Source organism: Filicampus tigris, chromosome 8 (assembly GCF_054856515.1).
Source record: "Filicampus tigris isolate MCC_2025a chromosome 8, RoL_Ftig_1.0, whole genome shotgun sequence".
Lineage (NCBI taxonomy): Eukaryota > Metazoa > Chordata > Actinopteri > Syngnathiformes > Syngnathidae > Filicampus > Filicampus tigris.
Window position 1 is genome coordinate 25261328 of NC_141224.1, and position 72089 is coordinate 25333416.

At 41.4% G+C, this 72089-nt stretch overlaps 4 protein-coding genes and 1 long non-coding RNA gene across 11 annotated transcripts; 3 read left to right on the plus strand and 2 right to left on the minus strand.

Moving 5' to 3' along the window:
• Positions 1-4349: 4349 nt before the first annotated feature.
• Positions 4350-33752, plus strand: rspo3 (R-spondin 3). The gene is made up of 6 exons (XM_086037984.1): positions 4350-5091; positions 18438-18632; positions 19089-19232; positions 19858-20010; positions 20971-21156; positions 32766-33752. Exons 1-6 carry the CDS (start codon positions 4992-4994, stop codon positions 32969-32971), a joined length of 984 nt encoding a protein of 327 aa, XP_085894110.1. The 5' UTR covers positions 4350-4991; the 3' UTR covers positions 32972-33752.
• A 3420-nt stretch (positions 33753-37172) lies between these two features.
• Positions 37173-38421, minus strand: mdh2 (malate dehydrogenase 2, NAD (mitochondrial)). Its single transcript, XM_086038020.1, has one exon. It carries the CDS (start codon positions 38265-38267, stop codon positions 37254-37256), a length of 1014 nt encoding a protein of 337 aa, XP_085894146.1. The 5' UTR covers positions 38268-38421; the 3' UTR covers positions 37173-37253.
• A 462-nt stretch (positions 38422-38883) lies between these two features.
• On the plus strand, positions 38884-45244 carry rnf146 (ring finger protein 146). Of its 2 annotated transcripts, none has more exons than XM_086038018.1 (3): positions 38884-39050; positions 39692-39751; positions 43091-45244. In XM_086038018.1, exon 3 carries the CDS (start codon positions 43103-43105, stop codon positions 44270-44272), a length of 1170 nt encoding a protein of 389 aa, XP_085894144.1. In that variant the 5' UTR covers positions 38884-39050; positions 39692-39751; positions 43091-43102; the 3' UTR covers positions 44273-45244. The 2 variants fall into 2 exon arrangements, with proteins under 2 accessions (XP_085894144.1, XP_085894145.1); XM_086038019.1 differs by having other exon boundaries at positions 38889-39093.
• A 941-nt stretch (positions 45245-46185) lies between these two features.
• Positions 46186-62249, minus strand: echdc1 (enoyl CoA hydratase domain containing 1). 4 transcript variants are annotated; one of them, XM_086038864.1, is made up of 7 exons: positions 62159-62249; positions 61439-61515; positions 58825-58997; positions 51944-52086; positions 48154-48206; positions 47977-48057; positions 46186-47173 (listed from the first exon to the last, which is right to left on the minus strand). In XM_086038864.1, the coding sequence occupies exons 2-7, from the start codon at positions 61501-61503 to the stop codon at positions 46756-46758; spliced, it is 933 nt and encodes a 310-aa protein (XP_085894990.1). In that variant the 5' UTR covers positions 61504-61515; positions 62159-62249; the 3' UTR covers positions 46186-46755. The 4 variants fall into 4 exon arrangements, with proteins under 4 accessions (XP_085894990.1, XP_085894992.1, XP_085894991.1 ...); XM_086038866.1 differs by having other exon boundaries at positions 61396-61515; positions 62159-62185; XM_086038865.1 differs by having other exon boundaries at positions 61396-61515; positions 62056-62176.
• Positions 52599-57646, plus strand: LOC147144161 (uncharacterized). 3 transcript variants are annotated; one of them, XR_015087927.1, is made up of 11 exons: positions 52599-52790; positions 52881-52977; positions 53413-53596; positions 54497-54677; positions 54894-55069; positions 55167-55243; positions 55340-55521; positions 55885-56118; positions 56228-56404; positions 56491-56639; positions 56778-57645. It is a non-coding gene; the product is annotated as an uncharacterized LOC147144161 (long non-coding RNA). The 3 variants fall into 3 exon arrangements; XR_015087928.1 differs by having other exon boundaries at positions 52599-52977; positions 54574-54677; positions 56778-57646; XR_015087926.1 differs by having other exon boundaries at positions 52601-52977.
• Positions 62250-72089: the final 9840 nt, after the last annotated feature.

Here is a 72089-nt window from a genome sequence, read left to right on the forward strand (position 1 = left end):
AACAGAATGTGGTAGCTTTTCACACAGTGCATTTCTCAGTTTATTTAAAGTGTGTCTGTCAAGGAGAAGATGGAAGCAGAGTCAATGCTTCAAAAAGAATGTGGAGTTAATGTCACACTCCTGGCCAAATTAGTCAGGTCTGGAGAGGGGATTCCCCCCAGGGTCACTCAATGATGAAAACCTTATATTCCCATTGTTGTTGATCCAGTGACATGATTACTTCACATGAGTAATTTGCTTCTCTGGCTTGGAACAGTCGCACATGGTAGTGTGTTTTATATTGCATATTTGGTTCCAATCCCTATGGTGGGTTAGGGTTTTGGTATAGAAAATTCATAAATGGTATTTTAGTTGTGATGAGGGTTTTTTTTAATGTTAAAAAATGTTCCCCACGTGAATCAACTACAATTTTTACTGCGGTTTTAACACAGGTCTGTGTCTTCAGGTTTAGTCTTACGGGTGTTTTGAAACTAGCAGCCTACACCTGTGAATGAGTGCATCAAGTTTTACCCCAAAAGCACTCGAGCCAGCTGCTCTTTAGATTCTGTGAAGTGTAACAACATAAGCAATAACATCTGCAGCTAATAGGAAGAAGCATGGTGTTATTGATATGCTTGAAGATGCTGTTTGGGAGAGGGGGATATTACCTCTTCAGTGGAGGTCATGTTTTCATTGTCATTTGTTTGTGCAACAGAACAACATTTTTAGCAATTTTTCTTTTTTCATCCATGAACCTTGATGACAAAATTCACGCATATGCAGTCGATGAGGTTGTCGAATTTGGTGTTGGTCGAAATATGATCGTCAGCCTGTTTGCTGTCAAATTTGCTCACTGTTTTGATTGTTGTCTACTTGGAGAAAGTGCCAAGATAGCGAAGTTGTGGTAGTATTTCTGTTTGATCACACAGACACACGCGCGCGCGCACACACATAGACAGGGCCCTTGTCTTTAAAACCTTCTCTCTACACAACTCTGACCTGCTTTGCCTTGTATGTACAGCTGACATCTCTTTCTCAGAGTGATTATCTGTACTTCCCCACTATCTCAATCCCTCTTAGTATGAAATGATCCCATCTATCATACCAGCAGACAAAGACACAGACACACTCAGTATTATGCCTGACCCACTCCTCGCCACCACAAAACTCCCACCTGTCTTAGCCTTGTCTATATTAATCATGTCATATGTGCGAGCAATAACATTTCAAGAATCAATCATTATTTTTTGGGAACTTCCAGATCCTTTATTAATGTGCATGCATGTGTGTCTACATGCGTGTCTATTTTCATGCACCCTCTATTGACCTGTTTATTGGCCTCAATATTTGTTTCATGCTCAGGGAATGTGCAGGATTGCCAGAGGGATATTTGCAGCTTTATACCACGCAGCATCAGTGAGAGAAAAAACAACAACAACCGTTCTTCTGAGGCCGAGCTCAGTGAGGTGCACGTTACCAATCGTGGTCCATGCTGAGCCCAGGCTTCTCATAAGCTGGCAACAGCACAGTGGATCAAGACGGGCCATCTCAACTCTGAATGGCATGAGTCATAGGCTGGGGAATGAATTGTTTGGAGGGAATGTGCGGGAGCTTTACTGTGTGCTGGTACACATTTTGCCCCGATATAGCGGAGGATTTAGAGCATCATTTTCTTGAGAAGGTTGAAATACATGGATTTGTGAAATGTCATATAAATATAATAAATTGGACATCTAGCCTAAGCCGAGCAATGTTTAGTGTAATTAGTTTCAGATGGACTTTGGATTGCAACCTCTGAAATCCATATATGCCCCAGACTTGCCCTTTAAGAAGCTTTAAAGTTTAAACGAAACATTTCATCCAGACCTTCTCTAAAATTACTTTCCTGCTGTACTGCACTCCAAGCGATTAATATTGTCACTGAGGAAAACGTATCATATGTATGTTAATATTTCATACATTTTCACTGGCTATTTAGATAACCAGGAACACTGAGATTTTAAATGAAATATATACATTAGTTACATCGTCCACGACATTCGATACATTTGCACAATCAAATTAAATCAAACAGAGCTGAATGAACAAAATCGGATCATTCATTGTGGCAATCATCAGAAAGGCTCTGATTTAAAAATGTTTCTTCCATCTATCCATCCATTATCCAAAGCCTCAAAAATTCACCAAATTTGAACATAATTAAAGTGACAACTGTTACTATATGATTCTACCGTAGCCTTCGATTCCCCCAATGGCAAAAACAAAACAAAAAAAGGATAACGTTTAAAAAATGCAGCATCTTCAATTGTCGCTCAAGAGTTCCTATGGTTTGAAGTAATGAGACCAATGATAACGTTTGCGGTGTCTGTCCCTCAGTCTCCATATCTTACATATGTGCCCTTTCAAAAAAGACCTAAAAGCGGTGTTAGTGAGGGGAGCGTCCACCCCGCGTGCAGGAGGGTTTAAGCACCTGCCGGACTTCATTTCCAGGTGTCGACTGATTCTCTCACCGGACTGGACATGGACTGACCAAGTGACCTTAACCTTCCACACCCAAGTGCCACATACACACAATTCACACACTCTCAAACACACACATGCACCCACTCTAGGGACAAGCTTGTTCAGACTAGGACACAAAGAGAAGCATTATTCCTCAACATCACTTGTAGAAGACTGGACTGCTCGGTTGGAGGTGAGGGGCAGGTAGATCGGGTTTGAGGGCTGGCGAGTTTTAGCAGATTTCATAGCAACACAATCACATTCAATTGCAGTTTTGTCTTGGAATAACACAATTTAGTGCACACAAGCCTTCGTGTCATATAAAATGTCTTTTTCTAAATGAGTCTAGCAGAGCAACTCTAGTGTTCTATGTCCAAATATACTACTTTGTATATGACTATAAAAAAAAAAAATCAAACTTTTGCCATAGTTTTGTATATTATTTCCTAACACTCCTCATCCATTATCGAGGACCAAACGTGGATTTGGAGAAGCAGGCTCCGAGGAGGTGAAAGGGTTTGAAACAATGAATCAGTCTCAGCTACGCTTGGCTACTCTTTCTGGCTTTGAGCAGGGCAAACATGGAAGTAGTGCCATAAAGAGAAAGACCACTGTGTTTGCATTGATTTCCTCGGCCCAGAGATGATGGAAAACCAGAAGCCACAGAGAAGAGAAGTTTTGGACTCTTGTATACTTTTCTGCATACACATCCACCCACTAAAGACAAATGAGGATCCAGGGCCTCTTTGACTGCTCTGCTCAGATTTCATTAAACAAGGAGGAATGTCAGCGTCCCCGCATTTAAGCATATCTAAATGTGATTGTTGACTGAAGGTCTGGTGGCAGTAATGACTGATAATGTATTTATAGATGCTCACTGTCATTATTCAAGAGGAAAGAATGCTGAATGTTTTTTTTTCTTTTCTTGCTTCTACAGTTCAACAATACAAACAGAGTTGTAACTCTACAAGGGGAGGTCAAGTGCGAGTGCAAGTCGTCCACAATGTAGTGATGCTCACTCGCTCCTGTGTGCTTCCATGGAGCAGACTCCCTCTAGAGGAGATGTGTTCCATGTCACTCTTGCATTCCTGCACAACACATTTGTTAAGTTTATAAAAATCCCACCACCTCTTTTAATTAAAGAAATTTGATTAATTAAGATGGTTTAAACGGATTGATGATATGCTTTCTGACTTATTGCATGTTAACTTTCACTCAATTGTATTTAGAGAGCGCCAAATAATAACAGAAATTATTTCAAGGGGTTGGGGGCAAACACCTTATACAGGTATTTGTAAAATTATCCGTAAAATGATCAGACTTAAATGGGTTGGCGATTGTCAAAGTAAAATAAATAAACTTGAAATAAACTTTTTATCTATGAATTCGACATACAGCTTGAGAAAATGCATACATCTTTAAAGAAAGTTGAAAAAAAAGGCCCATTCTATAGAGTTCGTGCCCCACAATCAAATATTTTTACAAAAAAAAAAAAACAATATTCAACCCTTCGGTGTATAGTCATACTCTGTTGTCAACTGCAAAGTCATTATCAAGATTTCTATATCGTAGGTCAATATATAGTTAAACCTTTAATTACTTTTCAGTAAGATTCATTAGGATTTTTTTTTCCCTTTCACTTTCTATTGATGCCCACACCTTAACACAAGGCACGGATGCATGGTGGGAGGCAGGAGGCCTAGAGAGGCTGCAAACTCTCTCTCCCTCTTTCTGACACGGGGGCTTGCCCTCTAAATAAACTTAAGAGCTTGTGGGGGGAGAGCGAGAGAGAGAGAAAGAGAGGGGTAGAGAGAGGGAGAGGGGAGAGAGAGGGGGGAAGAGAGAGAGAGACGACAGGAGGGGAGTGAATGACTGCTGCATGCAAAGCAAAAAAGGGCTGAAAGTGCGGAGATGTACTTTTTAGATGCGTCTGCCACTGAGAGGACGTGCGAGTTTTAGCTCACAGTTGAATTTAGTATTGTGTGCTAATGAGTGGTTGGCCTTGTTGTTTGTGAGTGTGCATTTTGTAACTTTTGATGCTGAATGAAGGGGAGACCATCAGCGCGCCACCAGCACCGGGACGCACGGCGCGCCTCCACAGGGACGCAGCAGAGGAGCGAGAGGAGGCCACTTGGAGTTCTCCCAATGGATATAATATCTTAAACGTTTTCTGAGTCATTTTTTTTATAGTTTCCTCATTTTGACCAGATGATATTGATCCTTTTTGTTTGGGGAGAATGCTCTTGGATGCCTGACTTTTTGTCTTTCGGGCTTTCTTTGCACATATGAAGCTCCTGTGCAGGATGTTACAGTCCAAGCGGCCCAGGCATCATTGGGCCACTGTGCACTTTCATCACCAAATATCACCACATTGTTGGGGGGCCCGTTCTGTCTAATAGGAGTCATTCACCATCCACTCTCCGCCACTGTCGAAAAGGGATTCTTTGAACCACCTCGTACTTTTGGTGAACATTGACATTGGCTTTTACCGGTCTCATCTTTGGGCTACTATGCAATTAAAACTGCTCTCCTTTGTTTTGATCATCTTGCACTGCATGGATTACACTGGATGCCAGCAGCACAGCACCTCCAGGCACTGGCAACATAAACGTGAGTATACGCACCAACATTTAATAATGTACCTTATATGCTAACTTTATAATACTACCAAATGGTTTCATTGCAATCCCTGCACAAAACTGATATAAACACAACAATGATATTGACAAATATCAATTATTATTATTATTATTATTATTATATAAAAATAACCCAAGTCAGAAATGTTATTTTGTTGCTGATAGAGTTCTAAAATTGTAATTAGCCTATATGATATGTTCATCACCCTCATGGTCTAACTGCACTCAGCACACAGAAGGAGTCCCCTTGTGCCCCTTAAAGTTCAGGTGGCCCTAATGTATCTCATTTAGGGTGCATTTGTAGGTACTCAAAACAACTGTTTGTATCGTTTGCAACAAAGTGAGTACATGTTTTATCATTTAAATTATGCCGTATCCATTTATTTTGGGCAAAAGTGGCCGTCTAACTGTACTGGCTGAAGTGGATGACTTAATTGGCAGTGTTTTAAATGTTTCCTGTGCTGTGTTGTGTATGGTGCTGAGTGAGCTGGTTCCAGTCGCTCCCTAGTGGCCACAATGAGCCAGACCACGCTCCAGTCTAGCTGACTGAAACATGTCCTGACTAGTACCTTTAAATGAAATGACAGTTGGTTCAGAGTTTGTGTTAAGAAATTATGTGATGTTTCTGTGCTCATCTTATGTGTCATATTCAACATGCCTGTTAAAATACGAGCTCCTTTTCATACCTGATCAAAACCCAAGGTAGGTTAGCCTGTGCACGCTGATAACATTTTCTAAAAGAAAATAAATTATGAAAAGAATGCCAGTGTTACCTCTGTTAAAGCAGGAGAGCAACTCTTAGGGGATGGAATGTCCCATCTCCCAGGGTTCCAACAATGGGCCTCATCTCTTTAGCTCCTTTCTAACACATATTAAAACAATAATTATATGTGTATTTTTTCAATTCTTGTTACACTTTCTTTATCACCGAGGGTCTCCAGATGTGTTATGTGACCAACGCTGTTAGAGACAAGCTGATAACTGGAATATTCCATGTATTCCCTGCAAACGTGGCAGAAAACTGTCTCGTATACAGTACAATAATAGACCTTTGGAGTGATGTTTTTATCCCTGCCACCTGTGGCGGAATTTTCCCAAATATGTCTCCTTTTCTTTATATCTCATTTGCTACCTCTTAGTCCATAATAAGAAGGGACTTTTTGCGACCACCAACGAGGAAATGTGGAAGGTAAATGCCTCTAGGGTTGACTGTTACTGTATTAAATTGAGTTTTGAGGAGTCCTAGGGTTGCATTTGCTTTTGGTAGCTTTTATTCATTGTAATTTACCTCAGCTATTGAAAGCTGAGCCTGGCTTTACAACAGTTTGAATCTGAAGCCTGGAAATTACTTCAGATATCACCTCTGGAAAACAGTTAAAACAAAGCCAAAACAAATAATGCAGAGAAGATTTCAAAAACATCAACTGTTTTTTTTATGGATTTTTGCCTAAATATATGTATTAATCAGAGGTATTCAGTAACAAATTAAAAATACTTCATTACCTTCCTTCTGTAGAAATTTGAGGTATATATATCTCAGTGGCGTAATTATTTTAATTTTATCTATAATTTACATTTTTAAATATATTGTAATTTCTACTCCTTACGCACACAAAAAAAAGCCTTGTTATTTCATTTTAGAATGTGTTCATTCCAGTTTATCATTGTTTAAAACACCAATCCGGATAAATTACGCAAGGATAGATTGAGTGATTTTGATTGTGGTTGGATTTGAAGTATTAACATATACCATTCTGACACTATTGGTTGGTACGCATTGCATTGCACCTGCATGTGACACAAATCAAGCAGAACTTGCCACAATCAAAGTAATGCAGACGTATAGCTTTGCCAATAAGATGTCCAACTGCATGTGTCCCAACTGAGTAGCGGGTTCATAGCCAGAAAAGCCAGTCAAACATTGCACATCCCTGGTCGTACTTGGTGAAGTTACTCTAAAACGAGTGGTTTCAAATGTGCTGCAAACTTTGAGAACCGAAATGCCACCAGTGGCTTTCAAAAGCATATTTTAGGGACGTGGAAACAAAATAAAAAACTTTTTTTTTTCCCATCAAAACCAATTTCACCGGAAAGAAAGACGGAAGAAAGGAACAAAACAGTTTTACAGTTTTGTCAATATGTTAAGCATTAAGAAAGTTAGGACATTAAGGCTTCAAAAAGCGGGCAAAATGTCAGTAACTTTCTCCATTGTTACATTGGAATGGCCTGTGACTATGCAAAGCGGTGTGTGGCTCTTGAACAAGCAAAGAGAGCAAAGAGAAGCATTTTTAGTCCAGATAAGCAAAGGGAATGATGGCGTGTTCCATAAAAGCCATTTGTTTGTTTGGCCTACCGGAGATTCGTACACCATCGCTGGCAATAGACAGCTAGCTTTCCCCGGTGGACGGCTTCCTGTGTCTTTCTCCATTCAAGGCTAGGCGACACAAATGTCGGCAATGCATCATGTTCTTTGGCAAAATACAACTTAGATAATAACCACGTATTAACTTCGTCTGCATGTCCCCAAAAGCCCTCAAAATTGGCCGGGATAGGCTGATATAAATATTTCAGCTAGCGATCAACACTTTTTAGGTGGTTAAGATGAGTTATCCCGCTGTGCATGCTACAAGCATTGAAGTACTGCATGAAAATCATCAAAGTAAAAAATGAGGCAACAGGGGAGATTCCACTGTACACCATATCTAAAAATGCAGTAGATGCAGAAAACATATTTTTAACAAGATGAGAGAAGTGCAAAACAGCCCTGCGTGACGTGATCACACAGAAATGTCCTCACAAAAAAATGGCGTAAATTAGTTTGTCACATATTTACATATTGTGGTAAGCTAAAAGTTTATCATGAAGGGGTATCGAGAGTGTGATTAGCAGAGGTGGGTAGAGTAGCCAAAAATTGCACTCAAGTAAAAGTAATGTTACTTCAGAATAATATGACTCAAGTAGAAGTAAAAAGTAGTCATCCAAGTAATTAATTACTTCAGTAAAAGTAAAAAGGTACTTGGTGAAAAAACTACTCAAGTACTGAATAACTGTAGCAACGTCTCCTTTATTTTTTATTTTTTTTAAAACAACCATTCAATCAGACGAAAATACAAAATAATCATCTTCAGGCAAATTAAAGTCCATCCAATCAATAAAATGAATTACATTTAATTAAAGAATATCTTAAAATAATCTTAAGGTAAATAAAACAAAAAAAACAACTCTTTCCTGCAGCTGAGGTTGAATACGATCACGTGACGAGACTGCAGGGCAATACGGCCATACGGCTACGTTTGATTGGTGAAAAACAGTCACATGGTAGAGCCTGGCGCAGGTCTCTGACAAAATAAATGCGCCTTTCTCTGAGAAAGAGAGCGAGAGAGATAGACGCGGAGGGGATTTAAGTAATGGGTTCAATGTAGTGGAGTACAAAATTTCCCAAAACTTACTCAACTAAATATAACGGAGTAAATGTAACTCGTTACTACCCACCTTTGGTGTTTAGACTTCAGACAAATTTTATAATAGGAGTTTAAGCAGCCTTGCCCCTAACGCACCTGATCATTTGTTGACAGAAAGTAGTCTGCGGATCGGCCTAAAAATGGCTGCATTGTCATTTTCGTGCCGGGGCAATGGTCTAATTCAGTGTGTTGGTGAATTTAGTAGACGCTCTACGCCTCAATGGGAGTTCCTGCTGCGCCCTCCAGCGCATCTCGCAATTTGGTGGCAAAGAGTATTGTAAAATTTATACTGGCTGAAAAGGTCATCTATTTTGCAGCGCAGGTGTGCTAACGCATTTTTGGGGCATTTAATTGAGGCGCACACAGACAGATTCGGCGCTTCGCAAATGTGCGTGGTCGACCTCATGGTATTTAATTCATAAATATGACACCAGAATGGGAGAATCCCTCTCAATCATTGTTAAAATGAATTCAATGAAAGAATTAAAATCATTATAATTTTAAAAAATATATTTAATAGCACCCCACCCAACTGTGAGACAAAACTTTGGGAAGGATGGGGGGTGGTGGGGGGTTATGTGGCTGGTCAGCTCATCAGCAAGCTCTGAAAGATGCTTGATAGCGATCCTGATCATTTGAATCAGGTGTGTTGCAGCAGGGAGAAATGGAAGACAGGCAGGTCAGCGGCCCTTGAGGACTAAGTTTGGACACCCCTGGCATCGGCGAACCAGGTGGTCTCCTAGGGCGCCATCTGCTGAAGGCTGTGCCACATTACAAATTTACTATTTTTCCATCCAGTCAGGAGTTGTAAACGAGCCATTTGGTTTCACATATTTATTGAAGAATTGAACAGCTATGCATTTGAACAGTTTCGATGTTGCTTGTGAAACAAAAAAAAAATTGGCAAAATGATTAGGGCAAAAGGTTGTGGTTAGGGTAAGGATAAGTAGAAGGTTAATAATAAAAAGAGGTCAAATTAATCTAAATAAAATTGGTTGGGGTTAGAATTAAGAAAAGTTCAAGAGTTTACCCTCTATAAAAAAACAAAATAAAAAATAAAGTTAAGGTGAGGTTAGGATTCGGAAACACAAAGTTAGTGGACGGACATTGCCATAACGGCCGCAGCTGGAATCGGGAGCCAGTTATTGTGGAAGACCGTAGAACCGTAACATGGCAGCCTACACATCACACTAAAATAACCACTCCAATAGCGGGGCCAGAGTGTGGCTAATGGGTGGGCCTGGAAAAATCAGGATGGGCCTGAATACTTCTCTCGCTGAGCACAATCCTCCTGTCCCGATACATCGTATATTCAAATAAAATGACAAACTGAATCATTTGAATTTTAGACCTTCCTTAGACAAGCACAATTATGCCATTCTTAACATTCAACAAAACAAAAAACACAACCGAATGCCAATTAAAAAAAATAAATAAATAATAATTTACTAAAAATTCAAAAGCATATATTTTTTCATGAATCTCACTTGGTGGGCACCCAAGCCTACCCATGGCTCCGCCCCTGATCCAGTGCCAACCCACTGTAATACCGGTAAAACAGCCGCTTCACAGCAGGCCCAGAATTCCTCACTCCGGCAATTGAACAATCAGAGCCGTTCACGGCAAAATAACACTAGCAGTAGAGCTGCCGGTCACTGCAAAATAACCACGGCCTACTCTTTTTTATTTACCGACGCGTCCTCGTTCGTCAGTCAGAGGGCTTCTTTCATTGGCTACATTCCGTCACGACACAGTTTGCTGAATCAACTAGCTGAGGAGAACTCGGCTTCCCCCACAAACACGTATATTTTTGCTTGTTAATATTGAACATGTTCATTATTTGAGATTGTCAGCCCTGACTGGTTTTGGACCCGAATATCGGGACAAAGCCACTTCGAGGCAGAGCGGTGTCTTGTTGCCTCTTGTGTGCCCGCCTTACAGTAGTTGCTGTATATTTCTAAATTTTTGATAGTGATAGTTGCACTTCAAAATTGGAAATCTAACGTTAAATAAAAATAGTTCATATTAAAGAGCAAAATAAACATGTGCATTATTACCTATGAATGTAAATCTATTTAATGTTAAACAAAAAAGAGCAACAGTGACAGCCTCCTTTGCTGTGGAGAAAAGTGAAACATGAGTAAATCTAAGGCTGTCATAGAAATTTTAAAAATGTGTACTACGTTTGTTACTACTCACAATATAATTTTCTGTTGTTATTTTTGTAGATATTTCTCAATTCTGAAATCTAATTCAAATACACTTTATTATTTATACACCTCATTGCCACTCACTAAGATAAGGAATGAAACTTGATGAACTGTCAAATTACTGCATGTTAAATAAAAAAAGAGACAAGAGGAATATGTTGCTTGATCATTGAATAAAATCCAGATAAAATCATCTGTGGAATGAATGAATCTCTTTCAAGTGGGAAAGCTGCGCATACTTAAAATAATTTCACAACTAACCCTGAACATAGAACAGTTAACATAGATTAAAAATTAATGCCCAAATAATATTATAACTACAAATGATCATACACAAACAAAAAAGAGTCTGTTAGATTCACATAAAAAATACATATATATATGTAAAATAATATAATTTTATGTTGCAACAGCAGGTCACTCACATGATTTGTTTGACAGTATGAAAACAAACAAATTATGAAAATGTTCTAGTTTGTATCTCAAGTTGTGTGGCGTTATATTATGAATTAAAAACAATGTTAAAAATTCGACTTAAGCGTATGTAAAATAATCGATGACGGCATATAAAATCTTGCCTAGGGCACCACATTGGCTAGGGCCGCACTTGGGTGGCCACACGTTCAGGGGTGGATGGCGGTGTCCAAGTACCCATCCACAGCGGGCAACCAAACATCATCTGCAAGCAGAGATCTTGTGATTCCTTTTAAATGTACTTTCTGCACGCCGATCTCCTCTAGATGCCATGCAGACCGCGCCTCTCTGTGCTGAACTTAAAGAGATCAGAGAGCCGACACGGTCTATTTTTCAATAACAAGCTTAATTTATGTCTTTTTTTTTTTTTTATCTGGGAAAGGATATTAGCTTGCATTTGAACTTTTATCAATCTGTTTTGGAGGAAACAGTCTTGTTTCTGTTTGTTCGTCCTAAGGGAAAGGGAGGCTGCAAATTTCATGGACTCCACCAGATTTTCCTCTTGATTTAAACTTGATCATTGATTTATTATTAATATGTAAAGAGAACCGTTTGAATACATATCATTATTATAACATCGTTTTTTATAACGCAAACAGTAAGCTTGTGAGCTGTTTTTTTAGTGTGTGAACATCTTGGTTTGTTGTACAAAATATTACTGCCCATCTGAGTTTGCCAGTGTGAAGTGATTTGTCTGAGGACAAAGACAAATTCCTACATCCGGGTCGCCGCACAATGAACGATAGTGATGTCCATGACAGTTCTTTTAAGTGAACTGAATCATTAGAATCAGTTCATCAAAAAGAATCATTCAAAAGAGTCGTTCATCGACTCGTTCGACAGTGTGGTGTTTGTGTTCACGTCATAATCCAGGCGCACACAGCTCAAATCAATTTCACCACCATTCTCCACATCAAATGTGTCGCTCGGTGGGAATTTGCCATGTCTCCTTCCTGGAGCGTCTTCCGTGACTGACTATGTTTTTATGGATTTAAAAAAGTGATACAGTACAACATATTGTATGGGGAGCTTCAGAATGCGATTCAGTCTTACATAGTTCACATCACAGGGAGTCCATACATTGAAAGGCCCAATGTGCAGGGGTGAGTGGCCAACTACTATTTTTTTACAATGGTTGGGTGCTGGTCGGATTCGGAAGCATCACACAGTGTGTAGCGGCCCTCATACTTCAGGAGTTTGGGTGGGAAATGTACGTTGACTAAAATGCTGTATAATGTGGGGAAAGCAGAAGACTGTTAAAATATTACGAAATAACTTATCATATCTTTTGGCAAGAACAGGTTATAACAGACAAGAGCTCATAAGAGACGTTCCAGACTGAGAATTGTTTTAAACATTTAACTGCAACTTTGTATTTTTTTTGGAAAAGCCTGTTAACTTTTTTGAGCAATCTTGCTACTGCATTCTCATTGCATCCTCACTGTAAAAACATTTGTGGCGACATCTAAAACTGCTTAAAGCAGAAAGTCAACCCAAACATATTTTTTTCAAGAATATGTTCCCAGCATGCCCACTAATTGAAACACAGCATTCTGTTTAATTTTGCTTTTGTGGAATATAAATGAAGCAGCAAAATGCACTCGTATTTAGCCATCTCTGGGGGTGGCCATTTTGTCTTCTGTCGACTGAAAATGACATCACCGACTAATCACGGCTGACCTGTTTTCTGCATCTGAGCCGTGATTGGTCGTTGTGAGCAGTTGTGATGTCATTTTCAGTCGACAGGAGACAAAGTGGCCACCCCCAGAGATGGCTAAAAACTAGTGGATTAACACTTATTCCACACACGCAATATTTATCAGAATGCCCTGTTCCAACTAGTGGGCTTGCATAGAACATATTCTTGAAAAAAAAAATGTTTACGTTGACTTCCGCTTTAACTACATTCACATCATGATAGAAATACAGTACTTAGTTGCTGAGTGTAGTACAATTCCCCACATGTAATTGCTGCTAGTAATATTTGTGTTGAGAAATTTCAGTTCAGTTTTGCTAGTTAATTGGAAATTATTGTAAGTTTGTAAACTTAATTAACAGATGGTAAATGGGATGTTACTTGCACAGCACTTTTCTACCTTTGGTACTCAAAGTGCTTCACACTGTACCTCATCTATCTACTGATGGCACAGCATCAGGAGCAATCAGGAGCAACTGGGAGTTCAGTATCTTGCTCAAGGATCCTTCGACATGGTCAAAATGACCAGGGATCGAACCCACAACCTCTGGGTTGGGAAACGACCACTCTACCACTGAGCCATGCCGCCCCATGGGTTGAAAGAATTTGTGTGGAAGAGCTCTCTAGTGTTGTGCAGGTTCAGCAAGGCAGACTTGCTTTTTAAAAGAACCCAACACAACAGGTCAGTCAGGACTTGACCGGGTTAGGCACGATTATCTGGACAGATGAAAACCTACCTCCGTCCTTGCTTAGTCCATCCTTTTTAAGTTCTCATCCTCCGTCCACAAAATGGACGTCCCTGGGACTGAATGCCCAGCTCTGCAATTAACCTACCATGCATGTTTTTGGAATGTGGTAGGAAACCAGAGTACCCAGAGAAAACACACACAGGTACGGGGAGAAAATGCAAACTCCACACAGGAAGGCCGGAGCCCAGATTTGACCCATGGACCTCTGTACTGTGAGGCGAATATGCTAACCAGTCTACCACTATGCCGCCATTCTAATATTTGCTACGTATGGCAACTTTTAAGCTGCAGTGTATAGCTTTTGTCACCCCCTAGGCTACCACCACTACCACTCTACTCCCACACTCTTGATTACCTACCATAGGGGGATATACTTAGTTATGGTTGAAAATCCTGATATTAGGGTGACCAACTTTGAGTACACTTACTCAATCAGATGTGGCAGAAATGTTTCTGGGAAGCCAATAAGAGTCAACCATTTCCAGCTCTACATTTGTTTGCAAGTTGCAGAAGTAAACAGAAAGTGATTGTAAGAAGTAATCAATGACTAAAGGGGAAGCTAAACGAATAGCTGATGAGCAGCCATGACTTATGGCAGGCCTGGCCAACTCGTGGCTTGCGAGCCGCATGCAGCTCTTTGGCCGGTTTCATACAGCTCCTGAAGCCCTTTTCAAAAATTTGCTTAACTGGGCGCATTGTGCCGTCAACCCCAGTGTATGTGGTGAGGGGTGGCGAGCACGGAATCGTGCTAAAGGTTCTTTGCTATCTTCCTGGTCTTGTTTCGCTGCAAAATAATGAGCCGTTCTAATTAAAATGTAATTTTGCTCGCCAGTATAGCATTTAAGCGCACCACTTCCGGTTTCGTGTCACGTGGCCAATCGGGTTCTAGTATTCGTTATACAGGCATCCGATTGGCTGCATAACCCACGTGATAATGTACACGTCTGAAAAATACACTGATGATTGGCTGACTGGCGGACGTGACATTTCTCCCGCGAGCCATGCACAGGCTAGCTGTGTACGCTTGGAGTTACAGTACATTATTATTCCGATTTAAAAAATAAAAAATAGAACAATGTGTAGTGAAGCACATGTGGACGCTTTCAACACATTTAGCGGCCCGGGTCCCCCTGTGTTAACGTGGCTTCGCAATCAATCTTTGGACGAGACGGCTCACATATGTCACTGCGACGTGCCGTTGCCTGATGGGGAGCGGTGCCCGTTGAAACCTCAGCTTTGCCCGACTTCCACCCTTTGCCTCGGTCAACACATCAGAGATAAATTGCCCTTCAAATTTAATCAACTCAGTTTGCACAGAAATAGAAATTAACAAGGTGATAATTTTATTTGTTGTTACTTGGCTTTTTCTATTAGAGATAGACCGATATGCTTTGTACAGGGCCGGTACTGATTATTAGTAGTCAAGGAGGCCGATAACCGATATTTGGAGCCGATATTCATTGTCAGTGAAAAGGAACATTTTGGCATCAAAATCGAAAGAAAAATGTACTCTTAACTTTGTTGTAACGTCTTTAATTAAACATGTTTATTGAACAATGTTTCAGGTTTGGATAATGGTGATTTAAAAAAAAAAACATTATTACAAGACATTTTTGACAGTATACATCTGTTATAAAATTCTAACAAAAAGTTCAGGGAGCACCCAGGATTGTCAGCGTCTCTTAAAAAGGATAAAGGAAAACTTGAACAATAGCTCCATGAAGTTGTCTACAGTAAATGGAAATTTCAAAATGACAGAAATGTTAAACTTTCACATATCTTTATTTTGATTTCCACAGTTTTAAATTGATTTATTATCGGCCAGCAGAGTTTTAAAAAAGGCTGATGCCAATATTCGTCAAAAAGCCAAATATCAGTGCCAAAATAATCAGCCTGGCTGATAATCGGTATATCTCTATTTTCTATTATTTTCTATACCTGTTGCCTTTATTCATAGTGTTTTTGACCTGATAGGCAAAGGAATCACTGTCAGTACGCAGTATCACAATTGATATTGTTACAGTAGGTTTGTCTGATGAAAATGTAATTTTGGCCCGCGATAGGATTGTTAGGAAAACCTTTAGCCCGCCACCAAACTTAACTTGCTAACCTCTGTTTTACACAAAGTGAGCAATCCTGTGTGTGTGTGCGAGGGCTCGTTTGAACACGGTGACTGAATCGATTACATTCGTCGTTCAAGGTACCAAGTGTGCGCTTTGACACAAATGACGTCAAAGGAAAGTGAGTGAGGGGACGCAATGGAGCTGTTGATATATGCTTATGTGTATCTTGTGGCTCTTTGCAGCAACACAGTCAACATTGTGGCTTTTTGCCTTTGAGTGGTTGGCCACCCCAGACTTATGGCATTATCCTCTGAAAATGAAGCTTTTTTGACAATAGAAGTTCCTCACCATCATCTATGTAATGTTATCTCCAAAGAGCCGTAATGTAAATGAAGCTGTTGTGCAAGTTATGTCCTCAAAAACGGGCAACATAACAATCCTGTTGAATCGTTTGTTTTGGAGTCGACCAGTCCTCTCTAAAGCGTCGTGATTGGTCATTACCTGAGCCCTGAGCAACTGTGATGTCATTTTCAATCGACAGCAGGTGAGAAAAGGGCCGCCCCCTGAGATGAATAAAAACAGGTGGCTTTTTCTGCACACTGCTGATTGCAAAAATGTCTGCCTGCCACTGTGTAGTCAGACACAGTGGAAACGGAAAGTATTCAGGCGCCTTGAAATTTTTCACTTTCTGTGTCGTTGCAGTCATTTGCCAAAATCAAAAAAGTTCTGCTTATTTATCATTAATGTACACTCAGCACCCCATCTTGACAGAAAAAAAATGCATATTTATGAAAAAGGAAACACTGAAATGTCATATGGTCATAATTATTCGGACCCTGTGCTCAGTATTGAGTACAAGCACACTTTTGAGCGAGTACAGCCATGAGTCTTCTTGGGAATGATACAACAAGCTTTTCACGCCTGGATTTGCGGATCCTCTGCCGTTCTTCCTTGCAGATCCTTTCCAGTTCTGTCAGGTTGGATGGTGAACGTTGGTGGACAGCCATTTTCAGGTCTCTTCAGAGATGCTCAATCGGATTTAGGTCAGGGCTCTGGCTGGGCCAGTCAAGAATGGTCAGAGTTGTTCTGAAACCTTTGTTATTTTAGCTGTGTGAGGTTTTCCTCCAGGACATCTCTGTACTTGGCCGCATTCATCTTTCCTTCAATTGCAACCAGTCGTCCTGTCTCTGCAGCTGAAAAACACCCCCACAACATGATGCTCCCACCACCATGTTTCACTGTAGGGATTGTATTGGGCAGGTGATGAGCAGTGCCTGGTTTTCTCCACACTTACCGCTTAGAATTAACACCAAAAAGTTCAATCTTGGTCTCATCAGACCAAAGAATCTTATTTCTCAATGTCTGGGAGTCCTTCATGTGTTTTTTGGCATACTCTATGCAGGCTTTCATGTGTCTTGCACTGAGGAGAGGCTTCCGTTGGGCCACTCTGCCATAAATCCCCGACTGGTGGAGGGCTGCAGTGAACAGTTGACTGTGGAACTTTCTCCCATCTCCCTACTGCATCTCTGGAGTGCAGCCACAGTGATCTTTGGCTTCTCCTTTACCTCTCGCACCAAGGCTCTTCTCCCACGATTGCTCAGTTTGGCTGGACGGCCTGGTCTAGGAAGAGTTGTGGTCATCCCAAACTTCTTCCATTTGAGAATTCTGGAGGCCTCTGTGCTCTTAGGAACCTTAAGTGCTGCAGAAATTATTTTGTAACCTTGGCCAGATCTGTGCCTTGCCACAATTCTCAATCACTTTGGACAGTTCCTTTGACCTCATGATTGTCATTTACTCGGACATGCACTGTGTGCTGTAAGGTCTTATTTGACTTTTCCTAATCAAGTCCAATCAGTTTAATTAAACACAGCTGGACTCCAATAAAGGAGCAAAACCACCTCAAAGAGGAGCAACAGAAATGGCCAGCATGTGAGTTAAATAAGGTCGCTGCAAAGGGTCAGAATACTTATGACCATAGGATATTTCAGTTTTTCTTTATTCATAAATTTGCAAAAATGTCTACATTTCTGTTTTTTTCTGTCAAGATGTGGTGCTGAGTATACATTAATGAGAATTGAAATGAATTTTTTGATTTTGGCAAATGGCTGCAATGACAGAAAGTGAAAAATTTCAAGGGCTCTGAATATTTTCCATACCCACTGTAAACATGGAGAGTCACGATTTTTCCAGCCCAAGCATGACAAAGTTATTCTAATTATCTTTATGATGTAGATTTTGCAACTCTTGTTTTTGATCTCATCAGATCGCCGCATAATATCATTAAAAAGAAAATATTTGCCTAATGGAAAAAAGCACATTGTAAAAGCTTGATATAAATCATTGGCAATGATAATTTCCTAGTAATCCCCAATGGTGGGGTAATTCTCACTGACATGCATCAGGAGCAACTTCACCAAGAATACTGTGACAAATCTGAGGGAGAGCAGGGACGCAGCAATTGCTGCCCTTGTGCTACTATCACGACCACACAAGCACTTAAATTAGAATTCAACAAAAAGCCAGCTGGCGAATATGTGCGAGTAAAATGTATTTGTGATTGCTGATACAAGTGAGTGTGGTATCATAAGAAAATCTGCCCTATGTCTATTATACCAACATGATTGTGAAATGAATACATAATTATGCCCCGTATCTTCCCAACAGAGATCTCTGGTGTGAGTTCAGGGTGCCAGCAGGGAGGCTGTCTAACCTGCTCTGACTACAATGGCTGCCTTTCCTGCAAGCCACGCTTCTTTATGCATTTGGAGAGGATTGGGATGAAGCAGATCGGGGTGTGCATGACTTCCTGTCCTCCAGGTTTTTACGGCACCCGCTCACGAGAAAGAAATACGTGCACAAGTAAGCAATTGGCTGTTTGCTATATAAATGAAGACAAACGTAAAAGAAATGATATTAGTGGTCAGATTTGTGTGTTGAATGGATGGATGGAATGGGAAAATCATCATTCATTGTCGAACAATATAAAGTGTCCATTTATACATATTCTATACAGCTAATCCTCATGAGGCTTGTGGGTGACCCCTACATTTATTTTTCCCGTGCAGCATATGACATATGATTATGCATATGCATTTAACTTGCTAAACGTCACATTCCTTTTAGCTACATGAAATAAAATATGTATCAACATAAGGTACAATCTGTCTTCAGTAGCCTACAATTGTTATATATTCTGGCAGTGGGACACACACACACACATGCACATTGACACCGTGTATATTTAACAAAGAAGAAACACAATGATTTGTGCCATTTAAATAAATGCCGATGGTGGTTCTGTGTTTCTCTGTTAAGAGTGCAGTCCTGAGTGCGACTCCTGCTTCAACAAGAAATTCTGCATGCGCTGTCGGATAGGTTTCTACCTTCACCGGGGTGATTGCCGAGAGAGCTGCCCCGAGGACATGGTCCACAGTGATACACAGAGGGAGTGTGTTCCCAGTGGGTATTTAGCTTCATAATTGTCAAGATGCCCATGTATCTGCAAATGTAGTGTTTCATCAGTGGAGTGGGATGAGCAAAGTCTTCAACAAAAGCATCATTTAAAGGGGAAGTCAACCCAAACATTTTCTTTACAATATTACATTCTATTACATTCTGATTAATATAACGTTTGTGGAGTATGATTTAAGCAGGAAAAATCCACCATTTTTTATCCATCTCAGGGGGCAGCCATTTTGCCAACTTCCTCTCAACCAATCATGGCTCAGTTTCAGAAAACAGGTGAGCCGTGAACGGTCGTTACCTGAGCCCTGAGCATTAAATGTTTTCTAAAGCTCAGCCATGATTGGTTGTCATCCGTGCCCTGAGCAACTGTGATGTCATTTTCAGTCGACAGCAAGTGACAAAATGGCCGCCCCCTTAGATGGCTAAAAACGGGTGGATTGTGCTGCTTAACTCATATTCCACAAATGCAATATTAATCATTTAGACTCGTGAAGGCACATAGAACATATTATTGTCAAGAAAATTTTGGGGTTGACTTGACGCTTTAAAAGTTGGGAATGGCGTGAAGATGATTCATAAAAACGTGGTAAATGTGTACATACAATTTGTCTTCATATAGTTGCAGAGTGCCCTGCAGAGTGTGAGTTATGTGTGAACAGCGAGACATGTACAAGGTGCCAGCCGGGCCTGTACCAGCTCAATGGAGGATGCCACCGTTCCTGTCCAGATGACTATGAACCCAATGACAAACTCATGGAGTGTGTACCACAAGGTTAGTCATGTAAACGACTTGATCTCATGGGGATTTAATAAGAAATAAATCCCTTCCACAACTTGCTCTACACCAAGTGTCACCAACGCCGGTCCTCGAGGGCACCTGTCCTGCAGGTTTTCCATCTCTCCCTGCTGTAACACACCTGATTCAAATGATCAGCCCATCAGCAAACTCTTGAGAAGCCAGATAATGATCCTGATCATTTTAACAGGTGTGTTACAGCAGGGAGAGATGGAAAACCTGCAGGACAGGTGCCCTCAAGGACCGGAGTTGGTGACCCATGCTCTACACACATGGTGGACTGAAAACACTTTACAGGAGCTTGTCACACAACACTATATTGATTTATTTGTTGGCACTTATCCGGTTCAAGATCTCAGGTGAGCCTGTGAAGCCTATCCCAGTTGAGTCTGGCCAAGAGGCGCGTTACATTATCGGCGGGCACATATAGTATAGACACACAACCTGGTGTGTTTTTGGTCCATGCACAGTGAGCTTATTTAGTGTGCATCAGCATTTCCACACCTGACCGAACAAACCACACTATAAGAGAAGTGGTGCCGGAGTCAGTTTTAAATGAACAAAATCTGTGAACATGCCTTAATGTTCCTTTCCCCCTGTACAGTACTTACTCGACTTGCAACAGCTATACTCACTTTTGACTTTCTATTTAGAAAAGCAAATACTTTAAAGTACTATTTCTAGTCCGTAGTCAGTCAATGTGTTGAAGATGCAGTACTTTTTTTCAAGTTGAAAACTGACCGCGCCCCAAACCAAGGTGGCCCAGGTGAGCTGAGTCTGAGCAAAATTTTGTATAAAATCTAAGAAAATGGTGTCGCACGTGCATTGTTAATGTACATCATCACAACACCAACAATGCAGTACTTTAACACATCCTTTATGCAACAAACACGCATGTGTCACACATCCTCATCCTCATCTTCATTTTCCCTTCAGTGCACTGCGAAGTGGCTGAGTGGAGCGAGTGGAGTCCCTGCTCCCGGTCAGGTAGAACCTGTGGCTTCAAGCGGGGGCAGGAGACCCGCACACGGCAGGTCCTGCAGTACCCATCGCCTTTTGGCAGACCATGTCCTGAGATCTCTGAGATCAAAGACTGCGTGGTCATCAGGAAAACATGTCCAGGTTAGTGGAACAGTGATGAAGACGAAAACAAAAGCAGAATATCCTTGTCATTGAATAGCAAGATTGTCTATGCTACTAGACCACAATGTACAGTAATATTAACGGAGCTGGGCATCATCTATCCATCTATAACTTCTGGGCGGTATTTCCGGTCGGGCGGTATTTCCGGTCGACCCACGTGGTCCCAGTGCGTCCCTCGTAGGCGACGGTCAATCGGCGTCGAGAACATCATTTTCACGCCACACGCAGGTGAGGCACAAGTAGACACGCCGACAAGTAAAAAAAAATCAAATAAAAACAACAGACACACATGCGCACAGCGTGGTGATCGGTGAAATAAAAACAAAATGGGGCACGTCATTCCATCTGTAGGACCGAAAGGTATACAATACTGTTTTATTTTGTATTTGTTTGGCTGCTTTCAGGAGAAGGGCACCTGCGTGTGATGTGGCACCAGTAAAATCCGTTCTCGCCGTTTGGGGTTGACTTGGACTGACCAGGCGGGTCTGATATATAGACGGGAACTCGCGGACTAAAACATAGACGAATGCCCAGCTCTGAATATGAATATGTCATAAAACACAATTTACCAAGTAGTTGTTTATGCTAACCTGTGGCTCATTTAGCTGTTATTGTGAAGCGTGGACAAGATTGTGAAGCCCAGACCACTCTGCTTTTACAATCACTGCTAGTCCTTCTTCCGCTTAGGACTTTGACTGTTTACTCAGAGGATTGTCTTTGTGGTTAGAGGGAGGAGAGTTGGGCTTGGAGAGAGCGGGGGGTGTGCATGATGTCGCAATGGGGATATTGTGCGATTCCCACGAGATCTCGTGGGATTTTAAAACAGTAGGACCGCAAACTGCCTACCGAGTAAACATGATCATTTCCATAGAACGGAGAGAAAACTGCCCTTAGACAGACTTGTCTCGATATAAATCCCTTTGCTTTGTTTTCTGTGTCAACCATGTGTGTGGTTGCTGAGGTGCTCGGTGGCTACAGCTGGCTGTTTTGTAGCCGGGCTCTGTAGTGTTAAATGACAGATCGCAGACAAGCTCAGATCCAGCCCCCTGGGGCCTCACATTTGCAGAACAAACACGTGTGTATGCGTGTATGCGTGTGTGTGATGCAGCAGAAAGCCAGTTCACTCTGGAGCAGAAACAGCCAGCCCAACATCAACATCCTCCCCCAGGGAGGCACGCGGCGACCCGCGGATCAGTATTGGTTTATCCCCACAGCTGCCAACACACACATGCGCACACACACACGAACCAATCCACCATTTCAGATAAACTCCATATATTTGAAAAATGGGTGACAGCGTCTTTCTTGAACGCTGCTGCATTGGTGCTGCACAACCAATCCACTGCCGCCTGTCGGGACACTCAAGCACAGACGCTGCTGTTGCTCATGTTAGTAAGCTCCCTGCTAATGTAATGGACCCTTTCAGTTGAGTTGGAAAGTGGCTTTATTGTGGCTAATGGTGAATGTTACTGTAACCATGTCTACATTAATACTGTTATTTCAATCATTTATTAGTTTTCAGTTTTCAATAATTTTATACTTTTGTCCTTGAATTCTGGGACTTTCTTTCCACATGCAAACCTCAATTAGGTCATTGAAAACAGTTTACAGTTTAAAGTGGAAATCAACCCAAACTTTTTTTTTTTCCACAATATGCTCTATGCAGGCCCACGAGTTGAAAGACGGCATTCTGATTAATTTTGTGTTTGTGGAATATTTAAGTTAAGCAGAAAAGTCCACCTGTTTTTAGCCATCTCTGGGGGCGGCCATTTTGTCACTTCTGTCGACTGAAAATGATATCACAAATGCTCAGGGCTCAGGTAACGACCAATCAGGGCTCAGCTTCAGAAAACAAGTCAGCTGTGATTGATCATTACCTGAGACCTGAGCAGTTGTGCCCACTAGTTGAAACAAGGCATTCTGATAAATATTGCGTTTGTGGAATAAGAGTTAATCCACCCATTTTTAGCCATCTGTGGGTGCGGTCATTGATTGGTCGTTACCTGAGCCTTGACCATTTGTGATGTCATTTTTAGTCAACAGAAGTGACAACATGGCCTCCCCCTGAGATGGCTTAAAAGCGGCGGATTTTGCTGCTTAACTCATATGTCATATTAATCATGTTGCCCTGTTTCACCGAGTGGGCCTGCAATAGAACATATTCTTGAAAAATATATGTTTGGGTTGACTTCCCTTTAAAAGTTGTTTTTAAGATATAACTAAGACAGGAAAGTTAAGAATAAACATACCAATTACACCGGTGTGGAGTGTAGACCGATGTCAGAGGCTTTGTATTTTTCCCGGTGAGTGCAGAGGCTAGGTTCACACCGCAGGTTCATACCACATTATAAATGCAACCCCGGTCATGTCTGCCGTATGAATACATGCGTCGCCAAAGTGATCCGCATGCTTTATGTTTCAAGTGGGATTCAATTAAAGTAAAATATAGTAAAAGTCAATAGTGTTACTCAAAACAACTTTGCAGATTTCATCCCCCTGCTGCCAGCACTTTCTCTCTGCCTGCACAGAGTGCATTTTGGGCTCCGGATGATGTCAATATCGGATATATGCGACCTGGCCGTTCAGACCGCGGTCGTATTGTAAAAAATCTTATATTTAGGACCACATATGAAAGCGGCCCGGGTCAGATTTGCAAGAATCGGAATTAAGATGTTCGTTCTGTCATAAAAAAAATCTGATACAGGCAGAGGTGGATAATCCAGGTCCAGAAAGTAAAAAACCCTGCCACAGTTTGGCTTTAGTCACAGGTGCTTCTACTCAACCAACAGGTAAACGGGTTCAGTTGATTAGAAGCACCTGTTGCTAAAGCCAAACCGTGGCAGGGCTTTTACTTTCTGGACCTGGATTACCAACCTCTGGATACAGGTTACATATGGGCAAAAAAATCTGATCTGGGTCACATTTGCCTGCGGTGTGAACCTAGCCAGAGGTTGTCACGCAATCATTCCGAGTTGACCAATGAAAAGGCTTCCAACATCATTCAGAGGAGGACCACAAGATTGAAGTTGTTTTGAACCAAATTGAAACAAAACTCATAAGTTGCAAACAAAGTTTCAAAGCTTGCATTCCAAATTTCAGAACTCGCAACCAAAACTTTAGAACATGCAAATGACATTTAAAGAGAACATGGAAACAAAACCAGCACTTTTTTCAAGTTTGGAAATAATAGTCTTTCTTGCATATCTTTTTTTTTTTTTCCAAATCCATTGTTTTTGTTTGCAAATCCATTTTTTGATTTTCTTGAGCCACTTCAATTTAGTTGTTGTTTTGTGTACTTTATTCGTAGGTACAATATTCAAGTGAAACATTAGTATCTTAGTACCTTAGTATCATTCTTAATATACAACAAGACTTTCTTGACTAACCATTATTGTTATATTGTCTGCTCAGAAATAATTTTCTTCAGGCCTAAATTCTGTAAAGAAAGGAAGAATTCTGACATGTCGCAGCCTGTGTATATCTTAACCATGCAGTAGCCTTCTAGCGCTTAGGTGAATGAGAGCTAATTATCTGTTTTGCCGCATGCTCTCCTCGCTGTTTACGTTTTGCACACGCTAGGGGGTCAGTGTTCTGACCTCAGAGAGCCCCTGTAATCCTCCAGCAGCCCTTAGACACTGATACATCCTCCTCCTCTTCTCTTCCTCCTCTCCACTTTCTCCTTTTGCACCCTCCCCCCATGTTGCTTTACCCCATTATTTCCCCATCCACGCTACTCCATTGGCATGGGATTGTTATCCCCTTTCTTCCTTCAATATTGACTTTCCAATCCCTCAATCTATAACTTCCTTACTTCCATCCATCCATTATCTATACCACTTATCCTCACAAGGGTCGCGGGAACTTCCTTACTTTAGCTCCATATTAGAGCACAATACAGTAAAGTAAAACAAAAGGCTATTTCACTCAGTTTTCTCAAGAGTCAGAAAGCAGATGTGAGCACAGAATGAAGTAACTGAACCAGGAAACTAAACACACACATACTTAATCATGTGAATGAGCTGGTAGAAGAGGGCTGATTGACTGAAGGTATAGTGCAAAGGACAGCGACTAGGAGAAACCAAGAATGAGAACAAGACATGCAAAAATCAGCAAGTTCTGCTTGTACCTTTAGCCTTCTTTGCTAACTGGATAAAAGGTAGATTCATATTCTAATAGCTAACCTTGACATCATCAGTGCTCTATCCCGTTGAAGAATTATGCTTAAAATTAAACATACAGTATATCTTAGGAGGCTGTGCCTCTCCAGTTTCATGTGACAAAACTGCAATAGAAGTCTGCTTTTCAATTGGATGAGATTGCCTGAATTACAGTTTTCACATTACACAAAGACTCATGCAAAATACAGACTAAGGAAAAAGAGAGAAACTTCGCTCGGATTTAGTTTTATCCATAGCTGAAGCTCGCGAATGTTCACACACCGCCTCATTCGCCACCATCTCTCTCAAGTTAATGCAGGCTAATTTGCCCTTCAATCGACCTACTGTTCACCCCTCTGTATCTCTGTAGCTGGATAGTGTGCCTGCCCCCTTTAACCTTTAACTCCCACAACACACTCACACACACGCGCACACACACACACACACGCACACACACACAACTTTCAAGCGGATAAATAAAGTGGACACAACATTAGAAACACCTCTCCGTAGCACGGTTGTCCACTATGATAACTACAACGACATATATATTGTTAAACTAACCTGAGAAAGTTTTAAATGCTTTGTACATTAGATAATGCATATGTACCTAATCAACTGTTTCCTGAATGTGCAAGCCCACACCTATGCATAAACATGTCCACGACAGAAAGCTGTACAGAAACATATAAACCAGTACGGACATATACACACTCACCCAAACATCCTTCATCGTGACATCCTGGCAGCCATTGCCGCAGGCATTCCACTTGTTGGGCAGCATACAGCCTTTAATCCAACCATGGCTCCCGCCAAAAGCTCCCCGGACGTCAGAACGCTTGCCACAGAGGATGCGCCCACCAATAAAACACACTGTGCCCCTCTGAGAATGTGTGCGTGAGTACACACATACACCCACCAAAGAACCCCTCTGCTAGCATTACTGTTTTCTGGACATGGAACTAATTGAGTTTGAAACTTGAGTGACACAGCAATCATTTTTTTAGATGACTAATACTGCAGCGCTTTTCTGTGCTTTTACACACCAAAAACTAATGTACTGCATCCTCCGCTGGACTTCATTTCATTTACCTGCACAACATAAAAACAGCACATTGCATTGAGTCAAAAAATGCCTACAAAACCCCATTTAAATGTAAATGAAAATACTCACGAATCGCAAATGTAAAACATGATAGAAAGTGCACAACAGTCATTGAAATAGACCTCCAAGATGCATATCTGAAAATACAAAGTAGGCCTATAAAATTAAAAAAAAACAACAACAAAAAAAACTAACGTTTTGTGTTGGGCTTTGGTTTTAGCAGGCTGACTAATACCCCAAGAAATCATACCTGTTTACTAATACCCAAATACAGCTATGTTGAAAGTTTATATTTGTCTACTCTATTAGACAACACATGTTGAGATAAGTCAATTTATACTGTCAATATTCTCCAACGCAGTCCTGAAATTCAACTGTACAAAATAATTGCAGTTTGATACAGGCCATATAAAATCCAAAATAGGCTAAAATGTAGATCATTGTTTTCCAAAATAAAAATACAAGTTTGTTAGTCTGCTTTCAAAACGGACTAAAGAAATTTGAGAATATTTACTGTTGGGATGATGAAATGATCAAAAATAGATATCAATTAATTTGATTAGAGATTAGTTGTCGATTAATTTATAGTTGCACTTTTACTGCACACATATATTCATTAAACGACATGTTTCCAACTGTAGCTGTTATGAAATGCGCTGTATAAATAAAGTTGTGCTGTACTGTATTGTATTGTATTGTATTGACTTTGATGAACAATCCAATTTACAATTGAATGTGCTTACTGAGAACATAAATACTTAAATTGGGTAAAAGACCAAAAACTGACAAAGAGGCAAGTATCCATAACATCGCATAAGACATTTTATACTTAAAAGGACGGTGGGGCCGTGATGGCCATGTTTTCACTAACAAGTTCATTTTATATATTTTTTGGTCAGGAAAATGAAAACAGTTGCCATTTTCTATTTTACCCATTAATTTTGGTGAAATTAGGAAATAAGTTACTCCATGAGTAACGCCCCTTGATAATGAGGACAATGGCTGCACCCCCTACCGTTCTATCTTTGTTCGGCTGGAGTCACGCAAGGAACCGATTCCAAACTCTCCATTGGAAATCATTGTACTTTCATTGTTTATAATGTCCAAAAACGGTGATCAATTGGCACCCAAATTTATGTGGACATCCCTACTAATGCCCACTTCAACATATCAAAAGGATTGACCTCTCCGTGGCTGACTTATATGAGAATGAGGAAATGTGAAAGTCAGCAGAGCTTTATAGATTTAGGCTGGGACGAGTGCACACTGCTTCTTTGCTTTAAAAAAAAAAAAAAAAACACTGCTTCTTTGCTGATCGCGGTTAGGGCGGGCGAGGTATTAAACACCAGTCAGGATATTTACAGAGACTGAAGTAGGAATGAGTAGACGTGCACATTTATTTAGATGAGGAATGGCCCAATTTTTTACTTACAACGCGCCGTCCAATTTGGACGGTAACAGCCGAAATGGCACGTTCCAATACGGCCACACTCGGCTGTGCAGTCAGCCTCACTGGAACTTTTTGCTCGCTGTTCAATGAGGGATTTCGTCACTCTCACGCCGCTTCACTCGGGCAGAAGGTGGCGGCTGCAAGCAAGCAAGCAGGGACACCACATGCGACTGCTTGTGAGGCGATATGAAGACACAGGCTCATCTTCACCTCCACACGCTGGGTGGACAGTAAGGAGCTAATGTTGTTGTGCTAACGCCTTTTGTTTTAACGGCCTGAAGCTAGTTGTTGCTATTAACCGTCCCAATCCTACCTGCTGCTGCTGCAAGCCTCGGTCTCCCTCCTGAGAGCTGACACTAGTTTAGCGTAGCTAAATGTCTGAAATATAACCAGTCGGAGTTCGTGTGCGCATTCATGCTCTTGTCCGCTTCAGCTTGTGAAAGTGGAGGGGCAATCGCCGGGAATTTTGATTTTCTGGAGGTGATCATGATGAGATCACGTTTTATGTCAATAAATCCAAACTATTGTGAAGAACACTTTTATACTTTTACAGGTTGAAGTAGACAAGAGTATACATCCATCCATCCATTATCGATACCGCTTATCCTCACAAGGGTCGCGGGGCATGCTGGAGCCTATCCCAGCTGTCTTCGGGCAGTAGGCAGGGGACACCCTGAATTGGTTGCCAGCCAATCACAGGGCACACAGAGACAAACATCCGCACTCACAATCACACCTAGGGGCAATTTAGAGAGTCCAATCAACTTACCATGCATGTTTTTGGAATGTGGGAGGAAACCGGAGTACCCGGAGAAAACCCACGGAGGCACAGGGAGAACATGCAAACTCCACACAGGGAGGCCGGAGCCGGGATCGAACCCACAACCTCTGAACTGTAAGGTGGACGTGCTAACCAGTCGACCACCGTGCCACCCTGGACAAGAGTTGTAATGTGCATTTGCATTTTGGTGGTGATCGGTCGCCGTTTTAGACAACAGAACTGTCAAAGCGAGCAATATTACCACGCATGCCTTCCTCGCGTGACGTAGACCGCTAAGACTGAAAACATAACATAAGCCACGCCCCAAAAAGGAGCGGGGAAATTTGTCGTAAATCTAATCACAAAAAAAGACATTATATCACTACAGAGTCTTTAGGGGGGGCACTTTGGTACTGATGTCATTTTTACATGCAAACCTATTAAATAAGTGCTAATGTTAAGCTGATCCAAGTGTTCCTTTAACAAGGCTGATTAAGGAATCTTTTAGTGCTCTTATTTCGAAACATATTCACTCCATTTTCGGTGCACTACTTAGAGATCAGTCGCTAACTTTACTACAGCAGCAGTAATCGGAGGAGGCTTTCCTGTCCTTTTGCTGCCGTAATAAGTAACTCTTGTGATTGCGTTATGATTATGCCTCATTAATGTGTCATGTTGTATAATTCAAGTGCTATTGTTTCTAGTCATACTTACTCACTGAGGACCTACACACGACCCTCGTAACGATAGGCAGTATAGAAAATGGATGCATGCAAGTTGTATGTATTCTATATTAAAATGTGCATGTCAATTGACTGTACAGTAAGTGCACAGTGGTTTTCTCAAGCCGTTTTATAATATTCCATGATGTACAGAATTTGCAAACGCTTCAATTCAAATGGTTCGGTTTACCATGTCTAAAATGAAGTCAATTTTATAGAACTGTAGGCCTATTACTGGAAAATTGGGAATGTCATCTTCACTCATAGACTGGCCAGCGTGACTGTTAAGGCCTGGCTTTGGGGAATGTGCTGTCTGTTGACAAAACCCTCTAGAGGTGTCTCATTGCTCGCCCATTGCGCACTTGTCAAAACACAGTTTACAAAAACCCATCCGAAACAGTTCCAACAAACTAAATGCATGTTGGTTTTGATAAACACTCTACTAATCATCTCAACCCGGCATGGATTAGGTTTCCTCCTCTGGCTCCACAAAAACACGGGGTCTACAGTATGACTAATCCACCCAACTTGTTGTAAATAGTTATGGTGTCAGGAGAGGAAAAACAATGAGAGCGAAGGGGACTTCCTGTGTTTATAGAGGGCCGGGGCAGACCCTGAATGAGTCAGTGCACCGATTACACTGCTTCCATCCATCCATCGAGCCATCCATCCAAGCCGTCATGTAGCTTCTTTTACAGAATTATTAACTATTACCATTTGTAACTATTCATATTGGGAGATGTACAGTACCACCCAAATTATGTTTGTGCACATTACACGTCATGTACACTTGCACAATATGTTGAACTCCAATGCAAGAGCTGGATCAAAATATTGTGCCTGCATAGATAATACCACATCACACAGAGACATGTTTATTATCATAGTTTGCTCTGGCGTTGGCCCGAATCTTTGTACCTTCAAAATCCTCTCTTTTCATCGACCCAAAAATGTTGTACTGTATGTGCCTTCACTAGTCTAAACACTGCATTCTGGTTAATATTATGTTTGTGGAATATGAGTTAAGCTGTAAAAACCACCCATTGTAGCCATCTCAGGGGGCGGCCATTTTGTCACTTGCTGTCAACTGAAAATTACATCATAGTTGCTCAGGCTTCAGGTAACAACCAATCATGGCTCAGCTTCAGAAAACAGGTGCGCCGTGATTGGTTGTTACCTGAGCCTTGGGCAACTGTGATGTCATTTTCAGTCAACACAAGTGACAAAATGGCCAGCACCTGAGATGGCTGAAGGTAGTGGATTTTGCTGCTTAACTCATACCTGTATTCCACTAACACAATATTAATCAGAATGCCATGTTTAGATCAGTGAAGGCGCATAGAACACACTGCAAAGAATTTAAAGGGGTTGACTTTTCCTTTAAATAAATAAATACATACATAGTACATAGCGCTCACACACATGTAGGCTGCCCAATATTATACTGTATATTTGTGAAAAAAAAGTATGAGAATTGATTGTGACATAGGAGTTTTCTGTTCACTCGCCAACAATCTGAAACAATGTTCAGCATGTATCATTTAGTTCTGCAATCTGCACTACTGCAAACAATAACCACAATAATACGAAATTAAAAGAGAATTGTTTTCTTTTTAAAGGCTAACCTTTTGGATACAGCTCATTGTTGAGCACTTAATAGCTGTCTTTTTATTACATGAAGGGAAAAGCAGGTTTATCATGTTGCAAAAGCTTAGTGCGAGTGTGTGATGGGCACTAAAAGGAGGGTCAAGAAGTGAGCCTTCCCTGGTCCAGCAAGAAGACAGCACTGATTAATGAGCAGGCAAAAAAAGGAGGGGTGCGCGGGGGGAAAGCATAGCGGACAGTGGGGAGACAGAGAGAAATCTCATTCTCTCTTTCCCTTTATCTCTTTCTCCCTATCCCCTGCGTGTGTGCCTACTGCCAACTTCAGCAGTTTCACAATCCCCAAAGTAGCCAGCCAAGCGGCCCAACAGGCAGTGCTGCTCAGTTCCACTAACACATGAACAGCAGCAGTACAACAACAGGAAAAGGGCCTCTGCATTTGCTCGTAGGTCCCGTCTCCAAGCTCCCTGAGACTGGATCTTGTTATTATCATTATTACTGTATACTGTAGCTCAAGCTGAGATAAACCTTCAGCATACCAAAACTCTTGGTTTTGTTTATGAGATGTTGCAAGAGCAGATATTGGGAGGGGTTTATTTAAAGGCTTTCTATTTTCGACAATGGCCTGCTCATCACTACAGAGAGGGCAGCAACAGCTGATGTGCTTGGCAGTGGAATTGCTGTTAAAGACTGACCTCTACCGGTCGTTATGTACAATGACTTTAAGATTATTAACAAGTTTGGTTTCACAATATTTTGCTCCTCTCAGTACAGTAGTAATAATAATAACAATAATAATAATGCCTCAGGTTAGAAATGGTAACCAAAACCAAATGTTTTGAACTATCTTTCAGAGGTAATTGACACAATTAAAATACGACCTCTGTGACAGTGCTAGTCACTATTGAGCATTACTGTCTGTAATGTCATTACTGAAAATAATAAATATTGTAGAGCTTTTACATTGGAACTCGTCGGGGTTGTGCAGATGTACCTAACGCGGTGCTTAGCGAGTCCATGTTAGCTCAAGGTGAGCCGCGGGAATCCAGACCATGCAAGAGTTAAGCAAGGTGATTACAGTTGTAATACTCTTAGCTCCAGTGTAAGCAAAGAACATTATAGTACAGTGAACAGTCTATAGACTAAACTTACTGTAATAGAACTGAAGCCCCTTTGTTGAGATCCTTATAGTAAATTAGCGTTCCAGTAATACCGGAGTTTCAGTTTATGCTACCAAGTAGTTTAACGTATGCACTATTATATATTCTTGGTATGATGTATTTAAGTCAACCCCCCCCCCCCAAAAAATCTTTACAATAATATGTTCTATGCAGCCCCAACTAGTCTAAACACGCCATTCTGATGGATATTGTGTTTGTGGAATATAAATTAAGTAGTAAAATCCACCCGTTTTGTCCATCTCAGGGGGCGGCCATTTTGTCACTTGCTGTCAACTGAATATTACATCACAGTTGTAAACAGTAGTGCCTACCCACTACAAAAATGCAAAACATACTCTACCTGGAAGGTAGATCATTTTGACTTGGTCATTTTATAAGTAGCTCACATGCTGAAAAAGTGTGAGCACCTTTTCTAAATGCTATATTCATCAGAATGCCGTGTTTAGACTAGTAGACACGCATAGAACATATTGTAAAGAACATTTTTGGGTTGACTTCCCCTTTAAAGGGCGCACCGTTATATTCGGGGGATGTAGTCTTTTTAGATCACACAACATTGATCTAAACCTCATTAGGTAAATATATGAATAAAATGTCTTTTACCACCATAGGACGAAGGCCAAATGATCGGAAACAACGGAGGAATCGCAACAACAACCGCAAAGAGAACAAGGAGGTCAGAAGGGAGAAGAAACGAGAGCGCGAGAGGGCTCGAGACACGGGGGAGCGCCAAGACAGCAGGAACAAAACAGAGCAAAGACAACGGCGAGGTCATGACCCGGACTCTTTCTCCCCCAAGGAGGGCCTCGTACAGTAGCTCTGTGGACACGTTGAAGTCTAACACCTCCCAAAACCTTCCTCCTCCTCTTACCTCTTACCCACTCTTTGCCCCTCTCTACTCCTGTCCGTGGGGGTGTCGCTGCTACCTGTACGATTTGAATAAACTGTTAATGCACAAGCGGGATTAGGGCACATGGGGCCTAAAGGTGTTTGTATTTTTCTGTGTAGCTACTCTTCCTTTACTTCCACCACTGACTCATGTATCATTTGAAAAATGAACAAGCCACTGCTGAGACTGCTGCTGGTACTAAAGAACAAAGAAAACGTCAGCGTGGAAGAGCAGTAAGCAGTCAGAAAGACAATGACACGACCCTTCATGCTTGTTGATATGGTTATTTAATGGCGCCCTGGTACAACGTTGTGCTCTTGGATTTTGAATGTAGATTTTGCAACGTTATGTAGAACATTTTGTTTACTGTTCATGATTTTTAGGTCCATCTACTTTATTTTATTTGGCGAAGAATTTTTAAAAACAAAAAAAGAAGAGGGTTTGTTCTTGCCATCTTGTGACCGTTTCCTAATGACCATAGAAATTGATGTAGTGGAACCATTGACAAGTCAAAGAAAGCCAAGGACAAAGTTAACTCGGATCCTTTTCACACACTCCCTGCCATGGACACAAAACAAGTTTGATACATACATGTGAGAAAATAAATCTAATTGACCACAAGGTTTTTCTGTTTGGTTAAAAGGAACTTGTGCTGCTCAACAATCATCCAAAAACACCTGTATGTCAAATAAAACTATAATGGGTTTCATAGCCTCGTCTCTTATCTGTTCTCACATACTGTATGACATGTTTTGGGAATCACAAGTGTATGATCAAAATTAATATGCAATAATTTGGGTACCAGACCAGACATAATAATTAATCAAATGTTTACCAAATAAAGGACCTGAAATGGCCGCATGCTCCTGTGTGGCGTTTGCATCTTCTCCATGTGCTTGTGTGGGTGCCCCCTATAGCTACTCCAACTCTCTTCCACATCCCCCAAACTTGCTTCTTAGATTACTGTTTTTTTCTGATAACTTAAAGTGAAAGTCAATCCAAACATTTTCTCTACAATATGTTCTATGCGACAGCTGGGATAGGCTCCAGCACGCCCGCGACCCTTGTGAGGATAAGCGGTATGGATAATGAATGAATGAATGTTCTATGCGCCTCCACTAGTCTAAACATGGCATTCTGATTAATATTGCGTTTGTGAAATATGAGCAAGCAGCAAAATCCACCCGTTTTTAGCCATATTAGGGGGCAGACATTTTGTCACTTGCTGTCAACTGAAAATGTCATCATAGTTGCTCAGGTAACAACCAATCATGTCTCAACTGTTTTCTGAAGCCCAGCCATGATTGGTTGTTACCTGAGCAACTATGATGACATTTTCAGTTGACAGCAAGTGACAAAATGTCCGCTCCCTGAGATGGACAAAAACGGCTGGATTTTACTACTTAACTCATATTCCACTTACACAATATCAATCAGAATGCCATTAGTGGGGCTGCATAGAACATAATATTGTAAAGAACATTTTTGAGTTGACTACCACCTTAAGCACATTTTTTGGTAACTTTTGGCTGTTTTTGTAAAACTTCACACAAGTAATTGATAAACCTTCCTCCAAAATGGCAAAACATTGTAGTTCTTTTGCAAAAGTAAATACATATTGCTTAACTCTTCAAACCTTTGTAAATATTATATTTACATTATTATTATTATTATTATTATATTAGTTTGTTTTTTAACAATTAACACAAGCCATCATATTAGTAAGCACAAAATGCACCAACTGCACACTGATGGGAAGAATGAAAAATACGTCTGGTTTTTGCTTTTCAATACACAAGGTAGGCTGTCAGTTTAAAGTCATACTTTTGTCATAGTTCTGTAAACACACAGGGATCCAAATTGCAAGTATTTTTATTCAAGATATTTACTGTAAACATCAACACAAACCTGTATTTTTCCTTGTCAAAACACACAAAGAAAGGGATTTTCACTGAAATACAGTATTGTGGCTCTGATGTCGTCAGTAATTCAAGTTCTTGCTCTCCTTCCTCTTTTGTCCTCCCCTTTTCCTTCTTCACCTCCACATCTTCCTCGGCTTCCACTAATTCTCACTTCCCATCATACTCCACACCGAGAGCTTAACTGTGGCTAATTGTGTCTTATTTCTAGTGCTCAGGCTGATTGCAAAGTGAACTAATTATCTAAAACTGTTTTCTCCTCGTCCGCCTCACAGTTCAGAGGTCGTGGGTTCGATCCGGCCTTCTTGTGTGGAGTTTGCATGTTCTCCGCGTGCCTGCGTGGGTTTTCTCCGGGTACTCCGGTTTCCTCCCACATTCTAAAAACATGCATGTTAAGTTGATTGGGCACTCTAAATTGCCCCTAGGTGTTATTGTGTGTGTGTGTTTGTCTCTGTGTGCCCTGCGATTGGCTGTCAACTAGTTCGGGGTGTCCCTTGCCTGCTGCCCAATGACAGCTGGGATGGATAGGCTCCAGCACGCCCGCGATCCTTGTGAGGACAAGTGGTATAGATAATGGATGGATGAATGTTTTCTCCTGTGAGTGTGGCAGAGTAGTGTAAATAATAGCCATAAATGTATACAGTTTTGCAAGTTGTTTGTTTATAATTTGAAAATGGGAGTGTAAAGCAGTGAATTGTGTTACAAAATTTCAGTACAGATTACAATATTTCAACCAAATTAGTGGGGGAAGGGGGGGGGGGGCGTGTAGGATGATCAGTCAGTGGTCATAGACGCAGCTCACTAGTTTTGATTTAAAATGTAAACTACAATTTGGAGCTGCTCGATTATGAAAAAAAAACATTCATCGCAATTGTTTTGGTAATAATTAAAATCACGATTACTCAAATGATCATTTATTTTTGGAACAAAACAAGAAAATGTTTAAACGTAAAAAATATATCGACAAATGCATTGCTTTGAAACACTATAATTTTGTAAATTCCTTTTGGACCAAACAAAATCTATAAATTTAGTTATGATAAAAAAATGGTGCAAATTTATAAATTCAAATGTTATTTAATTGTATAAACAAATATAGTGGGATATAAAAGTATATTAATAATCATTTTTTAATGATTATGCCAATTTTGTAATCATGGATTGTAATAATCATAACTGTAATTGAATTTCGATTGATTGCACAGTACCACAATTACTAAAAATCTATTCACAGAATGACCAAACATGGGTTTATGTGAATTTGTAGTCTTTTAGTTGGAAATAGAAAAGGTGGGCGAATGAATATGTGAACACATTCTCTTTAACCATTCGAAATTATTTGTATTAGTAAGAGTGTGCTAGTTTTAGACATACAAGCCCTCCACCCTCCCGACACTGTTTTTCATTAAAACTCTAACGACATGTAAGCCTTATGCAACTTTTGTCATTTTCAGCTAAAAGACAACCATTCAGCAAGTTCTCTTCATTTCAAAATGTGGCCAGGATTTGATTAACTACGCTGGGGGTCACCAACTCCTGTCTTCGAGGGCCCCTATCCTGCATGCTTTACATGTCTTTTTCCTCCAACACACCTGATTCAAATGATCAGCTTGTCAGCAAGCTCTGCAGAAGTATGATGCAGTGATCCTCATCATCTGAATTAGGTGTGTCAGAGGAGGGAGACAGCTAAAACATGCCGGATAGGGGCCATCGAGGACTGGAGTTGGTGACCCTTGAACTAGAGTATATTATATGTACATTAAGTGGCCACATAATAGGGTCCCCTGCACAGTCTGGGAGTCAATAAAACAGCCAAATCAAAACAAACATGAAAATGTCACAAATGTTAATCTCATTAGATTGTGCAACATTACCACAAATTATCCATTAACTATATAAAAGGAAAAAAAAAACACACACACACACACACTTTAATCATATATATTTTTTTCACCTATTATTTATTGATGGTCACTAGTGTTTTTACTCAGTGACATTTATGAGCATGAAAATCATTGATGACAGCATTCCTCTTGAGCAACAATACATACTGATTTATGAAAATAAGTTAAATTTATATTTGAAAGAAGATGGGATCTAAGAGACCAGTGCACAATTCATAGCTGGATGAGATAAAACCGCATCATAAAAGATAATTGGGGGTTGAGAGAAAGGGACAGCACAAATGTCAAAATCGACACAGACAGATGTGGAGTTTTGCCAGAGACTTTTAATTTAAGACCGGAAATACCAATGACAGTGGCAAGTTGCAGCTACTTGAATGTCCCTGTTCACTTCATGTTGGCCACAAAATCCTCGCCCTTCTTGATGGAGCCCTTCAGCTCATCAATGGCGTCTGCCACCAGCTTCTCCTCGAAGGCGGATAGCTTGCCGAGCCCAAGGTTTTTCTCAATGCCATTCTTGCCCAAGAGGAGAGGTGTGGCGAAGTACTTGCACTCTGTCTCCTCTGACCTGACAAAGGCGCATTCTACCACACCCTCCTTTCCATTCATGGCATCCAAGACGGAGAAGGTGAAGCGGGCGCCGGCGTACGCCATGGAGAGGGTAGCAGAACCAGCTCCGGCCTTGGCCTTCACCACCTCTGTGCCGGCTTCCTGGATCCTGCCGGTCAGGGCCGACAACTGGTCTGCGGGGAACTCCACTTTGGGGGTGCACTGGGAAATTAAGGGAATGATGGTCTTCCCTGCGTGACCCCCAATGACAGGCACACTCACACGGGCTGGGTCAAGGCCTTTCAGCTCAGCAACAAAGGTATTGGCTCTGACAATGTCCAAGGTGGTGACACCAAACACTTTGTTAGGGTTGTATACGCCATGCTTCTTCAGGACCTCCGACGTAATAGGGATGGTGGAGTTGACAGGGTTAGCAATAATGCAGATCATTGCTTCAGGGCAGTTGCGAGCACAGGCATCGGCCAAGGTGGCTACGATGGTAGCGTTGGTGTTGAAGAGGTCGTCACGAGTCATGCCGGGCTTTCTGGGCACACCAGCCGGGATGACGACGACTTCGCAACCCTGTAGTGCAGCATCGAGCTGGTCGGGACCCATGTGGCCGCTGACCTGGGCTCGTGTCTCGATGTGGCTCAGGTCCGCAGCCACTCCAGGAGTGTGAGCGATATCATAGAGGGAGAGTTGACTCACCAAGGGGCTGTTCTTGAGCAGCAAAGACAGCGGTTGGCCTATCCCGCCAGACGCACCCAGCACAGCCACTTTGGCGTGCTTCTGCGACGAGGTGGACAAGCTTCTGGTGAGCCTGATCGTAGGTCTTACGGCGCGTGAAAACATTTTGCGATTGTTTTCGTTTTCTCTTAGCGTAGCTGAAAAGTAATACCCAATACACCCCTCTCGTCTGTGACACCAACGTCCTCTAGCTGCTAGCGAACATGAAGAGACGGTAGCTATGTGCGTTTGAGAACTCTCGCGTGATCCTACGTCACGTCAGCTTGCGTAAGATCGCTTTCCGCTGCGTGTGGTTAATCTTTTAGCAAAAAACAAATAAAAAACGTAACGCATTATGGACTACAGTGAAAGGAGCATCTCTATTTACTACTTAACTGTTATGTATAATTACTTTATCACGTAAAGTACAACACTCCACATCGAAACACTTACGTTAGCACTACTTTATTTCAAGCAATTTAGCTTTTTTTGCTTCCTCCGTTTGATTTGACGTATTTTTGATACGCTTTTCAATATCAATCGGAAACCCGGGTTTAACAATAAAATAACGAACACACCTACTTTTAACGTTTGTACAAATTAATAATTTAATCCTACCCTGATATAACGAATAAAAGTGTTTTTTGGAGTTGTTTTTTGTTTTTTGTTTTTTTTAAGGCGTCTGTATTCATTTAGGTTTGTAAACTGGAACGTCAACAACTCGGATGTGACGTAATTTAAACATCAGAATTCCGAGGTAAATTGAATGCGTCACCCCTAGCTTCTTTTTATACGGTGGAAAACAAACCCAGCAAACATTGGAATTTGTTTGATTGACGTTTGGAATTGGTGCCCCTTTATTTAAATTTAACTATTCAGAAGAAGTGGACAACGACATTTATCAGTACGGTATGTACGAAGCAGCTGCCTTGGCTGAGACGCTAGAGCAAAGGTGCTCCTTGTTGTTAATGTCGACCTGCTAAAATAAGCTAGCGCCATCACATGAACCCCGTCTATTTGCTGGAGTCAAATTACTGTCCTGAGACGAGCTAGCCGTAGCAACTAGCAATATCGTTAATCGGGTCCACCATTAATACCCTTTATTAAAGTTTGCGATTTAGCCATTTGTTTGAACACACTTTCTTTGTTTCGTTTGTCAGACGTCATTTTATCTAGTGCATTTGGACTGTCATTCAACACAGTGAGGCTCATGTAAATATTACCTTGCTACCTCTTTGTGTCCTGTAGTTGGTAACGTAAGCTGCTTTTTCAGTGGCTATAACCTCAGCTGCTTTTTTTCAGTGCTAAGAAGCACTGAAAAAATTTCAATTTGGAGCGATTTGCGGACTCAGTTGGGTCCATGCAAGTCAGACAATTAACAGAGTGGCCCTTTGTTGAAAACACTCGTTCATGTTAGTAACAGCTGTGTCCAAATGCTGTGTAATGTCACGCGTGAAATGCATTTTACCAGGAGTTTCTAAACGTGTGGTTTGTCTTGACAAGGAAAGTTGAGTTTCAAAATTCCATACCTTCTTTTGGTTTACAAACAGGTCTAATTTGGAAGCTCCGCCAGCACGTCTCATGATACATGAACATTAAGGCGATTTAATGTGAGTATCCATGTTGTTAAAACCCATCTCTTGGTTGAACTTGTATACCACAAGGATGTCATTGATTTTGTTCTCGTTTTTTTCTGGGTTTTTTGTTTTGTTTGTGTGTGTGTGTGTGGGGGGGGGGGGTGCTACTTATACGGTCCACACCCACCCGCAAGAGGTGAAAACACAAGACTATGTCAAATTTTGTTTTAAATAGTTCACACACATACACTGTTTACCACTCACTTAAACTTATTAACGCACTTTTGAAAATGTTCTATTTGCTCGTTCTCACTCTCACTTACAGTTTTCCAAAGAGGCAAAGTGGAATGCATCAAGCTGCAATGCTAACATAATGCAAAATGGAATAGACCGAAATTAACATAGATGCTACAGTAATTATAAACCTTCAAACAGCTAGAATTGGAAACAGAGCAGGTTTCTGCAGGTTAGTAGGGGACCTTCTCTGTTTCTTTCAGTAGACCTCAGTGTTGACCAACATGTTGCGGTACTAAACTGAAGGTGCAGATTTGGAAGAAAACACTGAGAAGAAGAAAAAATGCTTAAATATTCACCTATATAGCTGGAATACGAACGATAAATCACAATTTAGCGAGATAATATCGTGCAGTGGAACCCCCACGGACTTCTGGTTCGACACCTGTGAATTTGCAGATTTGCGGATTTTTAATTTTCTAACTTTTTTTTTTAGCCAACCTCCTTTTTGGTGGGAAAATGCCTTTTGTCAATTTATACCCTCCTACAGTGTCTTGCGAAATTATTTCACACATTTCAGGCTTCAAACATATAGGTATCAAATTACTTTCTTTTGTGAATAATCAACACTAAGTGGGACTAAACGTGAAGTGAGACGAATTTTTTATGATATTTCAAACTTTATATCAAATAGGGGTGTGCAAAATTATTTGGCCTTCCTGAGATAATACTTTATAGAAGCACCTTTTGCTGCGATTACAGCTGCAAGTCTCTTCCAGTTTTGCAGATCTAGAGACTGACATTTTTGCCCATTCTTCCTTTCTAAACAGGTCAATCTGACATTTTTGTCCATTCTTCCTTTCAAAACAGATCAATCTCAGCAACATTAGATGGAGAGCGTTGGCGAACAGCAGTTTTCAGATCTTTCCACAGATTCTCAATCAGATTGATGTCTGGACTTTGACTTGCCAATTTCAACACCTGGATATGTTTAGTTTTAAACCATTCAATCGTAGATTTTTGTTTTTGTTTAGGATCATTGTCTTGTCGGAAGGTAAACCTCTGTCCCAGTCTCAGGTCTTTTGCGGACTACAACAGGTTTTCTTCCAAAATGGCCTTGTATTTGGCCCCATCCATCTTCCCATCAACTTTAACTATCTTCCCTGTGCCCGCTGAAGAAAAGCAGCCTCAGACCATGATGCTGCCACCCCCCTGTTATACCATCCATCCATCCATCCATCCATCCATTATCTGTACCGCTTCTCCTCACAAGGCCCCCTGTTATACATTTAGCCCAAAAAGTTCAATTTTGGTCTCATCTGACCAGAGCACCTTCCTTCTCCCATATTCGTTGTGTCTCCCAGGTGGCTTGACAAACTTCAAACGGGACGTTGTCTTTGAAAAAGGACTTTCTTCTTACCACTCTTCTTTAACCCATTAAGGCCAATGTTTGTAACACTAAAGTCGGGAGCGCTGTTGCGTGTTTCTACCTTTAAATCTGGGATAGCGTATACATCATTTTCTTTTTTTAATCCAATTCTCGGTCTCTTAGCCACTGAAATGCATCAGAATACACACGTGACAGTGTCGTGAGCGGTCGGTGGATGTCTGGAATTTTTTCCGGCAGGAATGGTGGACCGCCGTCGATTGCGGGAGCTCTGAAATAAGTAATGGCAGTAAAAAAGACGATGCGCTTGTAGACTTTAATTCAGTCATACGTGATATATGGTTAAGATATGTTTGTAGACAATGACGATATCGACGTGTTTGTAACAGCATACAGGATGGTAATTACTTGATTAAGAATATTGCTTCTCTTACACTAATAAAAAAATAGTTATTTTTACATCTTCGATTGAAACAGTAACGATTAATAAACTTCCTGTTTGAAAGCCACATGTATAAGCTTTCAAATTCTTTTGGAATTATGTTTCTATCTGCTACAGAGGCTGGGATATTATTTTGTAGGTGTTGAATTTTATTGTGCACCCCACTTTTCAGTTTTTTATAAAAAAAAAGAAAAAGTTTAAAATATATTTATTTCGTTCCACTTGGTGTTGATAATGAACAAAAATGTACATTTTGTATCTATAGTTTTGAAGCCTGACATGTGGCAAAAGATCAAAAAGTTCAATTGGGCCCAATAATTCCACAAGCCACTGTATTCAAGAATTGTGGGGGGTTAAAAAAAAACTCGAATTTATAATGGCCATCAGTTATACACAGATTTGATCCAATCCCCTACAAATGGCAGCAGTCCTCTGTATTATATAAATTGGTTGTTTGAAGTTTAAATTATCACTCCTGCCAGCAGAAGTCATGGCAATTAACTTTCGCTTTGCACAACAACAACAACAACAAGGATTGTACCTTTGACTGCAATGCAATGTGGTATTCTAGTTAAGGTAAACTGCTTTAAGACAGACTTCAAGAAAAACAATGTAGTTATTAGCCGACGTTTTGTTGCCCACGTTTGCTGTCAGTAGCAGAGCGCACTTCGCTCACATTCATTTCTGAATGCAGACGTTTATTGTCTGGCTTGTTCTGTTTTTTGGGGCACTGTTTTTTGGACCAAACGGCACATTTGAACAACATTCTGGGTTTTTGAACTGAAGCAGCATGCTTGGAGCGTCTTTCTGAACACACCCACAATGAGGGAACAGGTGTATTGGGGGCGACGAGCTTTAGGGCACATTCGGAAATATGCTCAGAGCGTGCACTACTTCACTTCAAGAGCCTTGTTGAAATGTTCCTGTTGGTTAATCAGAGTGCACCAAAAACAGTGCCGGTGTACGTTCCCGGCACTGCAAACTGGCCCTAATCCTAATGTTCATGGTATTCGTTTTTTGTAAAACAAATTTTCCATTAAAAAAAATAAAATAAAATTGACCCAGAAGGAAGAAGAATACCCGGCAAATAGCGAGGTAAAACTGCAATAGATTACGATTTACGGCCACAAATGAAAACCCGCGATAGTTTATAGCCGCAATAACCGAACCGCAATGTTGCGAGTGAACACTACACACACAGACACACAATCTATTTTTAGTTTTTCTGGGTGGCATTTCTCCTTTTGTTTAGTTGTCCTTCTGGTAGCCTTCCGTCTGTAACAATTTTTTTTCTCGTTTCAATTCCCAGTACGTGCTAAGGATGGCTAGTTGTGGGGAAGTAGACCACTCTGTTAGCTCACTTCCCCCAAGTAAGAAAGGCAACAGCAGCAGCAACGGCGCTGCTGGTAGTGGGAGCAGTGCCGAATCATCGTGTCCTGGCTCCAACAACACATCGCCAGCCCTCTTGGTACCAGAGTGTGCCATCTGTCTGCAGAGCTGCGTCCATCCAGTGCAACTTCCATGCCACCACATCTTCTGTTTCCTGTGTGTGAAGGGGGCGTCCTGGCAGAGCAAGCGCTGCGCTCTCTGCAGACAGGAAGTGCCGGATGACTTCTTGGAAAGGCCCACACTTCTCTCTCCAGAAGAGCTAAAAGCGTCCGCGGGGGGTCGGGGCGGGGAAGTGAGTGATCACGCCTGGTATTACGAGGGCCGCAATGGTTGGTGGCAGTATGACGTGCGAACTAGCCGTGAGCTGGAGGACGCTTTCTCCAAGGGCAAGAAGACGGCGGAGATGCTCATCGCTGGGTTTTTGTATGTAGCCGACTTGGAGAACATGGTGCAGTACAGGCGTAATGAGCACGGACGTCGACGCAAGATGAAGCGGGATGTTTTAGATATTCCCAAGAAGGGAGTGGCTGGATTGCGTTTGGACACTGAGGGTGTCACGGGGGCAATCGGCGCAGCGGGTAGAGAAAACTCCGCTGATGGAGCCGATACCACAGCAGCTGGCGCGCAACATCAGGGCACTGTCATCCCTTCTGCTACGCCAGCCCCTCTGCCCAGCGCAAGACCTCCGACTAACTCGGGCGGTCAACCTGGCAGCGGCAGCAGCCCCCCTCTAGAGGACGCTCTCTCACAACTCCAAATCAGCCACAGGCCCACTCCATTTCACGAGCGATCTGGGGGAGGTGAAGGAGAGGAAGAAGACGAAGAGGACGAGGCTTCACCCTCCAGGTCCTCTGACCATCACACCTCCGTGGACGAGTCCGGCTCCGGAGACTGGAGTGATGATGAGGAAGAGGATCATGATGAAGGGGAGGGGGGGGGAAATGGTGAGCATGTGGAGCCATGGGAGGATCGCCCACAGAGGCAAAGACTGAACCCAGAGGACAGAGCCCTCCCTGGCGCAGAGTCCATTTCCCCCCCTTCGTCGTCAACAAGTGGAAGGTCCCGAATGCCTGATGGTCAGTGTACAGTGACTGAAGTGTGAAGTTTTTCCTTAATCAAATAACTGTTTCGTTCCATTAATTTATTCTATCCTTTGTGCTCTCATTCATTGCTTCACTGCTCAGAAACTGATCATGTTTTCGAGCAGCTCTGTTTGACAGGTAGCCTGTGAAGTCACAAGCCTAAACACTTTTGGAGTAATCTGGCTAACTGTGACATGCGAGAGGGAGCATGAATGAGTCATTTGCAACTGCATCGTTCTCCACGTGAATAGCGGCATTCTAATAATCTTTAACTCTCTCGGCTAACTTGACACACATGGAACTCAACATGTGGCACTGACTCTTGACTAACTCCCAACCGCCCCGATTAGTTTGCTTCAGAATTAGCAAATTGTGAATTCTCAGTGCACTTTTATATGGGAAATCATCTTGAGGCAGGCTGTTTTCTCTCTATCCTTCATGTGGAACAAAGTTCACATTTAATATCTTAAAACAGGAAAGTCTACTGAACTGTTTTACTGCCCATGAGTTTGGATATCTGATCACTCAACTGCTGCGAAATATTAGATCATATTAGAGATTTACACTAAAATTCTTCAACACTTGAAGTAATTGGAACTTTAATGTGAAGTATCAGTGTTGTACATTTAGATGTTGGCTACAACCCGAGTGTTCTCACTGGTGTATTGCTAAAATAGAAAGTTAAACTGGTGCATGTTTGAAGAGAGAGTTATTTTAACGCTACATGTGGCAAGAAGCTCTTGATATTTTGGGTTTGGTGTGGATAAATGTTCTCCTGTTTTGACATTGGTTTTAAATCCAATATTACGTGCAACATGTGAGGCAGTAAAACGATCATGCCACTCCACATCACAAAAGTTTGAAGTTTTATTCTACGTGCTTAGATTGTCTCCTTGGATTTTCCATTCTGAATGATTTTTTTTGTAACAGTTTTTGCTTGGCAATTTTTTACTTGGTTTATAAATTAATAAATGGTCATTTCATCATTCTAACAGCGTCTTCTTTTTACATTTCTAACATGTGTCACACATTTGTATTCCTTTACAATAGACATTTTTTCCCCTTCCACAAATAGCTCTACTTGAGTCAGGGCGGAATGATTACTCTATCACTATTAAACGCAATCCTACCTGAAAATTCAACACCTGAAGCAGAAGTGCCCAAGTCCTATCCTCGAGCCCCTTTCCAGCCTGTTTTACTTTTCCCTCCTCCAAGCACACCTGATTCAATTGATCAGGATCATAATCAGACTTCTGCAAAGCTTGCTGATAAGCTAATTGTTTCAATCAGGTGTGTTGGAGGAGAGAAACGTAAAACAGGCTGCATAGGTGCTCGAAGACTGGATTTAGGCACCCCTGATCTAGAGGGAGGAAAAACATTTCAGAATTCTAGCTTCACAAAGGCTAAGATCCGATTTTGCTTTTATAAATGCAAATTTCAGCCAAGGTCTCAAAACATACTTTGGTTAATGTAAAGCTGAGACCTTGGTTTGACCTGTAGTTCCAATCCACTGTCATGTAAAACACAGTGAAAAGTAAATGTATACAGACATGAGATACTCCCTTTGGGTGTTTTGAATATCAAATAAATATAGAAAATAAGTTAACAAATAGTATTTAACAATTAAACTGAGAAGAATGTTCACCATGTCTTTAAGGCGGAAGTCAACGCAAACATATTTTTTTCACGAATATGTTCTATGCAAGCCCACTACTTGAAACAGGGCATTCTGATAAATATTGGGTTTGTGGAAAATGTGTTAATCCACTCATTTTTAGCCATCTCTGGGGGCGGCCATTTTGTCTTGTGTCGACTGAAAATGACATCACAACTGCTCACAACGACTAATCACGGCTCAGCTCCAGAAAACAGGTCAGCTGTGATTGGTCGTTGTGAGCAGTTGTGATGTCATTTTCAGTTGATAGTACACAAAATGGCCGCCCTCAGAGATGGCTTAAAACAAGTGCATTTTGCTGCTTAATTTATATTCCACAAACGCAAAATGAATCAGAATGCCGTGTTTCAACAAGTGGGCCTGCTGGGAACATATATTCTTGAAAAAAATATCTTTGGGTTGACTTCCGCTTTAATAAAAATCAAAGAAACTCCACTAATAAGGTAAGGTCATGGATAAGATGAGAAACTAAAAACTTACAAGATGTGCATTTAATATTTCCCTCATGAAGTGGGCACTCTGCTACTCTAAACAGTATTAATGGAACACGCTCAGAACAGTTTCAGGTCAGCTGATAAATGACAGACAAGATCCAGTTTCTAAAACTAAGATGTAATGGTCAAATGAACATGAGTGATTTAATTGAATGGAAGTATATATTTATCCATGACATTGTCTCTTTGGATGAACATCATCCTAGTTTTTAAAATGCACAGCAGCAAGTTTTTTTTTTCTTTTTTAATTCCAAGTTTGACCTGCATAGTATACACTGTTGGGTTGATTGCAATTATGCAAGTCTTTTAAATTTGACTGGTCAACATGATGTGCTTATTTGTATTTAGACTTGCTGGTTAGTGCCTTCAGGTTGGTTGGACCACCCCAAACAGTAGCAAAGACCTCCTTCTCAGTCCTCAGAGCCTCCGTCAGAGGGAGCTCTCTCCCTGACAAGGCTACCTTTTTAATAGCCTGGATTACTGCTGGTGGCCCTTTAGTGTAGTGACTGAGCCACTTTTCAGCCTGCTGTTGGACAGTCCCCACACCTTCCTCGATCTGAGGGTCTTTAAGAGCTCCATCTGCAAGCCCAATCCGGAGGCCGAATTCAGGATCCACTTTGGAAGCACCACAGAGCAACTTGAGGGAATTTTGGCTTCCAACAAGATGGACGAGTCGAGCAGCTCCGCCCCAGCCTGGGACCACACCCATGTGTTTATGGACAAACTGGATCACACTGCCAGGTGCCATTAATCTAAAAAAGAAGTATCAGATGCAAATAATTATACAAGCAAGATCAGGTTATCTGTTTTACGTGAAGGTATGCATATAAATTAATAATTGGGACAAAATTTGAGTGCATTTCCTCTCTTCCAATCAAAGTTCGCAAAGGTCCAATCAGAAGTCTCTAAAAGATTATCTTGTGGTGTGCAGTGGGTCATCATTCCTCCCTGATCTGCTCGGAAAACAGTCGAGGCTGACATTCGTAACTGGAATCATACCATTTAATGTGCTGACACCAATTTACTCCACTACAAGCGGCTAGAATCAAAAATTAAAATACAAAAATAGAACTATAAAGTAGTTACAACCTTCAAATTTCTCTCTGTGATAGGATCATGGATCATGAGAGGGAAGTCTATCTATGGGATCTATTTATCTATGTATCTGAATTTCACATTGTTTCTCAGGCAAATAGAAGGGGCAAGAGGTTGTGTTGAATGTTTGTACGTGTCATTTACCACAATCAAAATGACGAGAGGAGTTGAAAATTAGAATGTAGTTAATACCATGTAAGATAACTAACAGTAACTTATTTTTCTTTGTATTTTCCAGTCATCTGTGGCACAATGATGGTTTGGTGTAAAACACTCGCAGTTGGGCGATATTTTGTATGTGTAATCGTGCGGTGTGCTGTGCTAGTCATCTCAAGTACATCACACACTTTTAAAAGCAGTAAGCAGTGAAGCACCCATAAACCATTTTTTCCTTGTCATGTGTAGGATCTCTAACATTAAAAAAACAAGATTAAGATGATAAAAATTGGTATGTGTGTACCTGAAATCACAAGCAGTAGTAAGTTCTGCACCTCCACCTAGAGCTCTTCCCTCCACAAGAGCAACAGAGATCAGAGGCAGCCTGCACTGGGAACACCACATACAATATTGTGATCCAATTACATCAAATAAAATAACACAACAGTTTTAATCATGCGGCATAAAAACGGCCCCTTGCCTGAGTAGTCTTGTTAGAACATTCTGCATAAACATACACATCTTCATGCCATCCTACGAGACAAAAGCAAACATCACTTTAGGATAGACAAATAATTTGCTTCCAGTATAATGCAATGCATGCATTAAAGTGAAGTCAACCCAGACATATTTTTTTTCCAGAATATCTTCTATGCAGGCCCACTACTTGAAATACGGCATTCTGATTAATATTGCGTTTGTGGCAAAGCAGCAAAATACACCCACTTTTAGGGGTCTCATGGGGCGGCCATTTTGTCACTTCTGTCGACTGACGATGACATCGAAGTATAATGTAATGTAAGCATACCGTTCAGCCTGCAAGCCTCTATTCTATTTTTATTTTAAATTGTTCGTCATTTATTTTTTAAATGACATGTCTGTTCTTGGTGTTGGATTTTACAAAATATATTTCCTCCCAAAGTGCGACTTATATATGTTTTTTTTTTCTTCTTTATTGTGCATTTTATGGCTGGTGCGACTTGTACTCTGGGGCGACGTATAGTCCGGAAAATACGGTAGTCAGAATGCCGTACTTAGACTAGTGGGCCTGCATAGGACATGTTCTGGAAGAGAATATGTTTGGGTTGGCTTCCTCTCAGTAAAGTGGGATTAGAAATTTTAAAAAGAATAAGAATAGTTTGATGTGAGGACCCCGTACATGACAATGGAAAAATTTCCCTTTGAGTTCTTAAAGGGAAGTCAACCCTAACATATTTTTTTCAAGAATATGTTCCCAGCAGGCCCACTAGTTGAAACACGGCATTCTTATTAATTTTGCGTTTGTGGAATATAAGTTAAAGGGACGGTGGGGCCAGGATGGCCATGTTTTCACTAACAAGTTCATTTTGTATATTTTTTGATCAGGAAAATGAAAAGAGTTGTCATTTTCTATTTTATAAAAACATTTGGGAGAAATTAGGAAATAAGTGACTCCATGAAAACCGCCTCTTTTTAATGCCACGCAACCTACCGTTCTATACTTGTTTGGTCGGAGTCACTGGGGGGACTGATTACAAAGTCTCCATTGGAAATCATTGTACTTTCATTGCTTATAACGTCCAAAAACGGCAATTAATTGGCACCAAAATGTATGTGGACATCTCTACTAATGCCCACTTCAACATATCAAAAGGATTAACCTCTCCGTGGCTGATTTATATGAGAATGAGGAAATGTAGAAGTGAGCAGAGCTACATAGGTTTAGGCTGGGACCAGCGCACACTGCTTCTTTGCTTAAAATTTAAAAAAAATTTTTTTAAATGCTTCTTTGCTGATCACGGTTAGGATGGGCGAGGCATTAAACACCAGTCAGGATATTTACAGAGACTGAAGTGGAAATGAGACGTGCAAATTTATTTGGATGAGGAATGGCACTAGTTTTTCGACCGACAATACGCCGTCCACAATGGAACATAACAGCCGAAATGGTGCGTTGAACTGATTTTATTTTATTTTTTAAATATGTTTTTTTGAAAAGATGACAAGTCAATGGTACATTTTTTAGAAAAAATAAGTAATAGCGAACCATTCAAGTGATATTCTGAGAAATTACACCAGAATAAAAATACACTAACAATAAAGATCTCTTGATTTTGTAAATTATTAAGACAATGAAACCTTTAAACACTCAGCAGCAATAGCCTATGACACACCTAAGTATTCAAGTTAAACACAAGTTGTCATTACAGTACATGTATACACTTTTTGTGATAAAAAAAAAAATACAATAACAGTTAGTTATTGCTAACTATATTAAAACTCTTTTTATCATGAAAAAATACAGTAACTTTTAAAGTTACTTTAAACTTTAAAAAGTTTTAATGAAATTGTATACACTTTTTAGGCATTGAAATCTTTGAATGTTCAACAGCATATTGTATCGAATTGGGTTATCTGTGTTGTGGTCGGATTTATGTGTTGCTGAGTTGTAATGTTTCCGAGGTTCATGAATGAATGGGTCTGTTGCCCACAAGTGACCTACAATGCGTCTCCCTGTGGCAATAATGCCACTTATACTGCGCTGTGACAGTAACGCATCATGCATAAGATGCAGCTTGGGTGCCATACAGCCCAAACTCGGTCGCCCGTTTATTATCGGTCATAGCTTTCCGCATGTTCCGCGCATTATAGCTCAATACCACGTGTATTTTGTCTTTTGGAATACATATGCCTCGTTCAAATATTGTCATTAAAAGCAGTACGAGAGTGAAAAACTCCCTTGTTAGACTCAACCTCGATTCAGGACTGACATCTGAGTACCATTTAACACTTGTAGAACTTAAACAGGATAATAGGCCTTCTTTGAGGAAACTTTCGATGCAACAATACACTGTCTGGTGGAGCTACGTCTGTGAAGTATTTGCGTCCCGGTAGCACGTAGCTAGCGAGGCTCGAAGTGGGCGAGCAGTCGGCGGAATCCAGTGTCTTCCACCATCGAGAATGGTTGGTCATCAAGTCCGATAAATTTCATTATTTTCCTGGTTATTTGCGTTGCTTTTTGCCTGTCGCGGTGATATGTGTTTGAGTCTGTCAGCATGGGCTGCCTTAGCTGCTGTTTCATTGCTGCTGCTGTGTCAATTAGTGTTGGGTCGTTCGCGAACGATTCGTTCAAAAAGAACGAATCTTTTCAGTGAACGTGAGTGAATGGATCACTTCCTGAAATGATTCGTTCTTTTCTCAGTTCATTTGAGCTCAGCCACGCGCATGTTGTCAATCTTCGCGATCGACCAATCAGCAGCCAACATCAGATATAAGTCGGATTTACTGAACATACTGCCACGCTATTGGCGTTCACGAAGGAATCAGTGATGTAATTTCCCGTTCACCAACGATTCGGTGAGTCGGTGAGTGAACGGGTCGCTGCGAGAATCAGTGATGTAATTTCCCGTTCACCGACGATTCAGTGAGTGAACGTGTCGCTGCAGGAATCAGTGATGTCATTTCCCGTTCACCAACGATTCGGTGAGTGAACGTGTCGCTGCCATTTCTTGTTCATGCAAACGAGAACTCCATGCAGTCAGTGAGTGAACTGAGTTTTGCGGGGCTGAATGATTCGGTGAACGATTCTTTTGAACGATTCTTTTTGACGAACTGATTCTAATGATTCAGTTCACTTAAAAGAACTGTTATGCCTATCACTAATGTCAATACAGTGAGCCTCGTAAACTCACCATAGTCTTCCAATTGCTTGTTCTTCTAATGTCGGATTAAGTTGGTTGTGTTGAAACTTGTGGCCATGCTCCCGCCGCGAGGTACATTTTCGTGGCATATATTACAAGACGCAAACTACGCACAGCAGTTAGCAGCACAGACATGCTTGTCTGTTTGTTATTGCCGTGCACCTCCACAGCGTGCAGAGGGGGAGGGGAGGGGGTGGGGGCGCAACACTGCAAGCAGGCTGGTCTCATGTCTGTAGGCTGCGATGCATGAGCTGCGGGTGATCAGATTTTTTGACGGCAACAAAAGGCTTTGATCGAATATGCCGATCACGTAATTTTTCACGAAAATCGGCCAGTCATTATCGGTGCCCGATCTATCGGATCATCCCTAATATCAAGTGCCCTTGTTGCACAGTCGAAAACAGCTCCAGCAAAAAAATATATAAAGATCATCTACTCGTTATGACAAAGCAACTGAAAAGACAAACAAAAAAAGAGTAATTGTTCAGAATAGTTTTAGAGACTAAAAATTTGCCGGCTTTGATGGCAAGGGAAGCATTGTGCTTAACCTGTTGTTACTCAACCCGCTGGGTTAATCTTTTAAAGTCATACTTGGGGTTTGGATAATGCTTTGACAGCATTGAGGTCAGATCCAGAGCAGAAAGTTCCCGCAGCACCCTGGACTATGAGGCCTTTTCCATCTGCCCACTGCTCCAGTTGGCTCACTTTTTCCTCCAGCTGCACCATCATGGTACCTGGGATACAACAGCACAATACAGTGTACTGAACTAAGGAACACATTTTACATTAAAAAAAACTCACAACGCACCACCAAACAAATGTCAAAAGACAAAGGTTGGTATACCGGTTTCATTATGTAATTTAAGCCTTGAGAAAGAGCATTTAATTTAATTGTCTGTGCTTTTGTCATTATATGCTTCTGGCATAAATAGATCAACAAAGATTTGTAATGAATAATTTTGGACCAATTAAATGAAAAGCGATACTTTCCCACAGCACACACCAGATGATCACTTATGGCACATTAAAGTGCTGCAGCACACTGGGTGGGAATCACTAGTTTAAAGGGCCGCTAATGTGAAGATCTCTTTTTGTTACGGTTTTTATTCATAAATATGCATTCCCCCACCCTGACTAAGTGCCCAAAGTTGTGAGAGCAACTATCCATGTTTCCCTTTTCTATGACCGTTTGTATCAACGTAGCTCAATCAGCACTGACAAACGGGCCGTTTCAGCAGCCTGCAATTATATACGTCACTAACCACACACTAACACGCCCCTTTTTGGTAGTACGTCCCTCACTAAGCGCGAACTCCGCCCTCAGCCGGCATACAATTAAGTCGCTTACGCGGGACAAGATGGAAGCCAGAAAAGCCCGTCAGAGCTGCTTTGTACCAGATTGCCCAAAGGACAACAAACACCTTTTTCTTCTGTTCTGGTTGAGGTTTACTTATAAATCGAATGTGCCCAAAGACCTCCCAAAACGTGTGTTAGTTTGTGGCAAACATTTTGCTGATGACTGTTTCAGCAATTTGGGACAATACAAACGTGGATTCGCTGGACATCTTTGGCTTTGCCCGGGATCAATACCCACTCTCTTTGGAACTGGAAGTAACCCTGTCTAAGTAAGTCTATTTTCTGAACAATTTCCTTCAGATGTGATATATTGTGGACTTGTTTGAGTCGTTAGCTTCGCGGCTAACAGCTCAACATCGATGCTATCTCAAAGCGTGTGAGTATATCACGTGTTGTGAAACTCTATACAGTTATAAACGAATGCTCTTTGTAATTTAGCTTTATCAATGTCTCTTTACAATCCTTGAAGTGAGATGCTTATTTGCTAATGTATTTCCGAATCTCGTGCTGCTGTCAACATTGTTTTTGTCTGTAATCAAAAACTAAGTTGGCATGCTAAAATGTTTAATTCCTGACTCTTTCTCCCAGCAATCTATATATTGTAGCAAGTTAAACAAGACAGTTGAGTGATCAACACAGTTTTTATGCTTTTTATATTTGTAGTTAATCTGTTTTATTTGTTTTATTCAATGTTTTGGTAACAGGCCAGCACAACTCAAGTCAGTCCAATCATTTGCTCAGCAGTCCCCCATTCAAGTAGCAGTGGTTCAACAGGCCATTGTTAACCCCCCTCAAGGAGTTTTGCCTGCCAGACCGACATATTACCCACACGTTGTGTAGGGACTCAGCTGGCTTCGAGAACACTGCAGTCTCACTTCAGAAGTAAAGGTATGAACAACGTCCAGTCTCCTTTAGAATGTTAAGATCACAAAGCAAATAAATAAGTTTATTTGTGTTCAATCAATGAAAGCAGGAGTGCTTCTCGGATGTTTGTACTTTTCTCAAAAATGTCTCTTTGGTGCTCTTCAGTCAAGGGATCAACACAGGACTTAAAAAAAAGAAAAATAGAAACAGGGGCACTCAAAGTTATTTTGAATTAAAAGGCCTTTATTTTAACATGGCCAGTTGGAGAAAATGCCTACGCGTTTCAGCCGTGGTAGGCCTCCATCACTCAAGCTTGCCCTGACGAAGGCCTATCAAGGCTGAAACGCGTCAAGGCCTTTTAATTCAAAATAACTACAGCTGTACAGTTTAAGGATTTTGGTGTTGGAACAGACAACACAGACTCTTTGTGGTTGTCCTCAACACCAGTGAAAAGACCTGCAAAAAGGCCACGTCTGGAAATTAAGGAAGAGCTTGAGGTGGGCCCATTGGAGGGCAGTTCTTTAGCGGACCTTTCAAAGATGCATGATTAGACTTATGATCCAGCCCAATCGGTGACATTTTCGTTTGACTGTACACTTCAGTCCTAAGTCCAATATTATTTGAGAATGAGTGATAGAAGGATTGTGTTGGCATACAAACATTATTTAGCGGTTCCGGCGACACTTAGGTTATTATAACATTATTGTGTGGTTGTTAGCATTGCTTTTGTGGTGCAAAAAAATGTTAGCTTAGCTGCCTTAAAGTGCAGTGGAACAATTAATATGTAGAGGAAATGTTTCATCTGCTCTACTGAAAATGATTTTTTAAGAGGTATTCTTAACCCCAGCACACCAGGTCTGTAAGTTTACAGTTTATGAGGATTGCATCATGCAGCTTTTCAATAAATGTCCGGTCTGCACTAAGAAATGTGATGTGAGGACCCAGGGGCTTGGAACGTATCCATCGGTGAAGCAGTCCTGCCCACATTGCACATTTTGCAGACAGTGGAATAGCCAACCTGTCATGGGGAGTACGCCGGCTGGGGAACATACACTTGTCTGCAGCTGTGTACCTGAATGGTGCTTCCTGCATTCAACTTGAAAAGGTAATTTTTTTTTCAAAATAAACATATAATTTTAAAGCACTCATAGAGCGCACACCTCTGCTTAGCAAAACAGTTTCCCCATATAGTATCCTTGACAGATTTTCTAGTTTTATTGTCCACAAACAAACACAACATAACCTGTTTGGTGGACGTAATAAAAATGTGAGTGGATTATTTTTACATCAATTTTTATTTCTTTCTTTTCCACACCAACAGGTCTTCAAAGCAATGAACCTCCAGGTTACTAAGTATGAAACATTTCGCGGGCATGCCAGATCTTATATTGAACCGGCAGTTGTTCATCACTGGAAAGTCCAGCAGGATGAGATTCTGCAGCGGCTGTGTGAAGAAGGCAAAGTTATGTTTGGCTGACATGAGGGCTGACTCCCCAGGTATTATGTTACTGGAATATTGCAAATATATGAAGACTGGAGACCGAAGTTAAAAAGTGCACACTAATTTCAATATTTGAACAAACTGTATTAACAGGTCACTCAGCAAAGAATGGGAGTTATATCATGATGGATCTCAAGACAAACACAGTTGTGGACTTGCAACTGGTCCAGGTGAGATTTTGAAAAGTGTTGTCGAGTGGAATGACCTTTGAAAATCAAAGTCCATTTTGTATTTTCTCATAATCTGATTTTTCTATGTTGCCAAAGCAATGAGGTTGGTGGTAGCTAACATATGGAGAAAGGGGGCCTTAAGAGGAGCCTGCACAGATGGAGTCGCGTGGCATCACCATTGACTGACTGCATTGTCACAGATCGTCATCGACAAGTGCAAAGGTTTCTCAGGGAGCGAAAGACAACACACTACTATGATGTCTGGCATATGGCAAAAGGTATTTATTTGGATTTTCTGTCTGTTGATAACGCCTCAGGTTTCCCCTCCTCACAGGTTAAGGGTCTGGGTATCATCCTTGACAGCACTTTATAATTCCAATAAGACATCAATGACATCACCCACTCAGCCTACTTCCACATGTGCAACATGAACCGTTTCAACACCTACCCCACATCAAACACCACCTAATTCCTTGTGAACATACGTCATCTGCCATGTGGATAGTTGTAACTCGAATCTCCTTTTTTCCAAATGGTCCAGAACTCTGCCACCGATATCATTACCCAAACTCCATCCTACATGGTAGTGCAAAAATGGCTTGTTATTTTACTGAATGGGTTGTATGTTTCTCTCACTGTAGGAATAGCAAAGAAACTGGATGTGATCAGCAAGACGAAGGGCTGCGAAAAACTCAAAAAGTGGATGAAGAGCATCAACAACCACATCTACTGTACATCTCGTCCAGAGGGAATTGCAAGGTGCAATGCGATTCTGAACCATGTGCGAAACATCCATACACATGAGGATCCTCTTTACCCAATTTGTGAGCATGAAATCCGCAAGACAACGGACTAAAACAAATGGCTCCAAGCAGGTATATTATCAATGCAGACAACTACACAGCTACCGTGAATTCCACTTGAGATCAAATTGTACTATAAAAGATATTATTTTCTAAAATGATTTTTCCATTTCGTTCACAGAATCGCCAGCTTTTGACAAATTGGCAAGGTTGCTTTAAAAAAAAAAAAACGAACGCTGAAGGATGTTGTAAAACTAAGCCCTCGCCTACAAACTTCATCTTTGGAATCTTTTCATTCCATCATCCTTCGTTTTGTCGTCAAAAATGTTATTTTTCCCTTCATTGGAATGCTATGCAGGTAAAAAAAAAAGTGTATATTTGACACTTGTGATTTAAATTGTATTCATTATTACTATTATTCACACATTTTTCGTAATGCTTCAGGCTATATTTGGCTGCAATGCATTACAATGAAAATGCTGAGCGACCACAGGCAGAGACAAGGGAAGGTGTGCCTCCCTTCAAACTTTCCTTTCCAAAAGCACTTCAGGGGGAGTGCAGAGCCAAACCTCTGAAGACAAAGTCAACGTATGGTAAGGGTTCATTAAATTCAAACAATTGTTTTGGGGTTTAAATGTATTTATCTATATATATATTACATGACATATGTAGAAAGACACAAAAATAAACACAATTTAACCAAAGATATTTGTCCTTGTTATATGTTACAGGTTATGTTGAAGACTTGATGGACCTCATTTTTGATGAACCATACACTGATGCAATGTTGGCCATCCCTGTGCCTGAGGACCCATCAGCCCAGTATGAGAGGCCCGACAAGGAGAAGGTTGTTGCGAGCTATGTGTCCAGGTTCAGGCGAGGGCCCGTTTGAATCCGGTGTACTGGCTGCCGTCCTCTGGAAATTCAGAGCGGATGCGAAGGACCACACACGCTGGAATAACCACCCTGATTGTGCACCCAGAGTCCCCAGCACCACCTCACAAAAGAACGATATGCCAGATACCTGAAACGACTACAATACATTTTTTTTCAGTGTGGTTATTGCATGATTAATTTTAATTTCATTAATTTCTGTTACTAATATAAGATTTTTTTTTTCCTCACAATGTTGTTTATTCATAAGACTGTAAATTAAATCCTTCTCAAAACATATCTTACCGGTGAATTGTTCTGTAGTGCAGTGGCCCGTAAACTCCTCTGTAATTCTGCATAGCATTTTGCAATGAGTAGACATTCAGGCAGACAGGGTCCAATCCTGGATGGTCAACCATACACTGCAACTCTCCTTCAACTTCATGAAGTCTTCTCATGACCTTATGGTATTTTTGAATGGTATGTATAATATTGAGGTGTGATACAAATAGCAAATTGGTATTCAGAATCGTAGTGGAATGATGCCATGGAAATTTCCCGACAACAAATATTCTCTGCTTCTGTTGGCATAGTGGCACACACAGAGGCACCTATCAAAAAGCACATGGTAGATGAGATGAGATTATTTAGTACTGAATAGGCCACATGGATAAAACACAGTGAAATTTGCCATTTCCATAGTTTGCATAGAGCAGTTAGTTTTGTATTACAAGTGGATGCACTTGATTTGGGTACAATTTACAGTGGTTACATCACTTACATGTAATAAACAGAGCCCTGCCAGCTTGCGTGGAGCAGTTAATTTTGTATTACAAGTGGATGCACTTGATTTGGGTACAATTTACAGTTATTACCTCACTTGTAATAAACAACACCGCCAGCTACACAGATTAGCGCTATGACTAGCTAATGTTGTATTAACCTAAACAACCAAACACAATTGACAACTAACCATTCTGATACGTCCTGCTGTAGCCGTCGGGTCACTTCTTCTGGTGACTCACCGTCTGGGTCGGATTCAGGATTGTACTGAAATGCACGTATTGTGCGTTCACTGTGTTGAGCCATTTATGTCAAGTCTCGCATCGGCAACAAAAGCTAACTTCGATGTGATGACATAGTTGACCAGAGGCAATCACCAGATGCTAACATACGTACAAGTAACAACAATATACTTCTACATACTACATGAGTTGCACTAGTACAGAATATTGATATATCCTTGTCCAGCATATTTGAGGAGACTGAAGTGTGACTGGAGTATAGCTGAACACACACACAAAAACATGTTGCTGATTGGGCACCTAATTTAGAAATAGATTTGATAACTGTCATTAAACAGACAATACTGTCATAATGCCTATTATAATAACATTTTGTACATAAACGTGGCATTTGGTGATCACCTACTGATGAGCACAAAAGCATGTGTCAATAATTCATTAAGTGCGAACGTTAAAGACTCAGTGTGTAAACAAGCACGCGGAGCAGGCATGCCCTGGCCACGCCTCGGCCGCGCCTTATCCACGCCCACCAAAATCTGCTCGCTTCATCCTAGGCTGTCAGTGACCTTCCTATTGGAGCCTATAATTCGACAACTAGGTGGCATTTCTTGAAAAAGTGTTTTGATACAGTGTGAGGGAATCCAGAGGATGTTTGTTTTTGTCACTGCAAAGGTCATATTAGCGACCCTTTAATAGCGAAGAGAACACAGGTTACGAGTTGATGTGACCAGATAGGGCAGGGGTAGGGAACTCCAGTTCGTCGAGAGCCAGCTGTGTTGAAGTAGGGAGAGATCCAAAAGAGGCATGATATGGCTCTCGAGGAACCGGAGTTGCCTACCCCTGCGATAAGGTATCCGGAGTGGTTCTTGAGAAACCTTACCGGTGAAGGCATTCATGTGCGATGGGTTGTTGATTTTGAGGATGCCAATACCACACTCCTGTTTGCAAAGATCAATGGAACCTCCAGGGAAGCCCAGCAGCTTGGCCTTTGTTTCCTCCTGGTCAAAGTCCATTTCGGTGTGAACTCTGCCACTCGTTTGTCTCTGCCACATCCTTGAGGATACATTATATGTTAAGTCACATTGAACTAGAAAACTTTTGAAATTGAATGACGTGTGAACATGAATGAGGTATTTATCTATACATAACGATAAAACAATGTGAGCGTGCATGTGTGAACAGCCCAAGTAAAAGAACTAACAAAAATAAATAACATCAGTTTGCTTCAACCTGAAACAGATAAAGCAGTGCATACTTAGGTATTATAACAATGAAGAAGCACACATTATATATTAGTACAGTCACGGACTATGGTTAGCAGACCAGTGTTTCCTCTAGGTTTTTTGGGTTGTTTTTTTAGCAGCGGGAGCAGGACATCATCCTAAATATACGATCTGCATGCTGTGCTGTGCCCCGTGCATAGAGAGCTTTCCGGAGCAGATAACTGATGTCGCGTGTTACTGTTTATAGGTACATAGAGCAGCGGAACCAATATAACATTGCCTACAAGCACCAACACAATTTGACTGGAGTGAAATAGCTCCACGAATGTTAGCTACATAATGCACAAAGTTGAAACACAACAGGGCGTGACTGACTGCCACCCGCTGCTTCAAGAAATCAAACTTAACGATGCACGTTAATACGTTGGACACAACAGGTTTTCAGTAAAACCGGGGGATATTAGTTAGTTAGCTGGACTTGGGATACTCCAGCTTTCTGCTTTCTCTCGTCTTCCAGTAGTACTCCTGAGTGACGTCACTTAATGTTCGTTCATGGCTGATGTGTTGCTGTGGTACGCCAACTCAGCTTTACAGAGGGTGCAGACGACCAACTCGCTCGACCTTTCTTTGAAATATGTCCATACTTTGGACGTTTTTGTCCGCTTTATATTGCAACTGGTCCAGGTGAGATTTTAACCTCCGCCATTTCTACTCTGCTCGCTTTGTTTACAACTGACGCAATGCACGTGTTGACACATTTACGTCATCGACACTCGTGCGTACGTACATGCCGTCAATATTTTACGTCATCGGCGCTTGACATCGACGGTATGTTGTGCGTCCCGACGTATTTACGTCATCGGCCACGTCGACTATGCCGGGACAGCTCTACATTGAACCAATATCAGATAATAGCAGAGCTGGGCAGTCCGTCCCTGGGGCAGACCGGTCGGACCCTCCGGCCCGGCCGGATGGCCATTTTTGGGTCGGGGGGTGGGGGCTGAATTTTTTTTTTTTTAAATGGCTGGACTAAGCATGGCCGGAAGTGGATTTTACTCCGGCCCACTAATAGGCGCTCATGCGTTTGACGTGGTCGCGAGGTGGCCAAATTTCATCTCAGCCTACTCGGTGAAAGGCTTCTTTTTAGGCTTCTTTCTACTCCCGCGTCGGCGCGAGCGACAACTGCCGCATTGATTCACATGACCAACGCATTGTGCTGTTGGCGACAGGTCTGTGACACATGCCACGCACACATAAGGAATTGTTGCTGATGTGATCGGTCCATTGTGTCACATGTTGCGATGACAGACAGTTTCCCACACGGAGAAGAGGAGAGCATGCAGCACGCAGCTCGTTGCTGCTGCAAAGCAAACTAGTTTGGCAATAAAATTAAATGCATCGTCTGGTCATCTCGGTCCCTTTATGGTTGTAGTAGGCACGATATCCATTGTTGTCACTGTCTTTTTGAAGCGACGCGGACCGACTTGGAACTCAACTGTTTCAAAACAACTTGTGTCCACGAGTATATTCAAGCTGCGCGCAGCACTGACTCAAGGATGACGCTGGCTCATCAAGGTGGAGTTCATGCACTTCTGGCGTCTTCCCTACTTCTGGAAATACGCCTTAGCAAACCTGCTGTGTATAGTGGTTTGCTGTTATGCTTTTATTTTGAAGGCCGTGAAGGAGGGGAAGTGTGCAAAATAAATAACTTGTCGACTGCGACTTCTGGCCGGCTGTTGGACTCAAATAATTATACAATACGACAAAACCAACCCTGGGGCTCACAATGAAAGTAAGCACACGCAGTTGGGTAAGTAGTAAATAACTAGTGGCGCATTTTGAAGCGTGTTTGAAGCATGTCCACAGCGGGTTTGAATAGTAAATTAGCCAGCTAATGATCCTTAAAAAGCCTTTGCCTTTAGCATCTCTCCCGCGGGGGCGTCAATCACGGACACTTTTTTTTTTGGGCCGAGGGGGTGATAATTTTTATGAATAAGGGCGGGAGGTCGCGGCCGGAAGGGTACCCAGGTCAAGGGTGGAGGGTCGCGGCCGGACGGGCATAAAAAGGGTCAAGTGCCCAGGGTCTGGATAATAGTCTTCCAAGGTTCTGCATAACTAATGTTGTCAACTTAATACTTCTCTGACAATGTCAAATTGAGCATTACTACGATTGTCAAGGCATTTTTTGTTTGTAATTGTATTTCACTGAATTGATGGTGAAGACTTACTAATGTCCAGTCTGTGTATTTTACTGAGAAAAGTCTCTGATACCTGGCCCAGCTGCCGCACACGTGGCTCTCCCTCAGGAGATGACGCCTTATTGCTTGGACAGCCATGATCCCTTTAGCCTGGACATGGAAGAAAAAAATGTTTACAGTGAAGTTTGTGGCCAAATACCGATATACTGCTGAAGCAAAACGACCATGATCATAAAAAACAATTTGACTGCAAAAAAAAGTGACTGTCGATTCACATTTTAATTAGAAAATGTGTGGGTTCCTCATGTGATTTGATAACAACGAATCTATCAAACACGAACAAAAACGGGACCCTCTGGATGTGTTACTATATTTTCCTCTAGTGAGCTACTTTAGTGTCATTTGATGGTTTGTACAATCACTTACTATATTAAAGCTTGTGCTATCGCGTAAAGACTGCATCAGCCTAACTCGAGGTCTAATTAGCAAAATAAATGTGATTAAAAACACATATGTAGATGCTGTGGGCAGGCTACAAAGAAACAGAGAGTTAAGGCGGATTTATATTCGTATTACGACAATGCAGTGACAAAAGAACCAAAACAAATATGCGATAAGAAAACACATTTTCACAAGACACAATGTGTTTGTATCAGATAGATAAAATGTTGTTTGGTGATAACCACATACACATTTTAAGTTGTTTTGTTGATCGGTTGTAGTGTAAGTCGATATCCTGTGCAAATTAGCATCTAACGGTCTCACTATTGCACCATAAATGTCCATAACCAACCTTGAAGTTGAACTGTGCTATTCCAAAAACTTCCAATGAACCGGAAGTCTTCTCCTTGTTTGATTTGAATGGCGCTTCGTAAACAGCATTCAGGCGCATTACCGCCACCTACCGAACTTGAGTAAGCTAGATGGTTTTCAATATTAACTGTTTTCCTCTGTGTTTACGCTGAATATTTAATTATTATGCTATAAACAATAGACTAAAACATTTTTGTACTCACTATCACAGTGAAACCCAGCGTTGAAATTATCATCTTACAATGTGATTGGTTAGGCGTAGAACATTTAAGGTAGTGTAATCAAGTTTTTTTTTTTTTTTTATTTGTATCAAAAACTACCCCAAATAGAACAGACACTCAGCATAATATGTGTAACATGAGACAGAGCCTGTGATGAGCCGCCACTGTCTATCATAGAAGTCATGATATGCACTGTTTCTACCCCTAGATGTCAGTAATGCCTAAGGCATGGAGTTCAATGCGGGCCTTGTAGTTAAAAAAAAAAAAAAAAAAAAAACATCAACCCGGAAATCGAGAGGTACTGACTATGGGGTTTCGTTTTGATACGTTAATTAAAGAATCAAATTAACAATAAAAAAATTTAATTAATGTAATTCCAATTCAGGTTTTCAATTAAATTGTTTGAATTTAGCTATTCAAATTCAAATGTGGCGGCACGGTGGTCGACTGGTTAGCACGTCCGCCTCACAGTTCAGAGGTCGTGGGTTCGATCCCGGCCCCGGCCCCGGCCTCCCTGTGTGGAGTTTGCATGTTCTCCCCGTGCCTGCGTGGGTTTTCTCCGGGTACTCCGGTTTCCTCCCACATTCCAAAAACATGCATGGTAAGTTGATTGGACTCTCTAAATTGCCCCTAGGTGTGATTGTGAGTGCGGATGTTTGTCTCTGTGTGCCCTGCGATTGGCTGGCAACCAATTCAGGGTGTCCCCCGCCTACTGCCCAAAGACAGCTGGGATAGGCTCCAGCACGCCCCGCGACCCTTGTTAGGATAAGCGGGATCGATAATGGATGGATGGAAATTCAAATGTACTGTACTTTATTCAGATTCAGTTTCTAGTGGCACAAATTTCAGCCAATAGCCAGGACCCCTCGGTGACAGCGGTCGCCCTTCGCATGGTCGGTGATCCGGACCCGGCCGTCCGGGGGCCTCGCCTTCTAAGAAGTGGTGCGGATCCTCACCCGTAGTCAGAATCGGCTAAGTACATCAATTGCCAGCTAATATTTACACTACACAGCTGCAGCATTTACATAAATACATACAAAGCGGCATTATGTTTTATGTAGACTGCTTAGATTAGATACGTTGTCTTTGCTTAACCTTAAAGGGACACTTGGGTAAGCCTAACATTGGCACTTATATTGCAATTATATTTGCATGTAAAAATGACATCAGTACTAAAGTGCCCCCCACCCCCCACCCCCAAGACTCTGTAGTGATTTAAGGTATTTTTTGTGATTAGATTTACGACAAATTTCCCCGCCCTTGATGGGGCGTGGCTTATGTTATGTTTTCGGCCTCAGCTGTCACGGGAGGGAGCCAAGTGTGGTAATATTGCTCGCTTTGACAGCTCTGTTGTCTAAAACGGCGACCGATTGCCACCAAAATGCAAATGCACATCGCGACTCTTGTCCACTTCAACCTGTGAAATTATAAAAGTGTTCTGCACAATAGTTTGGATTTATTGACATAAAACATGATCTCATCATGATCACCATCATGACAAAATCAAAAATACAGTGGCGATTGCTCCTCTACTTTCACAAGCCGATACGGACAAGAGCATGAATGCGCACACGAAACCCGACTGGTTATATTTATGACATTTAGCTAAACCCGTGTCAACTCTCGGTACGCAGACGGCGGCTTGCAGCAGCAGCAGGCAGATTGGAGCTGTACGCCCAGTCCCTCTTCCCTCCCTGGCTAAAGTTAGGATAATAGGATGGCTAATAGCAACAACTAGCTTCAAGGTCATTAAAACAAAAGGTGTTAACACAACAACACTAGCTCCTTACTCTGCGTCCAGCCTGCGTCGATCTTCATGTCGCGGGGTTGCCTCCCAAGCAGTCGCCAAGACACCGCTTACAGCCGCCAGAGAGTGAGTTAAGCCCTCATTGAACAAGAATCAATGTTCAGCGAGCAAAAAGTTCCAGCGAGGCTGACTTCACAACCCTGCTTGCTTGTTTGCAGCCGCCACCTTCTGTCCGAGTGAAGCGGCGTGAGAGTGACGAAAGCCCTCATGGAACAGTGAACAAAAACTTCTAGCGAGACTGACTGCACAGCCGAGTGTGGCTGCATTGGAACGTACCTTTTTGGCTGTTTACGTTCCAAATTGGACGGCGTGTTGTCAGTCGAAAAACTGGGGCCGTTCCTCATCCAAATAAATGTGCACTTCATTTCCACTTCAGTCCCTATAAATATCCTGACTGGTGTTTAATGCCTCGCCTGTCCTAACCGTGATCAGCAAAGAAGCTGTACGAGCCATTTCTGTTATGTGGATTTATTTTGGTATATTCAACCTCCCACCACTCAGGGGAGCAGTGGAGTCAATATGCCACTTCCAAGCGTCTATATAATTAAGGCAGTAAGAGACTGTTATGGATTGTGGTATTGCCCCCCCTCTTGTAATGGTATGCTCCAGTAGCAGGTGGGAGGCGCAGGTTACGTGATGTGAACACAAGGAAATACAGACACGCTTGAACGCACGCTGCTATCTCAGTCTTTTCATACACAAACATGGTGTCAGAAGTGACCAGAACCGAACATATTGACATGGAAGAGTATCGGGGTTCACCCCAGGACTCGTGAAGTCATCAAAAAAAAAAAAAAGAAGCGGAAGACGAGTGAAGCAGCAACAAAAGCTAACAACATTGCAATGGCAGCAAACATTCCACCACCGGATGAGATGAAGATGAGTGGTGACCTCGCAAGCAACTGGGACAACTTCAGAGCAGAATTTGAGGATTATATACTGGCAATAGGGTTAAAAGATAAAGCAAAAGACATACAGGCAGCAACTTTGAAAGAGTGAAGATGGAACCAATAGCCCGAACACAGGCGCATCAACCAAACATAAATTCCAGTGCTCAAGCAGGACCCCTTTCTCAAGACAACGGCAGTCTCAACAGGCTGCAGGCACAGCAAACATCTGCGACACAGGAACATCAATCAAATATAAATCAGTGCTCAAACTGCACCATCTTCTCAAAGCAATGATCTCTATAGGCTGTTATACAAACAAAATGAAGTAACAGCACTTTTGGCGCAAACGCAAAGTTTTCAATTACTACCACGGAGAGAAGTGCCAAGTTTTAATGGAGACCCTCTGCAATTTCTGACCTTCATGAGAGCTTTCGAACATTGTGTGGAATCAAAGGTGCAGAAGGAGGTCTGTTTGTTCTATTTGGAGCAATACACTGGAGGGCAGCCTAAAGAACTGGTTCGTAGCTGCCAACAGCTACCACCGGACAGAGCCTATGATGTAGCCAAAGACCTTCTTATCAAACATTTTGGAAATGAAATGAAAATCACAGCTGCCTATATGGATAAAATAATGGAATGGCCTACTGTGAAGGCAGAGGACAAAAAAAGGGCTACAGGCCTATGCATTGTGCTTGACTGAGTGCTGCAATGCAATGCAAGAACTGCAATATTTGGATGAACTCAATATGCCAGCAAATATGAAAACAATAACACAGAAACTTCCTTATAAGTTCAGACAACGTTGGAGAGAAAAGGCTTGCAACATTTATGAAACCCAAGGTCATAGGCCGGGTTTTAAGGACATTGTAAGCTTTATTGGGCATCAAGTCAAGATTATTTCGGATCCAATCTTTGGTGATATCCAAGCAAAATACACTTGCAGCAAAGGTCTTTATCCAAGAGAAACACTTTTGCAACTGTTTTTATGTCTAAGGAGCAAACTGTGAGTTCAAACAGTAATAATGTACAAACTCAAACCCAAAATGCACTGCCTACGACCACAAACAATCTTTGTTTGTATTGTACACGACGACACCCACTGGATCAATATTCACAATTGAAAAATAAGCCCCATAGAGAGAAGTTAGATTTTCTCAAAGAGAATGGAGTGTGCTTTGGCTGCCTTCCTCAAAGGTAATGGAACCATGGGAGGTGATCAACAGTTGGGGTGAGGGACCGTATGCTGTCAGAACTCTTCTTGCCTGGGTGATTGATGGGCCTCTGCTAGGAAACAGTGCAACACAGTGTGAGAATGGCCACCCTACTGCACTTGTTAATAGGATCAGCATTGACCGACTCAACAATTGCTGGTAAACCAATACAATCAGGATTTCAATGAAACCTTTGCCAATGACAAGGAGGAGATGTCAATAAAAGAAAGGAAATTCATTGAAATAATGGAAAATTCTGTGCAGTTTTAAGATGGTCATTATATGACAAAACTGCCTTTGAAGGATCAAAATATAAAAATGCCGAATAACGTTTCTGTTGCCAAACAACGTCTTAGGTCACTCAAAGGAAGACTTCAGAAGGATGAAAAGTCTCATAAGGAATATTCAACTTTCCTGTCTGATGTCATTGGAAAGGGTTACAGAGGAGCAGTTGGAACGTGCTGAAGGGAAAATTTGGTATCTCCCTCACCATGGTGTGTATCATCCTCAGAAGGCTAACCTGTGAGTGGTGTTTGACTGCGGGGCAGAATTTAAAGGTACCTCGCTAAATAGTCAGCTCCAACAAGGCCCAAATCTGACCAGCACGTTGTTAGGGGTTCTGACAAGGTTCCGAGAGGAACACGTAGCTATCATGGCTGATGTGCAATCAATGTTTCATCAGGTGAAAGTGGATCCAGAACACTTTGATTTTTTTGAGATTCTTGTGGTGGCCAGAAGGAAACTTGAACCAGGATTTTGTACAATACCGCATGACTGTTCATCTGTTTGGAGCAGTGTCCTCTCCTAGTTGTGCATGTTATGCATTAAGAAAAATTGCAGAGGATAATGCCTACATCTTTCCAGCAGAAGTGACTGACACAGTGAAAATAATTTTTTATGTGGATGATCTACTAAAAAGTCTACCAACAGAAGTAGAGGCCATGGTCATGGTTCAAAACCTCAAAGCTATCTGCCAGTCCGGAGGTTTCAACCTTACCAAATGGCTCAGCAACAGCCGTGAAGTGTTGTCTGTTATTTCTGAAGAAGATAGATCTAACAACATCAAGGAATTGGATTTGGACAGGGATAAACTGCCTGTTGAACAGGCACTGGGGCTACAGCGGTGTATTGAGACTGATTCCTTCAAATTCAACGTCAAAGACAAACCACACACAAGGCGTGGATTGTGATCCAAAATACATTCATTGTACATTCAGTTTACGATCCCTTTGGATTAATATCTCCATTCACCATCCCGACAAAAATGATGTTGAAGTGTGGTTGGGATGAGCCGATACCTCAATAGCTTCAACAAAAATGGAGCAAGTGGTTGGAAGACCTTGAAAAGGTGGAAAACTTCAAGATCAACCAATGTCTCAAGCCTCAAGACTTTGGTCAGATAGCATCTGCTCAAATGCATAATTTTTCTGATGCTAGTGAAAGTGCATATGGCACTGTTACCTACATCAAGTTACAAAATGACAAAAATGTCATACTGCTTTTTTACTAGGCAAGGCCAGAGTTGCTCCGCTAAAACAAGTGACTATACCTTGCTTAGAACTATCAGCAGCAGTTCTTGCTATTAAAGTGGATAAGATGATACGATCGGAGCTCCAGCTGCCTTTGAAGGAGTCACAGTTCTGGACGGATAGCACGTCGATGCTAAAATATATAAAAAATGAGGAAAAAAGGTTCCAAACATTTGTTGCAAATCAAATAGCAATAATTAGAGGATCCTCAGACATCTCTCAATGGAGATACCAGCAGACTATGCATCTAGGGGTCTGAAAATTGAAGACTTGATTAAAGGAAAATGGATTGACTGTCCAAACTTTCTGTGGAAAGCAGAAAGTGAATGGCCGATGTACCCTGTGGACACGGAGATTGTCGATGACCTGGAAGTCAAAAGGAATTGCATAATAAATGCAGCCGTCATCGAGAACGTTGAAAACGCAATCAAAAAATTGATTACTCACTTTTCCAGTTGGAAAAGGTTAAAAGTGGCAGTATGTTGGTTTCTCAAGCTCAAGAGGATTTTGATGATTTTAAGTCAGAACAGGAAGCAGCTTATTTCTGACAGATGTCTCAATTGACAGATGTCAATATAAAAATGCAAGAGTTAAAAGCCACATTTGGAGACCAAAGACTATCTGTAGATGACTTGTTAGAAGCTGAACTGTCCATTATTCACTTCAGCCAGAAGGAAAGATTTGATGATGAGATTGCTGCACTCACATCTGGGTCTAAAGTGAAAAAGTCGAGTTCGATCTACAAACTCGACCCGATTTATGAAGGAGGTGTTCTGAGAGTTGGAGGACGATTAAATAAACCTTCCATGCCTGAGGAAACAAAACACCCATTCCTTTTAGCCAAGGACCAACACATCTCAACACTCATACTCCAACATGTTCATGAACAGCAAGGCCATGGTGGCAAGAATTATGTACTCTCCAAACTGAGGAAAAGATTTTGGATCACAAACGCTGATTCCGCAGCCAGGGAAATAATAGGAAAATGCTACGTCTACAGACTTTTGAAAGGAAAGGTGGGTGAGCAAAAGATGGCTGACCTTCTTGCCGAATCAATCATTCCAAATCTTCCACCATTTACACATGTTGGTGTGGATTATTTTGGTCCAATAGATGTGAAGCGAGGACGTTCTACACTAAAGCGTTATGGAGTTATTTTCACTTGCATGTCGAGCAGAGCAGTTCACCTGGAGGTCGCATATACGCTCGACACAGATTCCTGTATTAATGCCTTATGAAGATTTATCTGTCGCAGAGGGCAAGTCTCTACCATCCGGTCAGACAATGGAACCAATTTCGTCGGAACAGAAAGGGAGCTCAGAGAAGTATTGACTTCATTAGATCACGACAAAGTTCAAAGAGCCATGGCACAGGAAGGAATCAGATGGATTTTTAACCCTCCTGCCGCATCCCATCATGTGGCATTTGGGAACGTATCATACGTATGATCAGAAAAGTTGGGAGCAACATGCCACTTCCACGGGTCTATATAATTAAGGCAGTAACAAGACCCAGGTGTTGCGAGTGTGGAAGGGCAAACTGTTTTGGACCGTGGTGTAGTGGGATCGTGGTGGCGTGGTGGTGTGGAAATAGGTGGACTCTTATGTAGTTTCAATGTTGGAAAACAGGAAAAGGCAAAAGCGGAAGTTTGGTCCCGTCACAACACAATAGGAAGAAAATAAATGGTTTTGTGGACATTTGGTCATTTGTCATCAACCATGATCCAACCACGAGTCAAGCCAAGCCGTCAGCAACCACCGTGACAATTTTGATTGGCAAAAGGGTTACAACAGAAGCAGTGTTTTTTTTTTTTTTTTTTTAAGCAAAGAAGCAGTGTGCGCTGTTCCCGCCTAAATCTATGTAGCTCTGCTCACTTCCACATTTCCTCATTCTCATATAAATCAGCCTCGGAGAGGTTATTCCTTTTGATATGTTGAAGTGGGCATTAGTAGAGATGTAGAGATGATAAATTTTGGTGCCAATTGATCGCCGTTTTGGGACGTTCTAAGCAATGAAAGTACAATGATTTCCAAAGGGGAGTTTGGAATCGGTTACTCCCGTGACTCCGGCCGAACAGGGATAGAATGCGAGGGGGCGCGGCCATTGTGCCAAAGTGACAACTCTTTTCATTTTCCTGATCAAAAAATATATACAATGAACTTGTTAGTGAAAACATGGCCACCGTTTCTTTAAAATGCAGTGTCGTGTTAGTCATATACCGTGTATTTTTTTCTTTCTAAAGAAAAACAACATTAGGTAAGCCCATCAATCAGTGTTCAGCTTTAAGTAACTGCTGCATTGTTGTATATTCTTGAGGTTCTCAAAAATAACACTTTTGTGAAAAATAATATTTAAAAAATAAAAACAAATAAATATCCTGGTTAAAAATAGCCCTTTGAGCAACTCATAGTAAAGTTCACAAACAGTAAAAAGTTCATGAAATGAAAGAACAGAGAAGTTCACACGATAAGTCTAAAAATATCTCCTTAAGAATCGGAATCGTTAGAAACCGGAATCGAATCAAACAACGGGAATCACAATCGTCCAAATTCAAACAATACCCAACCCTAATTATTATTTAATAAATAGTCTTATTATATATTTCCTAACTTTTTTTTTCTGTGAAGAACCCAGAGAGGGTTATTTGGTTATTATTTATTTAATAAATCATGTTATTTATTTAATTAATAATGTTATTATTTATTTCCCTACTTTATTCTGTGAAGATCTCAGAAAGGGTTATTAATATTTGGTTCTGTGTGGCTTTCTGGAAAACAATAAATGTTTTTTTAAGTTTTGGGAACCCCTGCGATCGTCACACTTTTTCTGTTACAAACTGTCCCCGGTTCCCTATCAGAGAAGGGAAAACCTATATGGCCATCACAGGAAAAAAGTTGGGGAACCCCTGCTCTGAAGGAATGTATCGAAAGGGATGATTTGATGCCAACAATGAAACGAGGAGTTATTACATTGCTACCCAAACCTGTCATGTCATCTTCCAAACCGCTTATCCTATATAGGGTCGAGGGGAGTTGCTGGAGCCTATCCCAGCCGTCAGTGGGCGAAGGCAGACTACACCCCGAACTGGTCGCCAGCCAGTCGCAGGGCACACATAAACACTGTCACTGAGCGGGAATCGATCCCACGCTGCCCGCACACAACTCAGGCGTGTGTACCACTACACTATCAGCGGACATTGTGTGCTACCCAAACCTGGTAAAGATAAAAGATACATAAGATAAATAATCTCAGACCCATAACTTTGTTGAATGTTCATTGCAAATTGTTGACACATTTTTTTGTTAATCGGTTAAAAACAATATTGGACAGATAGTAAGTGAAACACAATCTGGATTCATTAGTGACAAATCCATACGTGATAAGGTTGGTCCCTAAAACTGTTGAGAGAGAGACATCAGCAACAACCTCCAGGAGTGGCAGGAGTAAAGGTATCATATTCATTACTTTTTGCAGACGACTTCCTCAACAAAAGTACAAAGGCTGTACAGAACTCGAAGATGCAACAATAGAGAGCCCATGCTGAAATTTGACAAAAGTAGAGACAGGCCACCCAAAATTATTTGTTTTGTTGTATAGAGTGATAAGATAAAGTTTTACCTTTACCAAAGTGCTGGACAGGCTCTGCACACGATCCTGAACTAATGAGCTTATCGGTGAAACACGTTGGAGGTCACAGGTAAGGCTTCTACGGCTTCTCCTGGGAGAGGTTTGCAAATCTTGAGTGATGTAATACATGTAAACTAAAGTCGAAGGTTTTATACAGTCCAAGTCAATCTCCAGACTTAAACCACAAAGAGTATGCATTTTACCTGCGAATGATGAGACATGAGGTTGTGGCGAAAGCCTCTTATTGCTTTTCACCTTTGCCTTCAGATGACTAGCTGCCAAGCCCCTCGTCCTCGTCTTGCCAACTCACTGCCTGACTCGCACTGGACCCACGAGGGCGAGGGGCTTGGCAGCTCATTTGAATAACATTTCCTTCTGCATTTCATGCTCACATGAAGAAATGTTATTCAAATGAGAGGCGGGTCCTAAGTATGACTTGGGTTGAACTATTCGCCTATTGGGCAGATGATGGTGCTTGCTGCACTGACATGTCGATCAACCAATGGGCGAATAGGTCAACCCAAGACACACTTAGGACCCTCATTTGAATAACATTTCCTTATGCATTGCAGGACCAAAACTGCCAAAATCAAAAACAAATAAATAAATAAAAGTGAAAATAAAAA

Excerpts from the sequence above, each read along its gene's own strand:
- rspo3 (XM_086037984.1), top strand. The coding sequence starts at position 4,992 with ATGCAATTAAAACTGCTCTCCTTTGTTTTGATCATCTTGCACTGCATG. Across the intron at positions 19,233-19,857 it reads ACAGAGGGAGTGTGTTCCCA|TTGCAGAGTGCCCTGCAGAG; the intron begins GTGGGTATTTAG and ends GTCTTCATATAG. Across the intron at positions 20,011-20,970 it reads CATGGAGTGTGTACCACAAG|TGCACTGCGAAGTGGCTGAG; the intron begins GTTAGTCATGTA and ends TTTTCCCTTCAG.
- mdh2 (XM_086038020.1), bottom strand. The coding sequence starts at position 38,267 with ATGTTTTCACGCGCCGTAAGACCTACGATCAGGCTCACCAGAAGCTTG.
- echdc1 (XM_086038863.1), bottom strand. The coding sequence starts at position 62,151 with ATGGACATTTATGGTGCAATAGTGAGACCGTTAGATGCTAATTTGCAC. Across the intron at positions 61,516-62,055 it reads AACAAAACAACTTAAAATGT|GCTAAAGGGATCATGGCTGT; the intron begins GTATGTGGTTAT and ends TTCCATGTCCAG. Across the intron at positions 47,174-47,976 it reads ACTACTGCTTGTGATTTCAG|ATTAATGGCACCTGGCAGTG; the intron begins GTACACACATAC and ends CTTCTTTTTTAG.
- rnf146 (XM_086038018.1), top strand. The coding sequence starts at position 43,103 with ATGGCTAGTTGTGGGGAAGTAGACCACTCTGTTAGCTCACTTCCCCCA.